This window comes from Quercus lobata, chromosome 10 (assembly GCF_001633185.2).
Source record: "Quercus lobata isolate SW786 chromosome 10, ValleyOak3.0 Primary Assembly, whole genome shotgun sequence".
In the NCBI taxonomy this organism is placed as follows: domain Eukaryota; kingdom Viridiplantae; phylum Streptophyta; class Magnoliopsida; order Fagales; family Fagaceae; genus Quercus; species Quercus lobata.
In genome coordinates this window covers 52,544,319-52,616,170 of record NC_044913.1, presented here as the reverse complement: position 1 = coordinate 52,616,170, position 71,852 = coordinate 52,544,319, and the positions used below count along the sequence as shown (strand labels likewise).

The 71,852-nt window shown below is 36.0% G+C and overlaps 5 protein-coding genes across 7 annotated transcripts; 2 read left to right on the top strand and 3 right to left on the bottom strand.

Annotated features, from left to right (window-relative positions):
- Positions 1-14,930: 14,930 nt before the first annotated feature.
- Positions 14,931-21,096, bottom strand: LOC115965769 (DNA-directed RNA polymerases II, IV and V subunit 8B-like). 2 transcript variants are annotated; one of them, XM_031085067.1, is made up of 5 exons: positions 20,977-21,096; positions 20,468-20,573; positions 17,792-17,952; positions 15,815-15,906; positions 14,931-15,203 (listed from the first exon to the last, which is right to left on the bottom strand). In XM_031085067.1, the coding sequence occupies exons 2-5, from the start codon at positions 20,538-20,540 to the stop codon at positions 15,092-15,094; spliced, it is 438 nt and encodes a 145-aa protein (XP_030940927.1). In that variant the 5' UTR covers positions 20,541-20,573; positions 20,977-21,096; the 3' UTR covers positions 14,931-15,091. The 2 variants fall into 2 exon arrangements, with proteins under 2 accessions (XP_030940927.1, XP_030940928.1); XM_031085068.1 differs by having other exon boundaries at positions 20,468-20,556; positions 20,977-21,074.
- A 1,316-nt stretch (positions 21,097-22,412) lies between these two features.
- Positions 22,413-28,158, top strand: LOC115965526 (peptidyl-prolyl cis-trans isomerase FKBP16-3, chloroplastic). Of its 2 annotated transcripts, none has more exons than XM_031084773.1 (7): positions 22,413-22,498; positions 23,959-24,242; positions 25,842-25,925; positions 26,836-26,885; positions 27,324-27,372; positions 27,494-27,568; positions 27,838-28,158. In XM_031084773.1, exons 1-7 carry the CDS (start codon positions 22,474-22,476, stop codon positions 27,955-27,957), a joined length of 687 nt encoding a protein of 228 aa, XP_030940633.1. In that variant the 5' UTR covers positions 22,413-22,473; the 3' UTR covers positions 27,958-28,158. The 2 variants fall into 2 exon arrangements, with proteins under 2 accessions (XP_030940633.1, XP_030940634.1); XM_031084774.1 differs by lacking the exon at positions 22,413-22,498 and adding an exon at positions 23,719-23,865.
- A 1,560-nt stretch (positions 28,159-29,718) lies between these two features.
- LOC115965277 lies at positions 29,719-30,450 on the bottom strand. The gene has a single exon (XM_031084449.1). The coding sequence runs from the start codon at positions 30,408-30,410 to the stop codon at positions 29,889-29,891; it is 522 nt and encodes a 173-aa protein (XP_030940309.1). The 5' UTR covers positions 30,411-30,450; the 3' UTR covers positions 29,719-29,888.
- Positions 30,451-31,984: 1,534 nt separating this feature from the next.
- LOC115962448 (pentatricopeptide repeat-containing protein At1g62350-like) lies at positions 31,985-35,919 on the top strand. The gene is made up of 3 exons (XM_031081286.1): positions 31,985-32,315; positions 33,954-34,337; positions 35,534-35,919. The coding sequence occupies exons 1-3, from the start codon at positions 31,992-31,994 to the stop codon at positions 35,561-35,563; spliced, it is 738 nt and encodes a 245-aa protein (XP_030937146.1). The 5' UTR covers positions 31,985-31,991; the 3' UTR covers positions 35,564-35,919.
- Positions 35,920-37,539: 1,620 nt separating this feature from the next.
- On the bottom strand, positions 37,540-51,099 carry LOC115964021 (TBC1 domain family member 22B). Its single transcript, XM_031083305.1, has 10 exons — positions 50,852-51,099; positions 49,574-49,730; positions 49,260-49,443; positions 48,258-48,328; positions 46,677-46,814; positions 46,496-46,587; positions 41,386-41,657; positions 39,445-39,530; positions 39,131-39,232; positions 37,540-37,994 (listed from the first exon to the last, which is right to left on the bottom strand). Exons 1-10 carry the CDS (start codon positions 50,962-50,964, stop codon positions 37,833-37,835), a joined length of 1,377 nt encoding a protein of 458 aa, XP_030939165.1. The 5' UTR covers positions 50,965-51,099; the 3' UTR covers positions 37,540-37,832.
- Between the last annotated feature and the right edge of the window lie 20,753 nt (positions 51,100-71,852).

Sequence of the window (71,852 nt, the reverse complement as noted above, 5' to 3'; positions counted from 1 at the left end):
TCAATAAAAGCCATTGTAATAAAAAAAGAGATAGGCGTGGGTGTGAGTGTGAGTTAAATTTGAGATGAGAGAAAATAAGAAGATAGATGTGGCGAGAGAAAGTGCAAATTGAGATGAGAAAAAAAAAAGGGATAGACATGGATAAGAGAGAGGAAACTTGGTCCAGTTTGAAGGTAACAAACCCCAAAATTTTAACTTATATTGCTAATAAATAATGAGCAGATGAAATTGTGTTTTTGTATATTATATTTATCTATGTAAATAGACCTACAACTACACAACCATTTAAAAGAAACCATTTCGGAATATTTTCAAAGAAAAATCTTCTTATTATATCAAGAGAGAGAAACGTAGAGCGATTCACATAAGAGAGAGAGAGAGAGAGAGAGAGAGAGAGAGAGAGAGAGAATGGAAATGACTGAAATGAGACGTGACAATGACAACATGATAGAACTTCACAAGACACCAGGAAGTCGGTGTAGAGATGATACACAAATGGAAATAACGATTCAAGGAGGAGATGATATTGTTGATCACTACAATGCATCAGCAAAAACAACACAATCAAGGAAGAAATGGTGGAAGAATTTGTTGAAACACTTGAAATACGGAGGTAATTGGGTAGAAGAGAATCGTGGCTATATAATGGTAGTGGCTATTGTGATTACAACTATCACTTTCCAACAGGTAGCTAGCCCCCCAGGCGGTGTTTGGCCACTAAGTGGAAATGTTACTCATTATTCTGGTTATAACATCGAAGTTGATGCTGGAACGTCGATTGTAGGTTCTATCGATCTGTTGTACTACTTCTATTTCATGATATTCAACGCTATCTCTTTTATTGCATCAGTCATTGTCACCTTCTTACTAATTAGTGGATTCCCGGCCAAGAATAAGATGTGTATGGGCCTCTTGACAATAGCTCTATGTATCACTCTTGCATTCCTGATAATTACCTATATAACTGCAGTCTCCATGGTGACCTTGTTCTCAATACATGCTTTGAAATATAAGGAGGTCTTTAATATACAAGAATGGGTTCTGGGTAGTTTGGTTGTTGTGATTTCTTTGGTTTTTCTGCTTCACTTAATCTGTTTTCTCGTTTGGCTGGGAAGGAGGATAAAAAAAATCCATCCCTGCATGGGTAGAGGCCATTCACAATCTCAATTGTTGAGAGTTTTGAGACTGTCGCATTGTTGTTTCTAATAATAGTTGAATTTTGAAGTATCCTTCAAAAGAAAGTGACATAGCAGGTTGTGTGGTCTTATGGAGCATCAATGCCAGATAAGTACTACAATATATTGGCTTCTCCTCAAGTTTTTTTTTCTTCTTTATTTTCTTCTTTTTGCTTGTATTTTTTCTTTTTCTTTTTATTATTATTTTGTTTTGGTATGCGCTTCATCGAATAGAAAATCAATTATCATTATCTGTATTTGGTTGTAATTTACGACGGGTATTCATAATGAAGTTAAGATATTAATTTGTCTAAATGGCTTAATGCTTGATAGCATTCCGCCTCCTCTGTGGGTGGGATAACTAAAATTTCTAGGGGAAAGTTATTTGGATCCTCTCTCTCTCTCTCTCTCTCTCTCTCTCTCATGAAAGTCAAATTAAATTCTCAATACACTAAATTTGACATATATCATTCCAATCATATATCATTGTAATAGGTGTTATTGCAACAATAAAAAAATCAATGCAAACAATTGTAATAAACTCTGAGGCAATAGATTTATACAACACAAGATTTTCGTTGCAATAAGTTCCACATATTGCAATGAATTATTTTGAAAATCTAGTTGCAATGGGTGTTATTACAATGACAAAAAAGCCAATGCAAGCCGTTGTAATAAAAAAAGAGATAGCCGTGGGAGTGAGTGTGAGTTAAATTTGAGAAGAGAGAAAACAAGAAGATAAATGTCATGAGAGAAAGTGCAAATTGAGATGAGAAAAAAAAAGGGATAGACGTTGTTGAGAGAGAGGAAAGTTGGTCTGGTTTGAAGGTAACAAGCCCCTAAGCATTCAATTCCATTGTTTTCACAATAAATTTTAACTTATATCGCTAATAAATAATGAGCAGATGCAATTGTGTTTTGTATATTATATTTATCTAGGTAAATAGACCTGCAACTGCATAGCCATTTAATCGAAACCATTTAGGTAGATTTTCCAAGAAAAATCTTCTTATTATATCAAGAGTGAGAAACGTAGAGCAATTCACAAACGAGAGAGAAAGAGAGAGAGAGAGAGAGAGAGAGAGAGATAGAAAGAATGGAAATGACTCAAATGAGACGTGAAGATGACGATATGATAGAACTTCACAAGACACCAGGAAGTCGGTGTAGAGATGATACACTAATGGAAATAACGATTCAAGGAGGAGATGATATTGTTGATCGCTACAACGCATCAGCAAAAACAATACAATCAAGTAAGAAATGGTGGAAGAGTTTGTTGAAACACTTGAAATACGGTGGTAATTGGGTAGAAGAGAATCGTGGCTATATAATGGTAGGGACTACTGTGATTACAACTATCGCTTTCCAACAGGCAGCTAGCCCCCCAGGCGGTGTTTGGCCATAAAGTGGAAATGTTACTCATTATTCTGGTTATAAAATCGAAGTTGATGCTGGAACATCAGTTGTAGGTTCTATCGATCCGTTGTACTACTTCTATTTCATGATATTCAACGCTATCTCTTTTATTGCATCAGTCATTGTCACCTTCTTACTAATTAGTGGATTCCCAGTCAAAAATAAGATTTGTATGGGCCTCTTGACAATAGCTCTATGTACCACTCTTGCATTCCTGATGATTACTTATATAAATGCAGTCTCCATGGTGACCCCGTTCTCAATATACTCTTTGAAATATGAGGAGGTCTTTAATATAAAAGAATGAGTTTTGGGTAGTTTGGTTGTGGTGATTTCTTTGGTTTTCCTGCTTCACATAATCCGTTTTCTAGTTTGGCTAGGAAGGAGGATAAAAAAAATTCATCCCTGCATGGGTAGAGGCCATTCACAATCTCAATTGTTGAGAGTCTTGAGACTGTCGCATTGTTGTTTCTAATAATAGTTGAATTTTGAGGTATCCTTCAAATGAAAGTGACATAGCAGATTGTGTGGTCTTATGGAGCATCAATGCCAGATAATTACTACAATATATTGGCTTCTCCTTAAGTTTTTTTTTTTTTTCTTCTTTATTTTCTTTTTTTTTCTTGTATTTTTTATTTTTTATTTTTTGGTATGCGCTTCATCGAATAAAAAATCAAATATCATTATCTGTATTTGGTTGTAATTTACGACGGGTATTTGCAATGAAGTTAAGATATTAATTTGTCTAAATGGCTTAATGCTTGATAGCATTCTGCCTCCCCTGTGGGTGGGTTAACTAAAATTTCTAGGGGAAAGTTATTTGGATCCTCTCTCTCTCACTCTCTCTCTCTCATGAAAGTCAAATTAGATTCTCATTACACCAAATTTGTCATATATCATTCCAATCATATATCATTGTAATAGGTGTTATTGCAATAATAAAAAATTCATTGCAAACCATTGTAATAAACTCTGATGCAATAGGTTTATGCAACACTATATTTTCGTTGCAACAAGTTCCACATATTGCAATGATTTATTTTGAAAATCTAAATGCAATAGGTGTTATTGCAATGACAAAAAAGTCAACACAAGCTGTTGTAATAAAAAAGGAAAAAAAAAGGCTTGGGTGTGAGTGTGAGTTAAGTTTGAGAGGAGAGAAAACAAGACGATAGATGTGGTGAGACAAAGTGGGAAACTGAGATGAGAAAAAAAAAAGGGATAGACATGGGAGAGAGAAAGGAAAGTTGGTACAGTTTGAAGGTAACAAACCCCAAGCATTCAATTCCATTTTTTTCACAATAAATTTTAACTTATATCTCTAATAAATAATGAGCAGATGCAATTGTGTTCATGTATATTATATTTATCTATCTAAATAGACCGGCAACTGCATAGCTATTTAATCGAAACCATTTAGGTAGACTTTCAAAGAAAAATCTTCTTATTATATCAAGAGAGAGAAACGTAGAGCTATTCACAAACGAGAGAGAGAGAGAGAGAGAGAGAGAGAGAGAGAATGGAAATAACTCAAATGAGACGTGAAGATGACGATATGATAGAACTTCCCAAGACACAAGGAAGTCAGTGTAGAGATGATACACTAACGGAAATAACGATTCAAGGAGGAGATGATATTGTCAATCGCTACAACGCATCAACAAAAACAAGACAATCAAGTAAGAAATGGTGGAAGAGTTTGTTGAAACACTTGAAATACAGAGGTAATTGGGTAGAAGAGAATCATGCCTATATAATGGTAGTGGCTTCTGTGATTACAATTATCACTTTCCAACAAGCAGCTAGCCCCCCAAGCGGTGTTTGGCCACAAAGTGGAAATGTTACACATTATTCTAGTTATAACATAGAAGTTGAACGCCGGTTATAGGTTCTATCAATCCGTTGTACTACTTCTATTTCATGATATTCAACGCTATCTCTTTTATTGCATCAGTCATTGTCACCTTCTTACTAATTAGTGGATTCCCGATCAAGAATAAGATGTGTATGGACCTCTTGACAATAGCTCTCTGTACCACTCTTGCATTCCTGATAATTATCGATATAACTACAATCTCCATGTTGACCCCATTCTCAATATACGCTTTGAAATATAAGGAGGTCTTTAATTTACAAGAATGGGTTCTGTGTAGTTTGGTTGTGGTGATTTTTTTGGTTTTTCTGCTTCACTTAATCCGTTTTCTTGTTTGGCTGGGAATGAGGATAAAAAAAATCCATCCCTGCATGGGTAGAGGCCATTCACAATCTCAATTGTTGAGAGTCTTGAGACTGTCGCATTGTTGTTTCTAATAATAGTTGAATTTTGAGGTATCCTTCAAATGAAAGTGACATAGCAGATTGTGTGGTCTTATGGAGCATCAATGCCAGATAATTACTACAATATATTGGCTTCTCCTTAAGTTTTTTTTTTCTTTTTTATTTTCTTTTTTTTGCTTGTATTTTTTATTTTTATTATTATTTTTTATTTTTTGGTATGCGCTTCATCGAATAAAAAATCAAATATCATTATCTGTATTTGGTTGTAATTTACGACGGGTATTTGTAATGAAGTTAAGATATTAATTTGTCTAAATGGCTTAATGCTTGATAGCATTCTGCCTCCCCTGTGGGTGGGTTAACTAAAATTTCTAGGGGAAAGTTATTTGGATCCTCTCTCTCTCACTCTCTCTCTCTCTCTCTCTCATGAAAGTCAAATTAGATTCTCATTACACCAAATTTGTCATATATCATTCCAATCATATATCATTGTAATAGGTGTTATTGCAATAATAAAAAATTCATTGCAAACCATTGTAATAAACTCTGATGCAATAGGTTTATGCAACACTATATTTTCGTTGCAATAAGTTCCACATATTGCAATGATTTATTTTGAAAATCTAGATGCAATAGGTGTTATTGCAATGACAAAAAAGTCAACACAAGCTGTTGTAATAAAAAAAAAAAAAAAAAAAAAGGCTTGGGTGTGAGTGTGAGTTAAGTTTGAGAGGAGAGAAAACAAGATGATAGATGTGGTGAGACAAAGTGGGAAACTGAGATGAGAAAAAAAAAAGGGATAGACATGGGAGAGAGAAAGGAAAGTTGGTCCAGTTTGAAGGTAACAAACCCCAAAGCATTCAATTCCATTTTTTTCACAATAAATTTTAACTTATATCGCTAATAAATAATGAGCAGATGCAATTGTGTTTATGTATATTATATTTATCTATGTAAATAGACCTGCAACTGCATAGCTATTTAATCGAAACCATTTAGGTAGACTTTCAAAGAAAAATCTTCTTATTATATCAAGAGAGAGAAACGTAGAGCTATTCACAAACGAGAGAGAGAGAGAGAGAGAGAGAGAGAGAGAGAATGGAAATAACTCAAATGAGACGTGAAGATGACGATATGATAGAACTTCCCAAGACACCAGGAAGTCAGTGTAGAGATGATACACTAACGGAAATAACGATTCAAGGAGGAGATGATATTGTCAATCGCTACAACGCATCAACAAAAACAAGACAATCAAGTAAGAAATGGTGGAAGAGTTTGTTGAAACACTTGAAATACAGAGGTAATTGGGTAGAAGAGAATCATGCCTATATAATGGTAGTGGCTTCTGTGATTACAATTATCACTTTCCAACAGGCAGCTAGCCCCCCAGGCGGTGTTTGGCCACAAAGTGGAAATGTTACACATTATTCTAGTTATAACATAGAAGTTGAACGCCGGTTATAGGTTCTATCAATCCGTTGTACTACTTCTATTTCATGATATTCAACGCTATCTCTTTTATTGCATCAGTCATTGTCACCTTCTTACTAATTAGTGGATTCCCGATCAAGAATAAGATGTGTATGGGCCTCTTGACAATAGCTCTCTGTACCATTCTTGCATTCCTGATAGTTATCGATATAACTGCAATCTCCTTGTTGACCCCATTCTCAATATACACTTTGAAATATAAGGAGGTCTTTAATTTACAAGAATGGGTTCTGTGTAGTTTGGTTGTGGTGATTTCTTTGGTTTTTCTGCTTCACTTAATCCGTTTTCTTGTTTGGCTGGGAAGGAGGATAAAAAAAATCCATCCCTGCATGGGTAGAGGCCATTCACAATCTCAATTGTTGAGAGTCTTGAGACTGTCGCATTGTTGTTTCTAATAATAGTTGAATTTTGAGGTATCCTTCAAATGAAAGTGACATAGCAGATTATGTGGTCTTATGGAGCATCAATGCCAGATAATTACTACAATATATTGGCTTCTCCTCAAGTTTTTTTTTCTTCTTTATTTTCTTCTTTTTGCCTGTATTATTATTATTATTTTTTTTTTTAGGTATGCGCTTCATTGAATAAAAAATCAAATATCATTATCTGTATTTGGTAGTAATTTACGACGGGTATTTGTAATGAAGTTATGATATTAATTTGTCTAAATGACTTAATGCTTGATAGCATTCCGCCTCTCTGTGGGTGGGTTAACTGAAATTTCTAGGGGAAAGTTATTTGGATCCTCTCTCTCTCTCTCTCATGAAAGTCAAATTAAATTCTCATTAAACTAAATTTGTCATATGTCATTCCAATCATATATCATTGTAATAGGTGTTATTGCAACGATAAAATAGTCGATGCAAACCATTGTAATAAACTCTGAGGCAATAAGTTTATGCAACACTAGATTTTCATTGCAATAAGTTCCACATATTGCAATGATTTATTTTGAAAATCTAGTTGCAATAGGTGTTATTGCAATGACAAAAAAAATCAATGTAAACCGTTGTAATAAAAAAGAAATAGGCGTGGGTGTGAGTGTGAGTGTGAGTTAAATTTGAGAGCAGAGAAAACAAGAAGATAGATGTGGTGAGAGAAAGTGGAAAATTGAGATGAGAAAAAAAAAAGGGGGATAGACATGGGTGAGAGAGAGGAAAGTTGGTCCAGTTTGAAGGTAACAAATCCCAAACCATTCAATTCCATTGTATTCACAATAAGTTTTAACTGATATCGCTAATAAATAATGAGCAGATGCAATTGTGTTTTTGTATTTTATATTTATCTACGTAAATAGACCTGCAACTGCATAGCCATTTAATCGAAACCATTTAGGTAGATTTTCCAAGAAAAATCTTCTTATTATATTGAGAGAGAGAAACGTAGAGCAATTCACAAACGAGAGAAAGAGAGAGAGAGAGAATGGAAATGACGCAAATGAGATGTGAAGATGACGATATGATAGAACCTCACAATAAACCAGGAAGTCGGTGTAGAGATGATACACTAATGGAAATAACGATTCCAAGAGGAGATGATATTGTTGATCGCTACAACACATCAGCAAAAACAACACAATCAAGGAAGAAATGGTGGAAGAATTTTTTGAAACACTTGAAATACGGAGGTAATTGGGTAGAAGAGAATCATGGCTATATAATGGTAGTGGCTACTATGATTACAACTGTCACTTTCCAACGGGCAGCTAGCCCCCCAGTCGGTGTTTGGCCACAAAGTGGAAATGTTACTCATTATTCTGATTATAACATCGAAGTTGATGCTGGAATGTCGGTTGTAGGTTCTATCGATCCGTTGTACTTCTTCTATTTCATGATATTCAACACTATCTCTTTTATTGCATCAGTCATTGTCACCTTTTTACTAATTAGTGGATTCCCGGTCAAGAATAAGATTTGTATAGGCCTCTTGACAATAGCTCTATGTACCACTCTTGCATTCCTGATAATTACCTATATAGCTGCGGTCTCCATGGTGACCCCGTTCTCAATATACGCTTTGAAATATAAGCAAGTCTTTAATATACAAGAATGGGTTCTAGGTAGTTTGGTTGTGGTGATTTCTTTGGTTTTTCTGCTTCACATAATCCGTTTTCTTCTTTGGCTGGGAAGGAGGATAAAAAAAATCCATCCCTGCATGGGTAGAGGCCATTCACAATCTCAATTGTTGAGTGTCTTGAGACTGTCACATTATTGTTTCTAATGATAGTTGAATTTTGAAGTATCCTTCAAAGGAAAGTGACATAGCAAATTGTGTGGTTTTATAGAGCATCAATGCCAGATAAGTACTACAATATATTGGCTTCTCCTCAAGTTTTTTTTTTTCTTCTTTATTTTCCTCTTTTTGCTTGTATTTTTTTTTTCTTTTTTTGGTATGCACTTCATCAAATAAAAAATCAAATATCGTTATCTGTATTTGGTTGTAATTTACAACTGGTATTCGTAATGAAGTTAAGATATTAATTTGTCTAAATGGCTTAATGCTTGATAGCATTCCACCTCCCCTGTGGGTGGGTTAACAGAAATAATTTCTAGGGGAAAGTTATTTGGATCCTCTCTCTCTCATGAAAGTCAAATTAAATTCTCATTACACCAAATTTGTCATATATCATTCCAATCATATATCATTGTAATAAGTGTTATTACAACAATAAAAAAGTCAATGCAAACCATTGTAATAAACTCCGATGCAATAGGTTTATGCAACACTAGATTTTCGTTGCAATAAGTTCCACATATTGCAATGATTTATTTTGAAAATGTAGTTGCAATAGGTGTTATTGCAATGACAAAAAATTCAATGCAAGCTGTTGTAATAAAAAAAAGAGATAGGCGTGGTGTGAGTGTGAGTTAAATTTGAGAGGAGAGAAAACAAGAAGATAGATGTGGTGAGAGAAAGTGGGAAACTGAGATGAGAAAAAAAAGAGGGGATAGACATGGGTGAGAGAGAGGAAAGTTGGTCCAGTTTGAAGGTAACAAACCACAAAGCATTCAATTCCATTGTTTTCACAATAAATTTTAACTTATATCGCTAATAAATAATGAACAGATGCAATTGTGTTTTTATATGTTATATTTATCTATGTAAATAGACTTGCAACTGCATAGCCATTTAATCAAACCATTTAGGTAGACTTTCCAAGAAAAATCATCTTATTATATCAATAGAAAGAAACGTAGGGCAATTCACAAATGAGAGAGAGAGAGAGAGAGAATGGAAATGACTCAAATGAGACATGAAGATGATGATATGATAGAACTTCACAGGACACCAGGAAGTCAGTGTAGAGATGATACACTAATGGAAATAATGATTCAAGGAGGAGATGATATTGTTAATCGCTACAACGCATCAGGAAAAACAACACAATCAAGGAAGAAATGGTGGAAGAGTTTGTTGAAACACTTGAAATACGGAGGTAATTGGGTAGAAGAGAATCGTGGCTATATAATGGTAGTGGCTACTATGATTACAATTATCACTTTCCAACAGGCAGCTAGCCTTCCAGACGGTGTTTGGCCACAAAGTGGAAATCTTACTCATTATTCTGGTTATAACATCGAAGTTGATGCTAGAACATAGGTTATAGGTTCTATCGATCCGTTGTACTACTCTATTTCATGATATTCAACGCTATCTCTTTTATTGCATCGGTCATTGTCACCTTCTTACTAATTAATGGATTCCCGATCAAGAATAAGATGTGTATGGGCCTCTTGACAATAGCTCTATGTACCACTCTTGCATTCCTAATAATTACCAATATAACTGTAATCTCCATGGTGACCCCGTTTTGAATATACACTTTGAAATAGAAGGAGGTCTTTAATATATAAGAATGGGTTCTAGGTAGTTTTGTTGTGGTGATTTCTTTGGTTTTTCTGCTTCACTTAATCCGTTTTCTTGTTTGGCTGGGAAGGAGGATAAAAAAAATCCATCCCAGCATGGGTAGAGGCCATTTACAGTCTCAATTTTTGAGAGTCTTGAGACCGTCGCGTTGTTCTTTCTAATAATAGTTGAATTTTGAAGTATCCTTCAAAAGAAAGTGACATAGCAGGTTGTGTGGTCTTATTGAGCATCAATGCCAAATAAGTACTACAATATATTGGCTTCTCCTCAAGTTTTTTTTTCTTCTTTATTTTCTTCTTTTTGCTTGTATTTTTATTTTTTTTTTTTTTGGTATGCGCTTCATTGAATAAAAAATCAAATATCATTATCTGTATTTGGTTGAAATTTACGAATGGGTATTCGTAATGAAGTTAAGATATTAATTTGTCTAAATGGCTTAATGCTTGATAGCATTCCACCTCCTCTGTGGGTGGGTTTACTGAAATTTCTTGGGGAAAGTTATTCGGATCCTCTCTCTCTCTCTCTCTCTCTCATGAAAGTCAAATTAAATTCTCATTACACTAAATTTGTCATATATCATTCCAATCATATATCATTGTAATAGGTGTTATTGCAACAATAAAATAGTCAATGCAAACCATTGTAATAAACTCCGTGGTAATAGGTTTATGCAACACTAGATTTTCGTTGCAATAAGTTCCACATATTGCAATGATTTATTTTGAAAATCTAGTTGCAATAGGTGTTATTGCAATGACAAAAAAGTCAATGCAAACCATTGTAATAAAAAAAGAGATAGGCGTGGGTGTGAGTGTGAGTTAAATTTGAGAGGAGAGAAAACAAGATAGATGTGGTAAGAGAAAGTGGGAAATTGAGATGAGAAAAAAAAAGGATAGACATGGGTGAGAAAGAGGAAAGTTGGTCCAGTTTGAAGGTAACAAACCCCAAAGCATTCAATTCCATTGTTTTCACAATAAATTTTAACTTATATCGCTAATAAATAATGAGCAGATGCAATTGTGTTTTTGTATATTATATTTATCTATGTAAATAGACCTGCAACTGCATAGCCATTTAATCGAAACCATTTAGGTAGACAGCATTCTGGCTCCTCTATGGGTGGGTTAACTGAAATTTCTTAGGGAAAGTTATTTGGATCCTCTCTCTCTCTCTCTCTCTCTCTCTCTCTCTCTCTCTCTCTCTCTCTCTCTCTCATGAAAGTCAAATTAAATTTTCATTACACTAAATTTTTCATATATTATTCCAATCATATTCACATAATATAATTACAGCTGAATCATGCATGGTAGCTTTTTAAATGTGTGAAACGACGTTGTTTCTCTTGGTTTTGAAAAAAAAAAAAAAGGCACCAAACGCTGTCATTTTGTTCTAGGTCAAGGCTCCTATATATTCTTTCTTTTCCTTTGTTCTCACCTTAAAACTCTCCTCTCTCTCAAGTATTGCACTCAATCACTCTCCACACCAAACGACAAACACCGCACCAGGTAAGTTAGACATCACACTCTCAAGTCTTACACTCAATCACTCTAGCCCATCTTGTTATTTTTGACCCATATCAGTAAGTGATTATGAATTTATAATAATTATTATTTTATTTCTAGGTAATTGTAGCGTAGAAATGCTCTGTGAGTCAATAGCTCCACCAAAGCATAAAGTTTGCTTTAGCTTTTTGAATGTGTTAGTGTTTTTGGTTACTAAAGAAGAAAACAATGTAACAATAGATATGTTTCATAGGGTGCTATTGAAAAGTGATTTTTTTTTTTTCTCTTAAAAAACATATCAAGTGGATATTTTGGTTGATGTATGAACAAGTTAGTCGTTTGTGTGAAAAGTTTGTACATTTTTCTTGGAATCTTGAACATGTTGTGTATTGATAATTTTTTTTTTTTTTTATTGATAATATTGGGCCTAATAGCCCAATTTTTTTAATAAAAAAAATATTGTTATTTTAATGTTTCAAACCGATTGAACTAACCTCAAAAAACCACACACTATAGGTTGAAAAACCGACTATAACCGGTGTGCATCGGTTCCAATTATGTGAATACCGATCCCTATCGGTTCAGTGATAAATTCGAGAAAAAACCGCACTGACCAAACTGTGCACACCCCTAATTTTAATTCTTGTGATGTTGGTATAGTAAACCTATGTTGTCATGTTTATACAAAGGCCTTTTTTCTATCAGTTTATATGGTTTTAACATGTTATCAAAATGGACATGATTTGGGTACAGTGCATAAGACGCACTAGACCCAATCCTTATCCTAGCAAAATTAAGATTGGATTGCTTAGGGGCGGAGTTAGGAATTTTTGTATGGAGTGGCAGAGGTGAAAGTCTCATATTGATTTACAATTCAAGAAAATCCAAAGTTCAACATACATACATGCATGTCTTCCTGCATTAGTTAAAAAAAAAATATTTATCAAATCCAAAGTAATAACTTGTGTGTGTATATGTCTTCCTTTATTAGAGCAAACTTAAATATAGTACATTAAGTAGAATACATTAGGTTTTCTAATTAAATTTAACATTGATTTACCATGACCAATAAAATACAAACAATATTGTCATTTTTAAGAACAATTAAATTCAATACAAGGTTTTTTTTTTTAAAATTCTTTAGAACTAGTTAATATAAAAATTATTGAGACAAAGTAATAGGTCCATCAGCATCTAGAGCCACAGAAAACAAATTATGAAAGGCCTTCCCTGGCACTAGTCATTGCTATTAGAGCATTCCCATCAACACTTCTACGAAATTTAGCATTTACCATCTCAACTAATTTTATAATATATAACACATCACTTTACAATATCCATTCTATCAAAACTTCTATTTTATTTAACACTGCATTTAAATATTTTTTCTTTATTATTTTTTATTTTTCCTCGCTCTCCTCTCTGTCTCTCTCTTTATTAAACAAATAATTTTTTTTACAATCTTGCTACAGTGGGCTGCTATCTTTAGCAACCCACTGAAGCTAGATTGCAAAATGAATAGGATTTAGGAGCTTTGATGGAGTATGCTTTTTGATATTTTGCTGCTAAAATTTAGCATCACTATAGCTGGATTGCAAAATGAATAGGATTTAAGAGCTTTGATAGAATATGTTTTTTGATCTTTTGATGCTAAAATTTAGCACTTACAGCATTTGAGAGTGTTGATGAGAATGCTCTTACTTTACCACACAATCTCTATAATTCTCACACTACTACACTAGTACAACGTAGGTCTAGGTCCTTGAAAATTTATGAGATATGGTCTTAGCTAAAAAAAGAATTATAAAAATATATATATTGGCACATGGCTTACGTACTTAAAAGTGGAATGGAAAAAGAGCCAAAGACACAAAAGTGAAAAGAGAGTTAGGATGAGGAAACTTTCATGGCTGACAAATTGGATGGGAGGCCAAGCTTTTCTCTTGGAGGGGGCCAGCTCTTAAATAAATGGTAGAAAGACCTATTTTACCTACTATTAGAGAGGTTTTAAAAAAATTTGGGGGGCCTAATGGCTAACGTGGCTCTGCCCCTGGGACTGCTTTTCTTCTCCTTTTTTGGCATCCCCACTCGCAATGTCGCTCATACAAGCATTTTTGCCGCCATTCATGCTCTACCCATTCGAAATATAAACTTTCTAAGCATTCTTTCGAGCCATTAATCACACAACTCGAAAGAACAAACGATCTATGGTTCAAAAGTTGCACAAAAAAATGAATTGGTGTCTTAACCTAATGATAAAGAACAATCATAATTTAGATGACATCATAAAGTGAAATCCTATCTTATGTATAAAAAAATCAAAATGAAAATCACACCACTCGAAAAATTTGAAGATGATTTGCAAAACACTACTGACATCAACTGCAAAAACCGCCACACGCCACCAAATCTTCTTGCTAGGTGCCTCCATGCATCATTCCACTCATGCACTCAAGCCCTCATGCATCACATGAGTACTGCTACGTTTCCTCCTCTCTCGATCATAGGTTCGCATTGATAAATTTGAGTCTGGTAACTTAACTTTAGGGCTTAAATTTACTAAACCTTGAATTTTCGACAAGAGCCTCATGTTTACTTAGTAAAGTAATACTACTTTTTTTTTTTTAATAATCACTTAGTAAAGTAATACTAATACTACGACAATGCTACACAACAAATTCACAAACTTGTTTTATAACTTATTGAGATGGCTGATTTTGATTAGTACAACATCACTTTCGCTAGGACCATCGCTTAAATTACTTTTATTTTACACCAATCACAACCAACCACCTCAAAATTTATGAAAAAAAATTGTAAAATCTGTTACATCTTTAGATTTGTAAATGACATTAATGACAAAAAGACCGTTTGTTTTCCTTACTCAAATTTAAACCTTACTACACAAATATTACTGAGGGACCATACCTAACTCCATGGGATATTGATATTGGGATCGATAAGATTTAACCTATAGTATTATTTCCTTCCCAGACCCACCACAAGAAATCCTCCTTTCCTTTTTCGCTCAATATAAAAAGAAAAAAAGGGGGGAAATGTAAAAGTTTCAGTTTTTTTTTTTTTTTGACAAAATTTTCAGTTATTAATTGGGTAGAACTGCATATTTCTCTAAACCAGGTCACGTTGGCAGCACCTAGAGGCTTAGCCCCCTGTTCATTTGCACCACACATAGGCATACACAGAGGTACAATAACATTGATTTTTATCATAAATTCGGTTTTCACAATTATAAACTTTGTGTCATAGCATCCATGTTTCATAATTTGGTAACTAAAGAAAAATCCTCCATACAGAAAGGCTACGAAGTTAACAAGACTTTGATCTTATGACACAGCTTCACACCTTCCTCATAAGGACATACAGCCTCTGATCAAGCTCAAACTTGTTGCAATGAGATGGATCTCCCCTCAGCATCATCAGAAGCCCACCAAACGAAACGTTTATCTCCCTGAAGAAAAAAGCAGAACCTGATGTAAAAGCTTTCTAAAATACATGACTAGAAAGCTACCAAAAGGTCCAAAACCCTTAGAATAGTGATTGTTATTGCAGCATTTAACTGATATGCATTGAGCTTAAAATAAATTAATATATAACTAAAACTTTCAAGCTTAAGCTACACCTTAAAGCACTACAATTAAGCCTCATTGAAACTTAGGGTGGAGTTTGTGCGAAGGCACACTTTCTTTTCTCTTGATAAGTTTTGGCTCAAAGGGAGTGAAAACGGGAGATTCAAACTAATGACCTCTGCTTCATAAGACATGATCCCCAACTGAATGCACTAACTTTTTGGGATTGTGAATAGGCACACTTTTGACAACCTTATCCACAATAATGGCAAGAACTGCACAGTTCTGAACCATCCATGTTGCAGACAGTGCAAATCAGATGCCATACCAACAATCATTTATGGATATGACATATTTAACCGGACTATACACACTTAGGTGAGCAACTACAACAACTATCAGCCACGGTTTTCTTTGGTTAGCAACTATAAACATGTATAACAACTCAAGACATGTAAAAAAGAATTAATGTCTGAAGAGTAGCACTACATACGCTTTAATTCCACGTCCTGAACCATCTGCGATTTTATACAGTTTCCCATACATGACGTAATCAAATCTATCTGCAAGTGACTGCCGACTGCCCTGGAAAATAATTAAGAATTAATTTATTAGGGCCTCAATGATTTGAAAATCCACAAAGTTCAGGAAAAGCAAACAACCAAAATACAACAAAGAACAATGAATTTATTAGTGGCTCAAAAAACTTTTATCATTGAAACTTAAAGAAATGATTAGAGAAACAGTAGAAACTAAAAAATGCACAGGCACAGTACAATAACATTTTTAAAGGCTTTAAAAAAAAACATTATAAAGAAATGGTAGAAACGAGAAACACAAAAAATGCACAGGCACCATAGAAGCCAAGTTTATGAGCTGTGAAAGATCAGTCAATGTAACAATTCAACATGATGAACCTGCTGTCAATTCCATCACTATCATCAAACACCACATGAAAACCCCCTATATTACGGCTCAAAATTGCCAAAAATTGCAGGTATAACTTTTTTCACATGGCAGCAAGACACTGTTATGAGATGAGTAAATTAAAAGAACGCCATTTGCAACTACATTCATTAGTTCTAATGAGGCAACTGGTGCTTCCTCCTCCCATAATAATGGGATGCCATTGTGGGTTTAGACCCACTAGGTGTGTGTGTAACTTACCAATCAAACCCAAAGTTTTGAGACCAAGGCTTGCTTTTTTTCCTGTTTGCTATCAATCAATCATTCAACTCATTAAGATCAATCTGTCACCGATCAACATATCTCTCTCCAAGAGCATGGATTGATCATTTATGAGCACAGAGTGTCCTACAACTTCCTGTGTTGTCAAGGATCTATTGCCCACAAAATTGTTTCCACTATGATAAATATACTCCTTTTTTCTTTTTCAAATAGGGGTACCCATATCAAAAGACCTATTGTTGATTTTTTGTTTCATTGCAAGGAAAACTTAATGGGGACAATAACAAGTAACATTACATTGCATTTGGGGAATTACTAATTAGAGACTTGAATCTAATTAGAAAGAATGGTGAGAGCTTTGGACATCAGCACAGTTGATAATGGTACGTTTTATTTTACTCAATTAAACCTGAAAAATAAGAAGCATTTGCAAAGATAATTCAAAGACATGAGCATAAGCACGTGTACAAAAACTCTAAAGCAGCACCAGATCATATAATTTTCATTTTCTAAAGATTGACAATCTTGCAATTCTCCTCTCACTCTGATTCTAGTTAGTTCCCCCCCCCCCCCCTTTTTTTTACCTGTCATCATTCTTTTGCTCTGTTTTCCCATGTATTAAAAAGATTTCTATAATGCTTTTTTTATATGGTTACGTCACCACTGACTTGAACAACTTTCACTTTATTGATGACACAAGTAGTGGTCTCCATTGCACATGACAAAGACATTTCACCCAGCTTCACCCCATTTAAACACTTACCCATGCAACCTCCACATGATAATGTATCATTCACAGTTGAATATGTATTGCTCTGCAACCCATCCAGCCCCAAATTACGATTTCAGCTAGACTCAAACTGAAGCCATGTAACCACCCAAGAAGTAGCTTCATCACCCAGTGTATCAAAATTAATAATAATAACTGGACCTGACCCACTAATCATCATCTCATCTGGCGAGTGGTGCTGTTCGTTAACTAAATGCGTAACTCAACCTAGCATTTTTAGTCTCACCAGTAGCATCTATTACAAATTACATAGAGCATCACTGCATACAGGAGAGTTACACTTGAGTGGCCCAGGTTTGTTGATGGCAAAGTTAATAAGCCCCCCACACCCCCCCCCCCCCAAAAAAAAAAAAAAGAGCTCAAATTAAATGCAAAATTAAATCTTCATGTGCGGGAATAAACACAAAATAAAAAATAAAAAATTTGAAAAAAAAAAGCATAAACAAGTTGAGAATAATAAACTAATGCATACTACACAAGTATTACAATTACCGGAGTATAATAGCCAGTGTCAGGTGTTCCATCCAGATTTAGTGTTGGAGCTATTACCATAGCAAACTTATCACCTTCCTTCACTTCAAAATCCTTTGTAACCATCACATCTAGGTGCATGAACATGTCAAACTTCTCACTTTTTGCTTCAACCCGAATAACTACAGAAACACATGGGATGAAATTGTGAACATAAAATGCCTACAAGACATGTATATCTAAAAAATACAAACAAATATCTAATCATGATGAATCTTTCTAGGTCAACTAAACATAGTACATTCCTATCTAATGTAGAGACTAGCATTAATCAGCCCGCAAAAACCATTAAGTATAAAACATAACTTTACTGAAAAACCCTACACAACACCTTACCATTCAAAGCGCACCACCCCAAACGCAAAGGATATAAAGAATATTAAAATGTCTTCCATGGAAACTTCTTTATAATTGCAAACTCAACCATAGTAACAACTAAGGGAAACTTAGTTCTCCAGCCCTTAATAGAAACACATTACCATCATACAGCCAGCACATTTTTTGGATCACTGTTAAGCTAATAATGGAGAATTTAAGGACAGGTGTTGCAGGTGGCGAGAAGCCAATTTCATTGTTCTTTTTCTTTTATTCATTTGTAACTGTTAGGGTCAATTCTGTAATTTTCTAGGTTCTGGAAACCGGTTGCACCATTGATCCATTAGATCTTATTTTGGGGTTTGATTATTTTATTGGGTTTTGTTTGTGAGTTTAGTTATTTAGTTTGGCCTTTGTTAACAAAGCACAGGGAGTCCAAGTCCTATTAGGGTTGGTTATTAGTCCCCTATTTATATGGATGTAATACTTTCTCTTCCTAAATTTTCAGAACCTATGAAGATTTGTATGATACAACCTTCTCCAAGGTGTGATGCCTACAAGTTTATTCCTTTCTTTTCCATCCTTAAATTTCCAGAAACTTGAAAGTTGAAACCTAGCTCACACAAACATTGATTTTTTACCTTTAAAATCCTCAATCACTCATCCATATAAAAGCCTCAAAGAACCCAAAACAGCTCAATTGCTGTTCACAGCACTGGAACAACCACCCAGACCTTAGATTTTCTTCTTTGTTTCATCCCCAAATCCTACTATTCCTTTTCATCATTAGAAACCCTATATTACTTACTATTTTCCAGCCTTTTTTGCATCAACCCCTAAGTCTAATTCCTCAAAACCCAAACCGACCAAAGCTGCCAGAGCCAGAGCAGATTTGACTAGGTTCCCTTTTTGTCCTACAACAACAGGTCCACTTGAAGGCATTCTAGTATTCTACTAAACTGATATATGAAGAAAAAATTGATAAACAAGCATAGCATTTGTAAAAATTTTCAATCACATTCTAATGCTGGTTTCTACAGACTGTAGTTACAGTTTGATGATTATTTTGCATTTCAATTAGGAAATAGTACTGAGTATCACAGTGCATAATGCATCCATAAGCCCGCAGTTCCTGACAATTGTACTTTAAAAGAAAAAAAAATTATAATCCCTCCAAGCCCCCATATTCTTTAAGTTCACAAGTTCTACTTAAACACAAGGCTCATACGGGAATCAAGTAGCATTGGATGGTCACATAAAAAGCTCATAGTATTATGGCATTTCAAACTCTTAGAATGACATGAGGCAATGCTTTTTGATAATAAAAGGAGGCTGCTTAATCATTTCAGCTGATATATAGCCAAAACATAATTCACACAGCTACCAATGGGGGCAATAAATGTTCATTCATGATGCACCAACTTATAAAAATATATAGGTATAGTACTTATTTAAGGAGGAAAAGAAAAGGTTACCTACTGTTGACAACATTCAACTAATTGAAAACCCAGACAGTTCTGCTAATATATTAAGAAGTTTTACGTCAATTTTAAAAGACCAACTCCGCAGACTTCATTATACTTTTCAACACACTATGAGAAAGAGAAGCAATAGAAGAGTCAAGAATTTTTTCTAATGACCTCCTTTAACACCACCGCTTTTGCTTTTGTATTATCATTGCATGCCTTTTATTCCTCAAAGGCACTCTTTGTTCCTTCCTCTGTGTGATCTCTTCCCCACATAAAACTTGCTTTGACTCGTGATGCTTATATGGCTCATGAACAAGTACTCCCCCCATTTTAGATACCCGCTAGAAACTTTCATAGTAGATATTTCTACAAGAGGTCCTACTTCAATCCTTGCAACACCCCTAGAGTAGTATTACAAAACACCATTTAAAAATATGAGGCTTAAATACATTGTTGATCCCCTAAAGTTTAGCCCATGAGCAATTTTAGTCCCCTGAAGTTTAAAGCGATCACTTTTAGTCCATTAAATGATGTGGCCAAACTAAAAAACTAACTCATCATCACTCCGTAAGGATTAAAAGACATGACTTTAAGTTTGTTAGGGACTAAAAGCTATCACTTTAAGCTTCAAGGACTGAAATCGCTAATGGCTTAAACTTTAGGGACCAACAGCGTACTGTGGCAAAAATATAACAAAATAAAAAGGTCATAGCTTTAAGCTTATTCAACTTGCAATTAACTAGGCTACATAAGATACTTGTACATGCCACATTTACAAAATGAAACCAAAATGAATTTTACAATGTAAAGTAAAAGAAAGAATAAAAAAATGAGAACCCAAAAACTTATATACCTTTATCAAACTTTTTACCATCTGGGTTTAGTCGCTCGATTCTGAAAATGTCTTCAAAAAGAAACTCCACCATTGTCACTCACTTGCAACTACACCAAATCCAAACCTACTCAAAAATATACAGAGAAAAGATATGCAAGAATAAGAAATCACACTAATAACAGTTTGAAACCCTTTACAATAAGCACCGGGAATTTTCAACCACAAAGCACTTAAAATGAAACTAAAAGCAAAACCCAAATATTAAAAAATATATATATCAAAAAGTAAAATTGATTAAAAACCTATAAAGGGTCAGCAAAACCCTAACACCCAAAGACCCAAAAGTTCAAAATTTTGGGATTACATGCAAAAATATAGGAGTTTTTTTTTTAATATATTTTTTTTATGGGTTTTGGTAGAAAGAAAAGAAAAGATAAGATAAATTCTCGGAGTTTCCTGCGTTTTCTGAACTACCAAAATAGAGGAGAAGGAAGAATTTTGGCATTTTGGGAGAGTAGAGAACGCACCTAGCTTAATTTGGAGGGTCTGACTGATGAGAGAGTTTAATGAGAGAACGAATCGAATGGCACCCAGCTTAAAGGCTTTTAAACCAAAGCAAGCATTTGTTTGTTTTTGTTTTTTTTTTTTTTTTGTTTTTTTTTTTTTTTTTTTTCGAGTCTTTAGCCTGTTAGGGAGATGATAAAGCAAGTAGGGCAAAATATTTTTTTCCCTAAACTTTATTAAAAATTTATTTTTAATTTTTAAATTTTAAAAATTATTTTTTTTGTCTTTAAACTATTAAAAAGTTCATCTTCCATCCTTAAACTATTGAAAATATTTTATTTATGTCTTTAAATTTACCAAAAGTTTTTTTTTCATCTCTAATCTATTGAAAAATGTTCTTTTTTCATCTCTAAATTATTGAAAACACTCTTTACAATGTTTAAGGATGAAAAAAGAACTTTTTAAAGTTTAAGGACAAAAAACAAACTTTTGATAAAGTTTAAAGATCAAGATAGTATTTTGCCCAAGGAGCAATTAGAAATAGAATGGACTGATATATTTTCTTGTTTGGATGTAGGAATGGCAGTGTGGTTATACTTACTTATGACTAAAGGCAATGTTTATTATACACATTAAATACAAACCATTGAAAACAATTGAAAACGTGATTTCAAACTTAAAATTGTACCACCACGCATTTTTGGCGCAATGGTTATTTCACAAGTATAAGTTCTTGTAGTGTGTGGGGGGCAAGGGTCGGAATTCAAGTTTCTAAGAGAAAATTTCATACACATATACACTTAAATTAGATTAGAGGAGAATTTCTATCTTGTAAAAAAATAAAATAAATAAAATAAAATAACTTAAAATCGTAACTCAAAGTCACATTTTTAGTTGTTTTCGACACTATGTGCAACCAATTTTCCCCTATTAATGGTCTCAAGTGTAGAAATGGAAGGCTACTCTTTTTCTTTTTCTTTTTTCATTTTGGGGTTTTTGCCAAATTTTTGTTTTCATTTTATGGTTTTGGGAGACTAGTGTTTCTATAAATAGACCATTTAATTGCAACATAATCGTTATAAATCATGGTAGGCCAAACAGAAACTCACCTAGCACTTCATGATTTTTCTAAAAAGGACATAATGAGTTTAAATCCATATTTATATATATATATATATATATATATTTTTTTTTTTTGTAATTATTGAATTTAAAAAATTATTTCTTTCTGTAATTATTGAATTTATAATAATTTTAATAACAAAAAGACATCTACTTTCAAAGGAGATGTTATTGAATATTAATATTATATATTTTCAGTCAGTCTGAAAAAAAACTAATAATAATCAGTGCCGAGGTGGCAAGATCATACAAAGTATTTACTAGATACAACACCAATGGAGAGATGCCAAGCTGGCAGAGAGAAATATATATACACTCACACGCATGACACAACAAGATTTCGTTATCCGTTTCCAAACATTACAACCTCTTCACTTCACACTTCATAGCCATAGGACATGGCTTCTCTGCTTCTTCCACTTGGTAATCAACTTTTCTCACTTTATCTGTAACTTTTTTCTTCCCCAAATTTCCTTACTTGTTTAGTCATAATTCTGAAGTCAATGTGCATGTCACAAAATTATGAACTGTGTGTTTTTCTTTTCTATTCTTTTTGCTTTTCTCATAATTCAGTAAGTTTGTGAATGTGATTCTGACCCAAAATCTAATGGAACTTGTCTCTCCCAGCTTAAATTTTGGCAAAAATGATGGGTTTTCTTTTTATGACAAATACTTTTTGCCTGACAAATGTGTCTGGTTTTCTTGTAAAGAATGTGGAATTCTAAGTGGGAATTTTGTTTTTTATTTTTTAATTTGAGTTTAATGTTTTTTTTTCTTAGCCACTTCACATTCTATCCATAGAATTCCCTTTCTTAGATTAATCAGATTACTATGCTTAACTTTGCTATTTGGAAATTAAATCTATACCATCTGAACTGTGAAGCTCCACCTCCAAGTAGGTAGCTAATTCTGTTGGGGAGATAACATCTATGGGGACTCCAATTGAGGCCTTGGTATAAAATATAAGGACACCGGTTAACCCATTTAAGCTATGGGTGTGGGCTCAGTTATGTTTTGTGATTCTCATTATGTCGTTCATTCGGCTTATGTTTGAATTTTCTGTGAAAATTGAATCATTCCTTTGTAATTTTGTGTTGTACATGACATTTCAATTTGGTTTATCATGCTTTACAGAGCAGTGGAAATGGTAACTTTGATTAAATAAGAAAAATAGAAGCTGATAATCTCATGATCATTCTGGAGACGTGTTGCCCCTTATAGTCCTATGTTTCTGACTGATTCAAGTTTACTTTTATCACTGCTGGAAATGTTTTGAATTGAGGTAGTTGGGTGTCTCATGCAATGGAAATTTCGGGCATGAAAATGGGAATCATTGATCCCATGTCTAGCTCACTAGAAATGAAATATTTATTGAAAACAAATTCTTTCCTTCCCCAATAAGATTGACTTCCTTTTGGATTATGTTCCTTTCTAAAGGGCATGCTTGCAGATTGATGTGTTTTCCTTAATAAACAGGAGAATCGACCATGACCATTTCAAATACATATTAAGAAATTAAGATGCTTGAAATGATTTTTGTCTATCATCAAAAAACTTCCTCTCTCTCGCAATTTGTTCATCTGTCTTATCTTTAAATTCAAAGAATGCATTCCTATTATTTGATGTAAAATTCATTCCTTGGTATTTATATATTTCTTTGAAAGTTAGAATCATAGAATGTGAATGAAATTATGTATTTGGTTTAGAATTCTACCAGATCTTGTCAATGAAATGGGCTTCAAAAATATAACTGAGGTCTGACTTCTTGCAACTGTTTTTGTCACCATTTGGTAGTAATATTCTTTCCTTTTACTACAAATTCAACTGTTCTTTTTTTCCCCTCCCTAAACTCTATGTAGCTAATGAGATTCTGCTTGTCTCAGGTTCTGCTTTTGGCAAAGGTCTGTTTGCTAACAATCAAGGCATTTCCAGTGACAGGGTTCGAGCTCTAGTTGTACGATGCTCAAATTCTGACCATAAAGCTGAAGCTTCAAGGGCAAGTGAATGGAGAGATGAATTCAATGTAATTAAGCGTAGGGATCTAATGGGATTGGTTTTTGGCTTTTCAAGCCTCTTTATAGATTCATTTGATGCCAAGGGAGCTGGCTTGCCCCCAGAGCAGAAGCCAAGACTATGTGATGATACTTGCGAGAAAGAGCTTGAAAATGTATGGTGAGATTACGTGGCCCCTTTAACTGCCAAAATTAATTTTTTCTTGGAAGTTCAAGTGCTAGCCACTAATTACTATTGAGTAAAAAGATGCCTTCCCACTGAATGAAGCAGGTTGCATCGAACTATTTTTTAGCAAGTCTCTCAAAAGGACTATAACTTAGGAAGACGGCAATGTAACTACCAAAACTTGAAACACAGCTCACACTGCTGTAGGTTAAACTTGAAATTGGCCTTAAAGGCTAAAAACCTTAGGGGCCTATGCCATGAGTGTTTAGGATATATACGTACACCACTGCTTAAGGCATGCCTTTCTGGGTACATTTCAGAAATAAATGAATTTTGTTTCCAACTAAACTTAAAATGTGCTTTTATTTCATATTTAGTCTACACCATATGTTGTCACATCAACTAAGGTTATTTGGCTATAAATAACTATAGTTCTTGCATGTAGCACCAAATCCCTACCATATGTGAATAACAAAATATCTGGCATGCTCATTACATGTCTTAAGTCCTAATGACCGGCACATAGTGCTGTTTCTATCAATAAGGAGTTTGAATCCTGCTTTAAAATCAGGATTATGAGAAGAATTATTTTTATTTTTTCATTCTATGACATTTTCAAGCTCTTTTGTCCATTTAAGCCTTTCTTTTCCCCATGTAGAGCTAAATCTCTTATGTACATTTACAAATTAATATTGCATGCATCTCTCACTCTCTCTCTCTCTTACACACACACACACACACACACACCTCAAAACCATTTCAAAGGGTTGTCCCTCATTCTGTAAAATTTTTAGTACTCAACTTTTCTGCCTTTTTATTTATTTTTTTTTTTTTTCCTTCTTGCAACTCTCCAGTATTATACTAGATGCAGCCAGTCAGAAGGATCCCTGGGCCAAAGTCTTACTCATTAGGGCTTAGCTCTCATGCTGCATGTGGCTCAACATCTTGCCTCTCCCTAGGCAGAGATCTTACCCATTGGGGCCTAGTTACACAACTAGTTTCTATTCAACTTGGTCAAGTACTTACTGCAGGGAATAGTACCAAATTAGTCGACTATCCATTGTCACTCAAACTTATTCTCTTGATAGAACTCTGAGACTTTGTACTTGAGCTGCCACTCAATACCACATGAATTCTACCAGAAGAATTGTTGTACGGTGCAGATCTGAAGCAGTAATACCCAATTAATTAACAAATTTTGGGGGGTTCCTTGTTGCCTTCTTGGTATACTATAATAATTTGATATAAACCACTTTCATTTATCTACAACCTGAATCTTTTCCTACCATACACACTAGTGTAATCGATTAAAACAGTAGAGCAATCTTGTGTGTGAGAAACATCCCATCAACTTCATGACAGTCTATACGATCAATGTGCAGAGAGTTTCTGAGATCAATATTATATGGTTTGTACTTAGGAAGAAAATTATCATTATTGTAGTGACTATGCTGTGGTTAAAACACTTTCCTGTATGTTTAAATAACCTGTGATCATGATTCAGCATGTAATTAGTTTGATGAAATATAGAATAGACTTCTATGAATGATCATTTGGTACTAAATGTTGGACTTGCTCTTTAATGAAGGTGCCCATGGTAACTACAGAGTCTGGTTTGCAATATAAGGATATTAAAGTTGGTGAAGGCCCTAGTCCACCAGTTGGATTTCAGGTGTGCAAATTAGTCTGGCTCACATATAAGTGATTTTTTATTTTTCATTTATTTTTCCTGCTAAGGCACTGGATAATGACCCTAAATATAAACTTTTAAGTAGCTATAGAAAAGTTTACAAATTAGTTTCTGGCTTGCGCATAGTAGTTTTTATCTGCTATTCAAATTGAGCATGGGATTTTTACGTTAAATGAACTTCTTAAGCGGCTACACCAAATTTAGATCACTATATTACATTGATGTTTAACTTGAACTTGAGCAATGCTCAGAATCAACTGGTGAATAGCTTCTTCAGTATGGCATAGGCTCATTTGTCTTTTACTTTCACCCACCCACTATACAGTTAGAAAATTTTAGGCATATTCATCAACCTCTAATTTAGGTAGAGCTAATACTTGTATATAGCCGTTGCCTCGGCAGGTGCAGCTGGAGTGATGAGAGTTATGAGACCTCTTACATAGTGCATGCATCCTTCTCTCAGTCTTTGTCCTTCTAGTCCTCTAGTCATACTACATCTTTGGTTTCCTTCTTCCACAGCTTAACCCCTCTGTTAAAGGTAGCTTCATATTTTTGTGTTACTTTTTAGTGGCTTAGCAGATCTGGTTGATATGCCTGACTGACAACTCATACTAATTGAAATTAAACTAGCCCTTTTGAGAACATACTTCCCTTAAATACTGTCAGGTGAACTAGACAATGGTTGATCAAAAATTGATTACAAAAATAATTTAGCAATTTATTTTTTTGTTGGGGTGGGGGAGTTGGATTATGTCATTATCACAGAATATGAGAGAAACAGAAATCGTCGTTTCACCTTTTTCTTATGTACATACTTTTCTTGCCATTATATTGAGATTTATTCTTCATGTGCCTCCAACTTTTCTCATGCCAATGTCATATATGATCACAGGTGGCGGCTAATTATGTTGCCATGGTTCCATCAGGACAAATATTTGACAGGTAAGTAAAATTATTACAAGAAAATGTAGCCAATATCTCTTGCACAAATTAAATGATGCAGAACTTGAATGTGTGAATTTTGACTTCTACAACATGTATCATTTGTCACGACTCACGAGTGTCTTAGAGATAGATTTTTCTTTTAATGAGTTCCACAACAAGTACTTAATTTGCCCAAAAACATTTTAACTTAATTTTATGCATTTTACCCAACTTAACAAGGTCTCAGATGCTCGTGACTACTGAAATTATGGGAGATTTTAATTATGATTATCTTTGGCATTACTAACTAGCGTGCGCACTCTATCCAAAAAAAAAAAAAAACCTAGCGTGCATACTGCATACATTGTTTGGTAAACTAACATGAAATGCAGAGAGTCTAAGACACACATGTAAAAAATTTCTCTCTCTAAGGTTTTCTTCCTTTAAATCCTGCAGTTCATTGGAGAAAGGTCTGCCTTATATTTTTCGTGTTGGCTCTGGTCAGGTAAGACCGTAAGAGAAATGATTGCATAATTTGGGCTCAATCCGAGCAAGTTTGGTTTTCTGCTCAATCTTCTAATTTCAAACTCCTCATTGGCATATTATAATCTAAATGGGTATAACAGGTGATCAAGGGACTTGATGAAGGGATCCTGAGCATGAAAATAGGAGGGAAGCGTCGACTCTACATCCCAGGATCAGTACGTTTAGCACTAGATGCTTGATATTCCAAAATACTAATACCTGTATTTTCCGTTTCCCTTGAGTGCTTTTGATGCTCAAGCTGGATAAAATGGTGCAGCATCAATAATGGAAATGTGCATTCTTATTCACCTAACCTTGCTTTTTTATGGCATTGGTCAATCATGCAGATACAAGAAACTTCTATTTCTTTCCTTTTGTTATTCTGATGAATAAATATGAGGAAAAAAAATCTAACATATAGGTGTTTTTTTTTTCCTTTGATTAGTTGGCATTCCCAAAAGGTCTCACTTCAGCTCCAGGAAGGCCAAGAGTGTCTGCAAATAGTCCAGTTGTTTTCGATGTAAGTTTGGAATACATACCAGGCCTAGAATTGGAGGAAGAGTAAGAGAATTCTTGTCCCCAGTTTTCTTTCTTGGTTTTTTTGCCTTTGTATAGGAGCTTGAAAACAGGTCCATGATTTGAGTACTTACATTGTATACTTCATTAATTCATTTTTTTACCACTAATACTGTACAATTACAAAAGCAGTATTTCTGCAGTTCTATGTAGCAACAATCAAAACAAGTCCATTAAATTTGCTTGATCATTTTCTTTTTTCAAGACAAGGCTACAATTCTACATTTCGACCCTGGATGGTGTTGTTAACTGATTGGAGGTTTGCACACTTCAAATTGTGCCAATGAACATGCTTAAAATGAAGGCCACGAAAATCTAGTCCTACAAATTTGCGACTCCTGCCAAGAAAAGTTTGTCTAAGCTCCATTTGTTTCGACGTAAACCATTTTTTGGAAAGGAATGGAATTGTAAAACCTGATACCTACTAAAGACCATTTAGAAAAAAATAAATAAAAAATGTGATCAAAGAATTTTGGCCATTTAGTCTAGGAACTTCGAGGATTCAATTCAACAGTAAGTAAAATTGGCAGAATGATCTAGCCTAGGACTGCAGTCGTAGTAGTTTACATGGAGGAATAACATTTATATGAAATGAAGTGAACTTAAAGATCTCCTAACATGAAAGGAGATGAGCTACAAATAGATTATTGGGTTCTATGCTGTGTACTAACCGCAACTGATTCTTATAGCACTAAATGGTAGAAATTCATCCATATCCAAAATAAAATTTTACTATGACTATTCTATTTGGAATAGAATGAAATTGAGATAAATCATAAATTGAAGAAAAAAAGACACAATATACCCCCACTTTAGTTTCTTTGTAATACACGAAACCCCCCTTGTTATAAAAAAAAAAAAAAAAACACGAAACCCCCCTAATTTAGTTTTGAATTTAATAATTAATCCCTTTGAGCTATAAATTATAAATTGTGCAATACTTTAACTACCTTGCCTCGAGTTTTTTAGTGTAACTCTAAACTCCCTTATGGTATTAATTTAGGTGAAAATACATGTTGCATTTATGATTGTCAAGGATGTTTAATGATGTTCTTTGGGAGATTCTATGTTTTAAGGAGAAACTACAAGAAGTTTTTGTGTACTAATTCGGAAAAATTTTAAATCTCGTTATATTTTGGTTTAGTAATTAATATTTTGTGCATGGTAATTTTAAAGGTAATGATTACTTGTTTGAAATTAGAGACAAAATTGAAAATCCAAACGGCCTTTGGTTAAATTTCTTTTTTTTTTTTTTGAGAAAACCTTTGGTTAAAATATTAGAGAAAATTCATGCTACCTTTTACTTAAAACTAAAATACTGGATCAACATCGTATTCTTCATTTGTGATTTAAAAAATTGAACTTTACCTCCCAATCTGAATGCTTAAAGACTCTGGAAATTAAAGTAAATACAATTAGATTTATAGACCTCATATAAATAAATATAAAACCTTTTAAGTCGCAAATCTACATTTTAAGAATGAAAAGAGTTTTTTTTCTTTTTGGTAATCTTTTTAAGAGGATATTTTTTACCATTATACAGTATCAATTATGTAAACTGTTTAGGACTATCCACGCAAGTACAACATTTAAACTGAAACATTACGACTCGAATTATAACCCTCAGACTTGCAAGAGTGGTGATGACTCGAGGACTCCTACCATTATTAGGCTGTCACCCTTCACTAGTTTTTTTTTTATTTTTTCATTTTTTAAAATTTGATAATAACCCATTAACCCCACATATAAATTATACTGTATCATCAACTGAATTTATCTATTTTGTAAATGGACGGCCAATATTTGTTCTGTTCTTACTGATAGCTTAAGATTATGCCACGTGTTACAATACACAATATTTACAAACCCCAAAACTAAAAAACAAAAACTAAAAATAATTTACACACACAGCCAGAGTCCCTAGCCTGACAAACTAAAAAAAACCGAAGTCGCAACGCCAAGCGCGTAGACCCCAATCGCGGTCCCCACCAGGTCCTTCCCAGACCGAGTCACGGCCCCGATTCCAGCGATCCCAGCGATTCCAATCGGAACTCGGCACATCAACGCTTTCCCAGCGTTCAACACCACAGCGTTAGCAAACAGCTCCACGGCCCATTTCTTGAACGGGGTCGACCCAATAACGAGGGTGGACTCGTCCTCCTGGGCTTTCGACGAAGAGCGAGTCACGGCTCGTAAAGCTGAGTCGACCTGGGACTGAGTCGGGGGTGATGGGACCCACTTGACGATAAGAGGGTGGGGCCGGAGGGTGGAGAGCGTGCGGTGGATGTGGTCGGAGGCGGTGGCGAGTTGGTAGGGGAAGACTCCTGGGAAAGCGTGCTGAGTCATGGTGAGGCAGTGGGTGTAAGCTGAGTCGCAAGCTGAGTCGAACTCGGACGAGTTGGAGAGTGAGGTACCAACTCGCTTCGAAGCTGATATGCCCATCTCTCTCTCTGTGTTTGGTGCGAGGCAGAGAGAGTAGAGTAGGAAGGAGATAATGTTGTTTGCACCTGTGCATTTATGAGTGTGAGTTGTAGTTCTTGTTTGATGAAAGTACTCTTTTGCCCCTTTTCAACTTACCTTTTCATTTTTCTAAAAAAGGAAAAAAAAAATTGAGTTCTTACTTTTTTTATCTTTTACTCTACAAAAACTATTATTGAGACTCTTGAAGATATTTTATTTACTTTTTAAGCACAAATAATACTTGATACTTTAACAACTTCTTTGGTGTATAATATATAATTGCCACAATGCAATCATTGTGAAATGTGTGCAATCAAAATTAGGTTATGTTTGGTAACCGTTTTTGTTTTCTATTTTCAAAAACTTGTTTTGGAGAATATAAAGAAAAACAATTTTTTTTGTAGTTTTGAAACCAAAAACATGTTTGGTTAGTTGAAATTAAAAAGATAGTTTTTTGAAGAAAAAAATAGAAAATACTAAAATATATTGTTATTAGGATTTGAACTCTAATACTAACTCATTAAATGAGATAAATTCATTAAATTAAATGCGTGTTTTCATTTACTTTTGAAAATTAGAAACTGAAAACAGCCTTTTGCATGTTTTTAGTTTTCTTCACAAATTGAGTTTTAAGAACAGTTTTTATTTTCTGCCTATTTTGGGTTGCCAAACAAGTATTTTAGTCTCAAAAATAGAAAATTATTTTTGAAAACAGAAAATAAGAGAAAAAATAGGTACCAACCATACCCTTAGTTGTTGGATATATGTAGAGAGATCAAAATTCTTTGAAGGGATCTAATTCTAATTTTCCAATCCATCCAGCTAATTGAGAAAAATATAGGTCATTTATGCTTAAGGAGCAAATTAGATTAGTCCAAACCTTATTAGTGATTTTTGAAAAAAAAAATATATTTTACCCAATTCAAGAATTTTATGGCTATAAATCCTTTACTTATTTTACATTCATTCTTTTAAATTTCTTTTTTTTTTTTCCTTCATTGCAATCATTTATCTTTAATTCATATTCATCTAATTAGAGCTTTAAGTCCACCAAAACAATGGTATTTTGAAAAGTATAAAAATATTAGGAAAATTGCAATCAACCTTCTTGTGATTTGGTTGAATCACAGATTAATTCAATTATTACAATGGATCCCTAGGATTTGATTTATAATAAATCATTAGGATAAATCCAAAGTATACTAAACGATTTTATTTTTTTAATCCAACGATTTTATTTTATTCTAATCTTTAGGGGTGAAAATATTAATTGAAAAAAAAAATTGTGGAACTAACTTATTATTGGCTCAAACTAATAGGAATAAATTTTTTTTTTTTTTTTTTTTTTTTTGTCTATAAAATGCAAAATTTGTTAATTTTAAGATAACTTGACCTTTCCATTTAATCTAAACTTTATGCATCGAATGTACCAATTGAAAAATTTTGGACTAATTTGTGATAATGCCAAATTCCAGGGGATAAATTGTAATTTACCCAAAATACTAAGGGTGAAACTATAAAACTATAAAACTATAAAAGGTAAGATTAAACGGAACTAGACAGATGAAAATGAAATCCAGTGTAATGGGCTCTCTGGAATTCCAATTCCCTCAACTGGGTTTTCTCCAAAACCTCTCCAAACCCCACCCACGATGCTCTTCCATGGTCACCTGTGGGCTTAGAGGCGGACCCAGAAAGCCTCTGTGGAGGAAAAGTGTTTTATCATCAGAAACCATTCAAGTAGTCCATTCCTTGAAGCTAGCCAAGTCATCCACATCCAGATTACAACAGGTTTTTAGTGGCAGACTCAGCAGGCTCTTGAAGGCAGACTTGTTGGACACTTTGGCTGAACTCCATAGACAAAATGAGTTGGACTTAGCCCTCAAGGTATGTATTGCTCATTCTTGGTTGAATATAAATTGCTTTTGTGTGTGTATTAGAATATATGAGCATATGTTAGTATGACTTGATGCCCCTCTGAGTACTGCTTTTTTTTATGAAAATTGCTAAAGTTTACAAATTTTACTACAAAATGTTTACAAGATGTGGCAATGAATGAGATTGGTAAACTTCGACAATATAATAAATGAATTTTGAAATAAGTTTTTAGTGATCGGTATTGGTGACATATCAGTTTGTAAGGTTAATGTACTAAAATTTGTAGTATTCCTAGCAGTGGCATCACTCTTGTTATATATATATGTGTGTGTGTGTGGGGCACTGTATAATATGCCTAGCAAAAAACACAAGTGGGGATTTAAAAATAAAAAAGAAAAAGAATTTGATAAATTACGAATTGTCTCAAAAGCTTAGGCTGATAAGAAATGATTAATTTGGCATGGGATTTTTAACTGATACTATGATAAATTATTAGTTGTCCCAAAAGCTTAAGGTGAATGGAAAGGATTAATTTAATCATTTTACCATTATTATAACATAATTTGCATGTGTCTTATGTATGTGTGTATGGAAATTAGCCTTGTTTTGTTCCTCTAAGGAGAATCTGATGCATTTTCTAATAGGTATATATTTATTGTGTGACAAAGTATTTATGGATATTTGGAGAATTTAGGCTTGACGTTGGAAATACTACTAAGGAAATATGGGAATGAAAAGGTTTGGTTGGATTTTAACTAATATGGTTAAAACTTGAATGACTGACTTGCAGATTGCTTGGAATGTGGTAGAATTTTAACTTTCTTGTATATGAAAAACAAATATTAAGAAAATTCAAGATGTCAAAATGTCAATTGAAATTTTGAAAGTTGATTTAATTCAATGTTGTTTTCCATTTGGAACAACCATGAGCATTCAATTGTGCTAGAATTACAATTTGGTAGATTGTATAATTCAAAACTTTGATAATTTGAAACTAATAACACTGAAGAAAATGTCTGTTTTTGTTAGTTTCGTACAATGAGCCTTGCCTCTTTTTTTTTTCTCAGAAATAGTTCACTGTTATGATCATCTTTGTGAATAGCCCTTTCTTCTGTATTAGATTTCGTTATTGAGTGTTCTTGTCATCAGATAGTGTACTTGTTAGCGGATATTTTGTTCAGGTTTTAAGAGATACAAGCAAAATGGGGAATACTCTCTAAAAAGAAAAAATGTATCTCTAGACCTATTTATTCAGGGAATTTCCATATTGTATGATATCAATGGCTTTGATCTGATCTGATTTTCTTTAGTGATACTTGTTAGTTGAGGGTAACTTCTAGTTTTTGGCTGTCAAGCCAGGTTATGTCTTTGGTAAACAATTTGAGTGGTTTGCCAATACAGTTGCACAAATTAAAATAAGTATTGCTTTGGGGAATATCTTGAAGCTTTTAGAACAGACTGGCTGGTTCCTTGTCCTTGTGGTCGAACTGCCAATTTAGTAGTTTCCAAAATGCTGACTCCAATTAAGATAGCCATATGACTAAGTTCTGGCCAACTTCTAAGTGTTTGATTTACCCAATTCTGTTATCTGTTGAATATCGTTTCTTTTGAATTTTGTATTTTATCTGAATATAAATCAGGTTTTAGGTCTTCCAATTTGTGCGCAAGGAAGAGTGGTATCAACCGGATCTGCCCTTGTACTGTGACATGATTCTATTGTTGGGAAAGAACAAATTGATTGACATGGCTGAAGAGTTCTTTTCTGAACTAAAGAAAGAAGGCTTACAACCCAACACAAGGGCTTTTGCTGAGATGATTGGGGCATATATACGAGTGGATATGATAGAAAAGGCAATGGAGACATATGAATTGATGAAGGCATCAGGTTGTGCCCCAGATAGATTGACATTTATGATATTGATAAGGAACCTTGAGAAGGCAGGAAAAGAAGAACTTGCAGCAATGGTAAAGAAGGAATGTGTTGAATATGTTGATTCACCTGAGAGATTCCTGGAAGAAGTTGAACAGCATGTAAGGATTTGAAGTCTTTATGCACTCTAAAAGTTTTTTTTAATACTACATATGAATCTAATTTTTTCTATGCATCCTTATTAATATATTGAAATAAAGCTGTGTTCTCCTACTGCTATATGGAGGAAAATATGCATCAGAAGAAACTCTCTCACATGTAGTTTATAAAAGGCATGGATGCAATGGAGCTGGAAACCCTCTATTGATATTTCTAAGGATAGATTAAGTCTCTAATCTGTGGACAATTTTGAGAGCAGTCACTAGGTTTTTTTCCCAATCGTGTTCCCTTGTCTTCTCTTGCTCCTTTCCACATATCTTCTAGTCTTTTCAAATTGTCTTTGACCCTTTAACATTATATAATTACCAAGATGAAACCAAAGTTCTTTGGACCAAATGGTATCCCCAACTCTCTTACACAAGCAGTAGAGGATGAGATCACGGGTCAATATCATATAGGTGTTTGAAGCCAATGGGATATTTTCTTATCCTCATACATGTTTGTTTCAGTAGGACAAGGCACAATCATAAATAGCACTTTTTTTTTTTTTCGATTGAACATTGTGCTTCAGCTAAAAAGCTATGAATTAGAAAGCCTAAGCTATTTCAAGTTATACCTGACAGTAGTCCCTATCAAAAAAATAAAATAGTTATACCTGACAGTAGTGATTTTTAGCATTTGCTAATGTGAGAAAGGCTAAAGCAAGTTTGTTATACCTGACAGTAGTCAAAAAAGCACTTAGAAAGCCTAAACACTGTTCTGTTAATCTCACTATTTTAGTAGCTGAATAAAAGAAGCATGTATTACTTTAATTAATAGTTTTTCTCCTTTAAAACAAGCACTTCTCAATTTGGTCTGAAAAATATAAAAACTTCTGAGGGGCATTCGCTTTTGCATATAATATATATATATATATATTTTATAAGGGGGGGGTGGGGGGTAAAAAGTTTATTTTAAGTTTAATTTTTCAGTTCGTTTCTATCATTACGAAAAAAGTTGACAAACTTGGTGGACACAAAGGATTCCTTTCTTTTAATTTATATGCTAAGCAAGAACAATTAATGTAGAGTGGTGTAGCTTCAAATGGATTCACATTCATGAATGTGGCAATGTTTCTCCAAAAGCTTATGAATTTTTTGTCCTCATTCATATTTTGTTTAGACCAAGTATCTGACTTTGGCCACTTCTATTGTTTCAGCAAAAGAGGAAATCGTTCAATCTTGCGTGAAAACTTCCAGTGCTTGGACTGCAAACTTTAGATTGGTCTACTTTAGTACATTTAGCAGCTGTGAGCAACAGACATAGCCAGGCTCTCATTGTAGCTTGTTGTCAACAGATTAGAGATTATGAAGAGTCATTTTGAAATATGGTTTGGCAGTGTTATTGTTATTTTAATAAATGCTGCACATCTGTAGGCCTTACCTTTGTCAATACTTATGTAGCTATCTTGATTCTTCATTTGATATCAGGAATAACTTCATGTAGTAAGAGGTTCTAGATATACATGGGGTGTTTTATCCCTGTAGTAATTCATATGATCATTTCGGATATCTCTAATGTTTCTATTGAGAGTTCTTATAGGAATGGAATGAAATGAGTAAATTATAGAAGTATAAAATGAATGGAATTAGAATGAGTAGATTATAGAGGAACTCCATGTTTTATTAACATGCAGCATGATAATTGTTTGGCTACACTGTTGGATGCAAACCATAAGATTCTTTTTCTTATTTAATTTACCTCATGTATGGTAGTTGGTGCCTTGTTGGATACAGGCTCAAAGTTAAATAACAAGCTATTGTTGTTTTGTCTGCCTTTCCATTTTATTTTTACCCAAATGATAGGATCTGAAGTTTTGAACTTGCTACAAGTTTTGGTTGTTAAACAAAAAGGAAAAAAGAATTTGGATTTTAATTCTTTGTTATTAGTAGTAGTAGGAGTAGTAAGTTACATACGCATCTAGCGGATTAAACCTCACATTCTGATTAATTATTATGGAAGAAGGAAGTATTAGTTGATACTGTTGAATAATAGCTCATTGAATTAAGTTTTAATTCTTATTGTTTAGCCTGATGCAGAAAGCCTTTTCTTGTTAGGGGTCCACATCCTTCTCGATAAAATGGTGGCTCAACCACTCAACCTGGCACTAGATCTTCCAAATGTTTTGTTTGGTCATATTCAGGGAGAGTGATTAATGCACTAATGATTAGTGAGTTTATTTAAGTTGTGAGAATGAATAAAGGTAAAGAAAGACTAGAAACACTAGTAAAGTAATAAAAAATAACATGTCAATCAAGAAAATGACAAAGTATGACTTCTTCATGTGAAACTTTTACCGTTGTTGAGGATCTATAAATGGCTCCAAAAAAATTGGAACTAGGACTTCGTTGTGTTTACTCATGTCATATCTCGTGCAAATTTCAAATGTAATGAAACATTCTTCGCAAATAGGGTATGTTGTGTTTATTTTGTAGTTTTTTTTTTTTGGTTGCCCTACCCTACCTAAAGTTGTAAGCTCGCATTTGGAGGAATCCATACCCAGTGAAATTTTGAACTGACATATCGACTGAAAATGGTTAATTATGATTACAGGACCTTTCTTCAGCCTTCGGGTCACGGATGTAGGCAAATGCGCACTTTACCATGTACAAAAACATTGAGCATATCAAGCACTGTCAAGAGCATTATAGCTCACGGTATTACCTCCTCTCCTTTATGTAAAAAACCAAGGTTTAACCAATCCCCCACCTCCCCAAACATCCCACACCAACCCCCCCCCCCCCCCCCCCCCCCCCCCCCTCGCCCATTGTTATATCCATTGAATTATTGTTATTATTTTAAAGGGTATAGGGAGACAAGCACATTAACCCAAGGAATAGCACAATCGGTTTATACCACACCTTATAAGGCAGAGGTCACTAGTTTAAATCTACATTTCTCCCTTCCCTTTGAGGCCAAAACTCACACACACAATTCTAAACCTTGTCTGTGATCTTCCCAATTGATCAGTTTGATCTAAGCTAAGAGGAAGAAGAACATGCTTAGAAGAATACAACTGTGAATAGTTTGATAGGGACAGATGAAATTTCCGTATTTACCACGAATTTGTGTAGTAGTAAACAAATAATGGCTATATTGGATGCTGATTCCTCTCAACTCCGTTCATGAAATGGAAAATTTTCATACGGTGCATTTGCAAACATATAATGAATATATTGGATTCCTCTCACTCCATTCACGAAATGGGAAATTGTGATACAACAAGGTAATTCTTTTGTTCTTTTTTATCTTTCTATGGTCAAAGTAAATCTACAAAGAAATGTCTGAAAATACACATATTCCAAGCCAAAATACATATGAGAACATGGGCCGGTTTTCTCCAATGAAGTAAGAGAAAACACATCTATAGATACCAAAAGGCAGCAAAATATGAAAAACATAGTGTAAAGAACAAAATTCCTAACTGACCATAAACAATAGCTATTACAATTCCCTTTTTAGCTAGCCAAGTGGCTGGGAGAGTTGTTAAACATACTGTGCCACATGAATGCTCTTGAAAGCACCATCTCAAGCTCTTGGTGAGTCCAGTTTTGAGTCGGAAGATGTTGAAGGAACATCACCAATTCTTGGAAATCAAGCTTCTGAAGCTTATCTGACCACTGAACATAGGGTAACAGCTCATTTTAATCATTTGACATAATCATCACCATCACAAAAGAAAATGCAACATCATCTAGTCAACTACACAGATTTATTTGGATAAAAAGGCATACGGAAATGGCATACAATTTTTTATTTTTATTTTTTGTAAAGACCATATAGAGACGGCCTTTCCCCTACGAGGATTGGGACAATGGTTTGAGACATTCATCAATTGTTTGCAAAGTTTCAGAAAGTTAATCACATTTACTAGGAAAATTAACGAGCAGCTGATGCTATGGCTAATGTAGGACATGCTGCCAATAATTAACAGTCTTAGGATGGCAGTTTTGCTTTCAAAATACAAAGGATTTAATGAGAAGCTATCAGTTCTGCCATGTACTAATGTTTATTAATTAATGTATCTTTTTCTACAAGAAAATATTGAAAAAAGATAATGTGTTACGTGAAATAGGTATAAAAGTGCAACAAGAAATAGAGCAATAATAAAGTGGGAGCTTTGTGCAACAGGTACAACCTTTAATGACTTATATAATGTCTTAGGCCAGAATATTTGGCAAAAAAACCAATGAAGAACACCACTAGAATGCCCATAACAGATTCACTCACCTGCCATGACTTAAGAACATCATGCAGTTTTATGTGTACCATATGACTTATTTCTAAATGGGGAGTAAAAAAAAACCCATCCTGAGGCTGCTGAAACTTGCCATGTTTTTAGTTCTAGAAATGAAACAGAAACTTGCTTTAATAAAATTATCACCGCCCCCACCCCCCCCCCCAACCCCCCCGGCGGCCGCGGGCGGATCAGCATATTACAAGAAAGGTAATTTCTAATTGGCAATTAAAAGGTCAGTGTGGTTCTTGGTTTAGCATTCCGAGGTGAAATATATCAATACCAAGTCCAAATGAGGAGCCAATAAAAACACCCCAAAAAGTGGCACGCGGATGCTAGATGATGCAAGTGAAGCACAACTTTTTTTCCCTATACATACCTACCTATATATTACTCAATATCTATCAGATGGCAGTAAAGAGATGCATCAACATTTACCAACAAAAACATTTCTAACCATAAATCTGAGCATGCAACCAAGTAGATCATACCAGCACAAAGCAAGAATGTCCATCTCACCGTTAAAAGAAAACTGGCAAATATGTACACAAGGAAATCTGGCAACGCATCCCCTTCCGCAAGATATGTGTCCCACAGGCGTGTAACAAGATGGAAAGGTATCTAACAAAAAAGAACAAGCCATTAGCTTTGCATAAATAATAAAAGCACTCGTTCATGGCCAAATCTCTGCTGCAAATGTTATTAGCTGCAACTTAAGCAACTTAGAGATTACATATTAGGTTCACGTTCTTAACAAAACTTGAGGTATAATAAGATAGAGGAGAATACAGCAATTCCTGATACAAAAAATGCATTTGTAGAAGAAAGCAAACCTCGCGTATTAGAAGACAGTTGAACCAGCGGAAAGCAAATTGAAGAAATTCCAGCCCTTGCTCCTCCATGTGTCTTGAAACAGGTTCTAGAGCATTTCAAAAAAGTATTCCAGTCAATAAGACCCAGCATATTATAATTAAAAAATTTGGACGGATATAAATGTTAAACAGGTGAAGAAACAAGGATTAGATATAATAAGGTGATGGAAATTGTGACATGTTTCCTGCACCGATGCAACTGGATAATATATATAAGACATACATTTTGGTAGTGCAATATGGAAGATTCCTCACCAACCACAACACGAAAAAGATCTGGGAAACCCAAGAAAGCTTTTTATTAAAGCAGTTGAAAAGTTCCTTTCCCATTGAAGCCCTTGGAATAACTACGAAAATATGCTCCCCTTTACTTTAGTCAAAATATAATTCCTAAATATTACACTTTCTAGAAAAGCATAAATTACCAATAATACAATTTTTACAATAAAATATGTATAGAAAATCTGCAGCTAAAGTGAGTTAGGTTGGTGTGCTCTATGGGATGGGAGGGTTTTTTTTCCCCTGCATTTATAATAGTAACCAGATATTCTTAATTTCATTTTGAATTGTTGAACAAAGGATATTTTAAATGACGATGGACTTGTCTAACTAGGTCCTGGCCTATAGGAGGGTGGTGTGCCATTTCTAAACATAATTAAGTGCGTTATTAGGGATGACTCTTGTGATCATTCTTGGTTTGACTCATGTATCTCACTAATAATCTAGGTACACGGCATTGGGATCCTTGGTTCACTCAAACCCTTTAGGTTGGGAATTAGAGTCAATGAAGAACCTCTTCAATTTTCTGTATTCTAGTTTTCCATTTTGTCAATGAGAGGATCGATTATCTTGGAGTTTGACTGTTTGACATAGAATGAAAAATTTGGAATTCAATCATCTTGCCTTTAGGAGCTCAATTCAAAAAGTGTTAGCCATTTGGGATGGCATTCTTGAACATATGGAGAAGCATTTCCATTGTTCCTACTGCGGACAATGTGGTGGGAATGGAAAAATAGAAAAAAATTTTGATAAGTAAAAGAAAAATGGTGTTGAATGCCCAATCATGTTATTATACAATTTTTATAAAGATCCTAATATTATTCGATGACTACATAGGGTAGTGTCCCTTCATCTTCTTTTCTACATTTCTTACATCTGTTGAATCTCATATTGTAATTGCATAGGAGTAACTCAATGCTCGTATTATGTATTCAAATCTAGCTCCTCTTTAAATAAAATTAGTTTGTTATAATTAATTAAACCATTGTTTATAAGTTATAAAAAATGGTTTAATTAAGTCAAATATCCATTTTAATCCATGAGTTTGTAATTTTTCAAAAACACAAAATTAATCCCAGATATAATCCTACAGCTGAAGATATATCCCCTTGCTGAATCTCAAGACTGAATTTCTTGTAGAAGAAAGACAAAATACATCTAAAAAAATATAACTATCATCATACTTAATTATACTGTGATAGTTCCATACTTCTGGAAACAGATATAAGTACCAATTTAATGTAACTTTGTATACCATAACATCAAGAAACTGGCTAAGAGAAACCTTAACTTCATTCAATACTTGGCACGTGTCTACAAGTGCCAGAGGCTTCCCCACCAAGAGACGGAGGGAGAAAGGGAAAAGGGACAGGTAAAACTAGCTGAGGGACACAAGACCCATAATCTTACTGCAGGTAGCATATAGGCATAACCATTAGCTATATTTGTCTACGTATAACCATGAATGACTATGAAACAAAAATTATATGTTTTGGGCCTATGTCCATTCAACCCTATACACACAGCACACAGGCAAAGGAAAGAACCAAGCCTAGAATATATGTATAATGGCGTAAAGCAGTTAATATCACACAAAGAAAGGGGCTCTAGATAAAGTGTTACCATCAATCCGCCTGACCAATTCCTTCAACTTAAACACAAGCCTCTGAATTCCCGGTTGAGCAAAAGTGTAATGGTCTTGCATACCATCAAGCAACTTCGATAGACACCAGTAGCAATCAGCCTCTAAGTTAGAGATATTTTCCAGAGATAAATCAGAGATTGACCAGTTATCCGCACCCCCTTCTAAGTATTCTGACAAGAAAACAACTAGAAAGGGTGTAGCCAGATCATTTATTCCCTGAACATATCCACTTGCAGGATGCCGAATGGCCCTGGAAAGAAATCAGGAAAGATAGTAAAGATATAGATAATTAATTCAATCAAAATATAAGGAGACCACATCCCCTTTTTTCCCCTTCTTAAAGTATTAACTGTGGGATATAAAAAAATTTCAGCCCATCAAATTAACAAAATATACAATGACTTATGGATGTGGAATATGGAAATTCCAAAAAATATGGACACAGGATTAAAATTATATGTATTTTGACACAGGATTAGAACAATAAATTTTCTTTTAATAAATAAAATACTTTATTGAAACAAAAGATAAGGAACCTACCAATCATATCAAATTAGAATCGGAGATTCAACAATTCAATGAATTCTAAAAAAGATACAAATGGGAGAGTGCCTAAGGCATTCATCCAATCATACAATGATCTCAAAAAGGATATTTTGATAACATGATTGAGATGTTCAACACAATCAAAAGTTCTACTATTCCTTTCTCACCATATGAGTTATGACCAGATGATAAATAAAGGAGCTTCCTTCCAAGCTTTTACACCCTGGTGCCAACAAGCCAACAATTCAAGTACTGATTTGGCATAACTCAAGATACTCTAAATAAAGAAAACACCAGAGACCAAGATCTCTAGACACAAAGCAAAATGGTATAAGATGTCCACTGTCTCTCCACTATTCTTACACATACAACAACAACCAAAATCACCATATGACACTTCCACAGGTTACCAATGGTCAAAATCTTGCACAAGGCTGGTGTCCAAGTGAAAAAAAGCGATCTTACAAGGCACTCTAGCACCCCAAATGCTTTGCCAGAGAAAGGAATATTCCTTGAACTCCTCAATTCATCATAAGATTTAACATCATATTCTCCATTCTTTTTTAAGGTTGATGGTAATCTGTTCTCACCTTGAGTAGAGGGGAAATTAGAATACAGCAAGTCAAATAAATTCTCCACCAACTCTGTTTGCCAATCCTGAACTTGTCTAACTTCACTGTCCCCCATTCCCACCAAGTAGGAGGCCATTGAGGCATTTTTGTCCAATGCAAAGGTAAAATCAGGAAACAAATATTTAAGGCAGGAATTTTTGTAATTTTTGTTGAACCCTCACCTTGATTTAAGGCAGGAAACCTACCTCAACTTGATTTTCTTGATTCTTGTAATTTTTGTACTTGATTGTTGACCCTTGTACACTCTCTGTGTACTAGGGTGTCCCTTTTTCATATCAATAAAACTTATTACTTATCAAATATATATATATATATATATATATATATATATAAGGCAGGAATCTCCACAGTCCATGCCATTTGTCATACCAAAACAGAACCCTAGTGCCATTCCCATCCCCCATGCCAAAAGTAACATTTCTAGAAAAGGAATCCCATCCTTCTCTAATACTCGTCCAAAGACCCATGCAATGAGAACCTCACACCACCTTTGCTGAACATCCCCCCCAATCCTTCCCATATTTGATGGATATAACACATCTCCAAAAGTGGACGTAGGACAAGCCAAAACAATGCACATTAAAATTGTTGAAGAACAGAAAATTAAAGATAGAGAACCAAGGGGTTAGGACCAAGGCCTGCTTGAAGTCAGCACCAAGAAACCCACTAGGAGTTAGCACCTAGGGTTGGCTGGAGTTAGTATCATACCATTGGGACAATTTCAATAGAAACTTTATTCATCAAAATAATCCACCATAATAGGAATACAATACTTTGCTTGTACAGACTTCTAAACTCTAATCTTGACTATCATAGGAAACCCTAATTCTAATAGACTTGGGAAATCCCAATAATTGAATTACAAAAACATCTGACTCTAATAAAATAATAACCTAATTAAATACTAGGGCCTAAAAATAAAATAAAATGCAATTTACTCCAAAATCAAATAAGACTAAATCAAAAATAAAAATTTCTTTAAGCTTCCCACATCACCTTCTCTAACCCAAACCTTCATAACTACTTCCTTAAAAGGGAATGGCTGAAAGTATTTAATTTACATATAACCAAACACCCTTCTTCAAAGGACAACACACCACCCCCGATCCACCAAATGGGACTTGGGAACTGCCCCCGCCCTGTCCCGCAAATAGTGTCTATGTAACTTTTCCAATCGGTTAGCAATATGGATGGGCATAGTGAAAAGAGACATAAATTTCACAAAATATCTTTTGTTGGTGACCAGAAAAGTGTTGATAAGAGGTGACATTAGTTTCATGTCGATGAATTTTTCTAAATTTAAGAAAGTTCCCTAGAAATAATAGAGAATATACAATGAAAAAGTCATTAAGTCAAAGCATCTTTGCATACTGAACTTGAGCAGGAGATGATGCATGTGGTATATGTTGTTGTTCTGCCATAATTCTGTGAACTCTTCACAATATAAATTGAGTTACAGTGCTAGAAGAGGGAAGTGGCAAACAATTCATGGTGGCTACTAAGATAGCTTTGTCATGATGTCACTGCCTATCATCCATATTTACACATTTCATAGGTCAAGACCAGTCATTCAAATCCCATGGAAGATCACCCCTAGCCCCAAAAACCATCCTGATCAGCCAATCCCACATCTCTAATTCGTCATAAAGTTTGAGTGGAAAAGAAAACAATCTAGGTAACAAAGATGTTCCATTAAGTGACAACCACGGCGGGAGTTCTTTCGTCAATCACACCCTACCCTGGGAATATATAAAACAAAATATCATGTGACAACAAAAGTTAACAACCATAATTATGCAACAGGCCCGTCCATACAGTTGAAACTGGGAACTACTCAAAAAACCTACAAAAAGAGACAGAAATCAGCTGACAGCTGATTCAAGCCTCCAATCTCCAATCTCCAGAAACCTGAAATCTAATGGTCCTAAAGGTATGGACATTGGATGTTAGCCGCTAAAGCTAGGTGCTCAACAGACAGCGATTCATAATCCCTTTATTTTTTATAAAAAAAAGGGGCACGGGGGGGGACTATCTTTTTGTTTGTACTGTAAACTACTACATAATTTCCCAAACTAGTATTTATTGAACCTAATAAGTCATTTCATTGAACCACTTCAACAAATTCAATGGATTGAATGTTCTGCAGTAAACAATACACCTACTGGTTTAGACTATTGGATGATTCAAGCTGAGCACAACAGAAAGGATTACAGGAAATTTATATTCCAGAGGCACCAAAAAGCAGTAAAAAAAATTCAAACACAGGTTGTGCTATGAGCAGATTAAATTCAAAGCAAATCCAGAGAATCCCAGGTGCAAAACCAGCAACAGATACAAAGGTCCAAGTTCAAAAACTCTACCTAGGACTACTGACCCCATCAGTTCTCTCTCCCACCTCAAACTTCTTCTTTTTTTTATAAGGAAGAAGAGAATATTATTAATAAATGAAAAGCAAGAAAAATACAAAGAGTTCACAGTAGTGAACAAAGGAAAATAAGGAACAAAAAGACAAAAGTAGCCCCTAATCTATTCTAATAGACGAAAGAAACTCCAAAAGGGTAGAACAATCCGAGAAACCCTAACATCAAGACCAATCAAAGAGGGTCCGCTGGCATAACTCTAATAACTGAACGACAGATTTCCCCTCATCCTCAAAGGACCGGCGATTCCGTTCAGTCCAAATAGTCCACATTAAACAGTCTGGAACCAAATTCCAAATATCAGAACTACGCTTCCCAAGCCAATGATACCAACAAAATAATAAGTCCACAACTGAACCTAGCATGACCCAATCGATCTCAAACAGCCAAAGCATATACATCCACAAAGAATGAGCTATCGGACAAAAAAGTAACAAGTGATCCACAGATTCCGCATTACAACAGCACATACAACAACGATTCGTCAAAGGGCAACCACGAAGCATAAGGTTATCCAAGGTTAGAATCTGACCATAAGCTGCTGTCCAAATAAAAAAAGCCACCCTTTTAGGAACCTTAACTTTCCAAATGCCCTTCCAAGGGAAAGAGGAAGGAGCTGCATTTCGAATCTTATGATAAAAAGACCGAATATCAAACTTCCCACTTCCATTAAGATCCCAACAAAGCCTGTCACATCCTCCACCCCTAGGAATTCGGGTTTGGATGAAATGAAGTAGGGAGTAGGAAGCCGCTAACTCCCAATCATTGAATTCCCTATAAAATATTAAACTCCACATTCTGTCATTATCACCCACTGGAGGGCTTAACACAATACAAGCCTCCTTATTGACCAAACACAAAAATAACTGAGGATAAAAAATCTTAAAGAGGAACATCCCCAATCCACTTATCATGCCAAAAAAGGATACGAGAACCATCCCTCACCACAAAAGAGAAATGCTTAGCGAAAGTTTCCCACCCTTCACTAATACTCCGCCATAACCCACATCCATGAGCCCTTCCCAATTTACTCTTGAGTGTATATATATATATATATATTCTGGAACTAAAACGGTATGTTGGTATCAAGAGAAAATACATGAGCTAACAATATATTTTATTAATTTGTTAAGCATAGGAAACAAAATATAAATACATGATATTAATACAAATCAAAGTGTTTGATATGATTAAGAGGAAATTTAGCTGAATGTAACTGACAAAGCATTCAGCAGAAGAAATCACAAACAATCGAGTGGTGACTATTCTACCTATATTTTGAAATGTAGCAATGCAGTAATCCAATTCAAAAGCAAAAATTCTGTCAGAAAATTATTGACTAAATAGTCTAAATTGATTGATAAATAATTTAAGCTTAACCTAGTGTAATCTAGTTTGATACAACTGGTGCATTCATTTCTTCCTTCCCCTCAGATGCACATATTGCTTGACATATAAAAGCCATTGGCACAGAAGAATAAGTATCTAACCATGTATAAAGGATGCGCTCCAAGGATTTCTGAACTTGTGGTTCTTGGAAGAAAGAGACATCAGGTACAGTGCGTGGACAATCAACAGCAATCTAACAAGAATGTCATCAGCAATTCATCAAAAATTGGGCAGAAGAGATTTGTAATAATCGAGATGAGAATTCAATAGACACAAAAATACCTGGCGAAGCATATTGATCTCGTCATCTGATCTTTCTGTATCTGGAATGTCATAATACTGAGAAACACAGTCAAGATACTCAAGGCGCTTCCTTCTTAAAATTCCCTCCTTTCTATCTGAATTAGGTGGTGCATATCCCTGTTGTCAGTTCATTTTAAATTTCAAACAAGCAACAAAATTTATTTCAATAGGAAAATTCAGGGGACAAGCCAGATTAGCTTAGACTCTGATTTTAGATGTGATTGTCCATCCAATGCATGCACTAGACTTTTTGTTCCAAGCAATAATTACATGACAACTTAAACCACATGGATTAAAAATAGGAACAAAAACACATGTAAAGCTTGTGCAATCGAGTTAGTAATTTCTTCCAACTCAAGACTCAGCCCCACTTAGATTAGGTTGGCCTCTGAACTTAAATGTGATGGTCCATCCAATAAATGCACTACAAAGAGCCTTTTTGTGATATAAGACAACTAAAACCACATTGGGTAAAAGGGAGAACAAACAAATACAAAAAGCCTGTGAAATCAAGTTGGTAATTTCTTCCTACTCAAGATTCAGTCCCACATAGACAAATAGAAAAAAGGCAACACATGCTAAAAGTAAATAAGGTAAACGTTAAATCTCAGACTGTAGATTCACTAAAACATTCCAAATCTCACAATGTTTCCCCAATGTTACTCTTAAATGTGTCCACCAGTGTTTGCATTAATGTGTTTATCAAGCACACTGTCTCTTAAAAACTTTACTTAAGAAAGTAAATACCTACCAGAAAAAAGAAAGTTCTTATAATAAATTATAGGGTAAAATACTATTTTGATCCCTAAACTTTACCAAAAGTTTGTTTTAGGTCCCTAAACTTTAAAAAGTTCTTTTGGTAAAGTTTAGGGACCAAAATAGTATTTTACCCTAAATTATATAACAACAACAAAGCCTTAGTCCCAAAACTATGGAGTGAGCTATGGATTCTCAACAGACTAATCAGGGTTGTTTACATGTATTCTTTTATGCCATTCTATCCAATCAAAAATCATACTCTCAGTCACCCCCATAATTAACAGATCCTTTTTTACTACTACTAGCGGAAAGTTCTTCAAATAAATGATCTTCAACAAAATTAGATAAGGACAGAAGCATGATCAACAAAAGGTACCGTCACATAAGAAATAAAGGAGCATTTACTAGCCATATCATAAATTTATAAGGCAAAAACACCAACCAAAAAAAAAAAAAAAAACTTTATAAGGCAAAAGAAAGATCTAAACTTCTGTAACATAAGAACGAAGGGAGCATTTAATAGCCACTATTACCCTTTGTGAATTGTCATCTATGTAGCACTAACATCTTCTGTGAAATAAGTTTTCATTATCAGTCTGATAAAAACAAAACAAAAAAAATTTAAAATCCAATTTGAAAGCTTTCCACTGAAACCAATATCCCTAATTGTACACCAAGAAACATTTGATTGTAGGTCTGAAATTTACTTCTAAGACTAAGCAACTTTGAATTACAAGCCCAAAATTTCCAGTCATCATGCTTTTTAAAACCTATAGCTAGTATTAGAGAACTCAAACTTACCAAGAGAAGCCTCCACACATCAGGGCGAATATAATCTGGTATTCCACTCCAAGCTAACTCACGCAACTTCTCTACAAAATGAAATTCAAAAAGGAAATGTTACAGCTCTCAAATTGTACTTTACATTAAAATTATGGAACTTCTAAACCCCACAAGCGAGAGAGGGAGGGAAAGTTAGAGAGATCTTAACCTCTATTAGAACCAAAATGAAATTTCTACAGGTAATTTGCTCAAAAATTCAAAATAGAAACATCCGCTTCCCAGAAAATTACAATTTGAAATTTAAGAAATCAAAGTCTACAAAAGAGGAGATTGGTGGCAGTGCTCTGAGTGCTCAAACGCCTGTAAATTGTGCGCAACAACAATAAACTCAAGCTCAAACATAGGCAACTCTACACTTTCAAATGTACAGTAACAAGGATGCCAAAAAGAGTAATGTTAAGATAAAGAGGATGGCACTATCTATTATCCACAGAAACACAATATATCTTGTTTCATGATAAGATAAAATTTGTATTGGTATTGCATACTGTTATTGGACTAAATTATGTTCTTGCTGAATTTGTAATTAGAATAGAAAATCAAATTGTGCAAAGGGTTGTGCCTTAGACCTAAGTTACATGCGCCTGTTATCATTCACAACTACTATCAGTGTAACGATTAGAGGGGAAAAAAGTCCTGCAGCTTTTTAACATGTCCGCCTAAGGGTAACATGATATGTTTTTACAAAATTGTGAAACCAAGAAGGACAGTAACATCACCATAACGCAACAAGAAATCCAAACAATATCCAGTAGGCACAATTAATTGGAAGAGAGAAAAGTCGCAAAGTTGAAAAAATATCAAAACGCAGCTAAATTTGCATGCAATGGTATTTCATCTTAAGACTTAGCATCTCAACAACAGGCAGTCCCTTCATAATCTAAGATATGCACCCCAAAATATTCAACATTAGACATGGGAAGGAGGGAAAGAGAGAAGAGAAACTTAAAATCACAATACCTAATATGACTGTTGTCCCAGAAAGTGCCTTTGTGAACTTCATAACTCTTGCTGAATCTGTAGCTCTTGCACCCATGGCAGACTTCTGAACTTCTTTGGATGTATTTTCGATCTCTGAGGTTGATGTTTTTAACTTAATGACATTTGTGTTATTATTTAGCTTGCTAGTACTCTGGACTTCTTCCTACATTACGAGTAAAAGTCCAACTTATTAAATTCTCAATAACTAAACTTTTGTACATCATGTGTTTAAAAATTTTAATTTAAAAAGAAAAAAGTGCACAAGAATGAGGGAAAATGGATGTCACGATTACCTCCGCTGCCTTGGCCAAGTGATCACTTGAGCCAGCTTCATTGTATGAAAGGCTCCTTTCATACTCTGGAGTCCGTTCTTGTACGCTTGATTCATCTAGTGGGTCTGATCTCCTAGTCAGTAATATTTTACCAGGAATACTGCGGCCTTTGAGCAAACTAGACATGCCAAAAATTCAAGATTAAGAAACAACTAACAGAACAACAAACAAAATCATTGATTCTTTAGAAAAACATTACAACAGCAGAATTGAGATGCTAAAGCAACAGCCATAGAAAGTATCTTCTTATCAGTAATTAAACAAACAACCCATGCATCTTAAACCCATGATCTTACCTTCTACCTAGTTCTTACAATGAAAGGAACAGCTATATGAAGCATTATATAGGTAAAATATCTAAATATTGGACACAATCATTCCACTTATAGATATCAAGTAATAAGCTTTCTTCCAAAACTGACTAACTCCAAACACTTCAACTGATAGAAAATTACATAATCAAAAAATATATGAGTCCTGTTCAATGTCTTAGGCAGCCTACTGCAATGTGTATCTAACCAGTTTGAGAACAGAAAACATGAAAACCAAATCTAAGAAATAAAAATTAAAAATAGATGGCAGTGGTATCGGAGGAAAGAAAGCCACATTGCATATTTATGTCTAGCACAATGGTAAGTTTTCACAGACACGCAAAATTAAGCACACAAGTAACCCACAAGAGAGAGAGGATAAAAAGTCAATTTCTGCAGCCCCATTTTGGCATAGATCAGCAAGTCCACATTTTTCTTATAAAGTAAGCAAATCAGGTAAAATGAATTTCCTATTACTAATTCTCAATTCCATTGTATGACAGAGCAAACTTAGAACACCAAAAAAATAAGGGACTTAGAATCCCAATCAAAATGTTTTCTCACACTTTCTCAGCAACCAGACACAGCAGAAGTTAATGATATCACCCAATCCAAATGCATAGATCCTATCAATTGCAAAACTTTCCTCACTGATCTCTACCAAATACATCAAAATCAACAAGACCCACATGAATTTTCTCAATCATATCACAGAATTTGAGAGATCAAAAGCCATAACTCATAAATTAGAACTAATATCCAAATGGGTTTTCCGAATCCAAAACAAAAGACCCATTTGCAAGTCAAAATCGATAAGTCCTCGAAAACCTTCATTATGAATGTTTTAAGCAAATGGGGTTTTGAAATATGACGGAAAATTGAACCAAATAAGAGTGAGAAAATTAGAAATGAGAAAACTTGGGCATACCCTTGAACATTCCTGAGGGTCTGGTTGAATCTGGAATCAAGGCTTGTGAGAGTGCTCTCTTTCTTCCTCTGATCTTCTGCGCTGTTATTGTTGTTGTTGTTGGTGTTCCTCATGGTTGTTGCTATGCAAAAACCATGCTCTCTCTTTCTGTTTGTGCTTGTATTTACTAGTCCATATTTTGTTTTCTCTCACGACCAAAGAATAAGAAAGCCTTGGATCAAAAAAAAAAAAGAAAAGAATAAGAAAGCCTCAACAACATGCGGTAATAATAATCAAAAAAAGCAAATGATGTACTTGACTTTAATAATGATTTTTTTTTATATGTATTATTGGAAATAATAATTATTGAGAGAAGATGTTTTGTTAAATTAGATATATCTGAACTAGTTTCTCAAAAAAAAAAAAAAAAGATATATCTGAACTAACAGTATACTATATAGAGAATGGGGAAATTTTAAATTAAGCGAAAAAAGAAGAAAAAAACAATCTTTTTTTGTTCTTTCATGTGTTTAGTTTAAATTATTTTTATTGATTTATTTTGCTTAAAAATAGAGTTTTATCCCAAAAAAATATAATTTAAAAAATTATACATAAACGTGACGTTTATGTTAAAATTTAAGGAAGATAAATGAAAAAAAAAAATGCATATACAATATGTGAATCTACTAACTCTATCAAAATTTTATAATCAAAATATATTATATTTGACGTGAAATTATAGAGAGGAATCCTAATACACAAGGGTTCGGGCAAAGATGGAGTTGTCATGTGAATATGTAATTATAAATTCATGAACCTTTCTTTGACTCCTATAGTTCTATGTAGAGGTTTAACTAAAATAGAAGGTAAGTCCAAAGTTATGGTACATGCTTAAAAAATGAACGTCCAAGTTTGCATAATTTAATGGACCAGATTCCAGTTATACCGCTTAACTATATTCTAAATAAGCATCCCCCTAAATGTGATATTTCTTAAATATACATAATATTTTTAAATAAATTAATTAAATAGTCACTCAAAGTTTCACCCAAAAACAAACGTTAGGGTGGGTGTTCCTAATTCTAGTGCTCATCCTAGTTGTATTTGTTTATCATTTTTAAACATATGCCTTAAGCATGTGATCGTTCAATTTAGAATGAAGGAATTCGGAACATACATGTGACCAAAATATTAAAATGGAAAAATCAATAAAATATAAGAGCATTCATATTAGGTGTGCTGCCCAAATACCAAAAAGAAGATCTACATCCAGTGAATGTATCTAAAAAATTTTAACCCGCTATAGTAAACTACAACCTTTAGTAGTTACTATAGAAACAAGCTAAACATAAAACCAATTTTTTATTAAATTCTCTTTCTCTTTCATACATAAAAAAAGAGTAAAAAAATAAAGAAATAATATTTAAATGAAGTTGTAAAATACTAGAATATGAGATGTATAGTGTATTATTAAATAATATGCTAAAATAGATAAAAATAGCTTTTAGGCATGTTAAATGTTAAATTTTTTAGCATATCTAATGTGTTTGTGGGCTTGGTCTTCATTAGGAATTCCTTTTTTTTTTCTTTTTTTTTTTTGAGAAGAAGCCAAAATTAATTCTAAATTGACTATGTAGAGTCCCGATTTATGGCCCAAACCCAAAGTATATGAGATCTTGGCCCAATGAGCCCTATACAATAAATTTGTAGAAAATGGGTCAAAGAACTAGGTCCTAATGAGTTGAATAATGGCTAATATGGAATTAAGTGACAATCAAACACAAATAAGATGTATTGATATCAATAGACTTTCAATCCGAGGAGGCCACAATTATATGTATTTATCACAGTTAGATATAGAGATAATTTAGATTGCTATAGTGTTCTCTCTCTTTTTTTCCCCCTCTCTTCATGAAGAGTCTTTCACCTTATATATCCTCCTTTGGATCATCTTCACCCTCCACCTGTTGATCATCCGAACCCTTATTTGAGTACCTGTCCCATCCGACACCCTCTTTAGTTTTCTATGAGTTGTGGTAGCTAAGGTAGCGCTGTTCAGAGGTCTTCTCCACATAAATGCGGCCAGAAAAGTAGCTGCAGTGCATTTAATGCAGTGGTGGCAACTTTCCCTTAGATATTTTTAGATTTCCTTCCCTCTCGTATGTTCAAGAGGCATGTCTCTATTATTGGAGCTTCTTGGAGGATTACGCTAACTGATGGAGTTCATATTGTGAACTATATTCATCATATCTGAGGAGGAGTTCCTCCTCGAACAACCACTCACCTGCTCCCCATCTTTGAGACTTTAATTGGGAACATTTAACAACTATTTGCTCCTCCTCCTCGGACCTATCCATGTCCTTGGACAAGGCCCAATATACTATTTCGGACCCTTGCCCTTATAATAGCCCTTCAAAACTCCGATTTTTCCCTCCCATTCGAGGAGAAAAAATGGGGTTTTGATTTTTAAAAGATAAGATCAACTGATTTTTTGATTTGCACGTGTGAGAATGCAGTTTTACATGCCTCATAATTGTTACTAACGCTTCGTAGTCTACAAGGCGTTATTAATTATTCCAGGCGGCTTTATGTCCCCCGCATTCAACGGTGAAATGCCAATCCAATGGTTGACATTTTTCCTAGTATTTTGAGCAGGAGTATTCCCACTCATCTTCTCTCTCTATATAAAGCCTTGAGGGAACCCATTTTCCTCTTTTCTTCACAAATCTTCAAAAGCTTCAGAGAATCCCAGCGCCCCATCTTACAAAACGCTTTAAACTCTTAAGTCTTCATAGCTATTTCCTGTAAGAAGTCTTCGAAAAATTTCTGAAATTTTCATAGATTAACATACGTGTTCCTGTAAGTCTTTATTTCTTTATACTCTTTTTTTTTTCTTGACCTTTCTCCTCAACCTTTCTGTTTATTTAGATGGGTAGGTTCAAGCATTTAGTAGACTCAATGGTCGATATGGAGGGTTTTAGGGCTAAGTACCATATCCCACAGGGGGTGGTTTTAGAATATTGTCCCCCGGACTGAGTACTTATTGATAGAGACGTAGGTCAAGTCGTCATTCCCATGATTGCTTTCATAGAGAGAGGAATGATGTTTTCCATGGGTAGGATAACCAGGGATTATTTGATTAACCATAGATTGATCTCTTACCAGTGCGCCCCTAACCTATTTAGGGTCTTGGGCTACGTAGATGTTCTAAACGAGCAGCTGGGCTTAGGGCTCACGTAGCACGATGTGGTTCACATGTACGAGTGCCACAAGCTCACCGGTGCGGGATACTACCTCAAGTCCCCGTCCAAGGTTGACAAACTGATATCCTGTCTCCCCATGTCTAATAAGGGAATGAAGGATGACTACCTGATTGTTTCAGGAGAGTGGAGCGATAGTCTTCATTGTCCAACTCGGGCAGGAGATCCAGGTGGAGTACCTTTAAGATCAGTCCCTTTGGAAGGGGATTTAGCATTTTTAGCTTTATTCTTTTTTCTTTTGTCATTTCATCTTCTCTTGGTGGTAATTTTTGTCGATCTGACCATGATCTCCTTCTCGGATATTTCTGCAGATAAGAACCACATTACTTTGAGGATCAGTTTTACTAACGTTCAGGCTCTCAACTACCTTCTAAGGTTAGAGATTTTTGTGAATGAGGACGGACAGCTGCAGGCCGCTCATCTAATTTTGGATTGCGAGCCTCTATCCCGCATCTTCCAGAATGTAGGCCAAGCAATAAGGGCCAGAAGTTCAAGGTTGGCTCAGATTGACGTCTCTAAGCCAGGATTTTTGGCTCGGAGGGACCTTCCCCCAGTTGTATTGCCAGTTCCACAGAACCTTCCACCAGCTACACTTCCGCTTCCACAAATTCTTCCTGAAGCAGTAACAATACCTGAAGAGGAGATCGCCTCATCTCGTTTATCATTAGAGGAGGAGATAGATAAATTCCATTTTGAGGAAGAAAATAATCTGAGAGCTCCTCTAATCAACATCTCGGACGCCGAGGGTGAATCAGATAGGAATTCTGGTGTTCACACTCCAATTCTAGTAATCGCCTGCCTAGACAACTCCTCTGACGAAGAGGAAGATAATATGGCGCTGAACAAGGGCAATAAGAGTTTAAGGGAGCTTATGGCTTCCAGGGGCAAGGAGTCAACATCGAAGGCAGCCCCTAAGTCCCAAGTTCCCCCTCCTCCTCCACAGATCCCCATCGACCTCGACTTAAAGCCTAATCCTGACTTGAAGAAGAAAAGGCCACTCAAGACACTTGAGGAAGGCGACGTGGGTCCTCGGAAGGGGATGAAACAATAGAAGGTGATCCCTGATGCTCGGGACAGGAGATTTCAATCTGTGGACAGTCGAGAAGAGCAAAATAGGGCTGATGTGCATATGACACAACACACATGGAGTCCTCGGTTGGAAGTGGATGGGGCTCTCATTCCTTGGAATGCCTTGGTCCGGGAGTTTCAAAGGGATCGAGCTGGATATATAGCCGAAGCCCTGGAGCAGCCTCTACTCTTTCCCAAGGATATGGACGCTTACAGGCGCTTTACACAGAATGACCTCTTTCTGTCCCTAAAGAGGGACCTTGCTATGGTAAACAATTTATCCATTTATGGACTTAAATGCTAAATCATAATTTTTTTTTTTAACTCATATTATTTTTTGTGGTCTTTGGGCAAATTACTAAACAAGTTTTTGTGGCCTATGAGTGGTACCGTGACACTCGTAAGCAGGTCGATGCTGGCGGACCAAGCTTGTTCAAGTGTTGAGGCTGGCTTGAAAACCGTTGAAAGGCAGGCTGAGGATCAGCGCCAAAAACTGCACTTGACCCAAATAGATCTGGCCACACAAAAGCAATTAGTCATAGTTTTTAAGGTTGAGTTGCAGAAGACTAAGGAAGAAGCTCAACTGGCCAGGGAAGCAACCGAGGCTAAGAAGAAGGCTTCGTATCAGCTTGGTGTGGAGGAGACACAAGTAAGGCTTGCCGAGGAACTTTTAGAGGTGTGCAGGGATTATTGCGACATGACATGGGATAAGGCCCTGATTGTTGCAGGAGTCCCTGCCGACTCTGTTTAGAGGTTGCCCGAAAAGGTCTACTATCATCCAGAGATCCGCAAGGTCCCGACTGCCTCCTCTCCTCCTGACTCTGCCTCAGAATCTTCTGAACAGCCATTAGCTATCCCAGATGCCCTCCCTCCTCCTGAAATTTCAAAGGGATCCAGCCAGGCTGGTGACCAAGGCCAGGGGGCTGAAAGGGAGAAAGGCAAGGGCAAAGACAAGGGGAAAAAGCCCTCTGCCAAGGCCAAAGATGTAGCCAAGGCGAAGGGAGCAGAGGCCGAAACTCAGGAAGTTGACCCCAAGGCCAAGGATGCTTCTACTTCTCAGCCAAGCCAAAAGGAAGATCCTCCTACTAAATCTTAGCCCTTAGGATTCCTTTTTTACTTCCTTTTTGTAGTAGTTTAATTTTTTTTTTTTTAATGACATTATGTCAATGCATTCAATGTATTTTCTTTATCACTTAATGAGAATGTTCTTCATTTCATCCTTTTTTCTTTTGCCTCATGTAATTTAAATTTTATTATTTTTGTACATAGCATTGAATTGATGTTACTGTGCCTTCAATTAAAGCCAACAATCATACGCTTCTTAATAATCTAATTAAGTGTCAGGAGTAAAGTTGTGAATTAAGTGTGTGTGTGTGTATTATGAATTGAATCTTAGGTAATGAAGATTGATATTAGTAGACTTATATCATGTGAAGGAAAATAAAGGAGGCAGACAATATGTATATTGCTCATAAATATAAGTTTAAATTTGCCTTGGATCTGTTTTGACCTTAGGTTCTGTTTAAACACTTATGTACATGCCTTTGAGTATTAATTTCACTCCAATATGTGGTCCGAGAGACTTGACATATCTTAAGATCTGTTTAATATTTGAACAGATGTCAGAGGTAGTTAATTTCCCCTAAGCCTGTGGTCCGAGAAACCATGCAAAACTTAGATTCTGCTTAATACTTGAACATTTGTCAAAAGTAATTAATTTCCCCTAAACCTGTGAGCCGAGTAGCCATGCACGACTTAGGTTCTGTCTAATACTTGAACAGATGTCAAAAGTAATTAATTTCTCCTAAGCCTGTGGTTCGAGGAGCCATGCAGGATCTATATTCTGTTTAATACTTGAACATATGCCAAAAGTAATTAATTTCCCCTAAACCTGTGGGCCGAGGAGCCATGCAGGACTTAGGTTCTGTCTAATACTTGAACAGATGTCAAAAGTAATTAATTTCCCCTAAGCCTGTGGTCCGAGGAGTCATGCAGGACTTAGGTTCTGTGTAATACTTGAACAGATGTCAAAACTAATTAATTTCCCCTAAACTTGTGGTCCAAGGAACCATGCAGGACCTAGGTTCTGTTTAATACTTGAACAGATTGAGTAACATGAAACACAATGCTTTTACACAACAAGAGAATTTATTTGATAAAAGAAAATTTTATTAATAATAATACATTTTTAGGTTGTTTACATTCCAAGGGCGTGGTATTACACATTCATCTAAGTCTTCAAGGAAATAGGCCCCTATACCAGCCACAGAGGTGATGCGATATGGTCCTTCTAAATTGGGTCCTAACTTTCCCCATGTTGGGTTCTTTGCAGTGCCCAGAACTTTCCTTAATACCAAGTCACCAGGCACTAGTGGCTTTAGCTTTACCTTGGCATCATAACCTTGTTTGAGTTTATGTTGGTAATACACCAATTGGACCATTGCACTTTCTCTTCTTTCTTCGATAAGATCCAAGCTCCTTTCTAGCAAGTTATTATTACTACTTGGACTAAACGAGCTGATTTTTAGTGTTGGGAAGCTTGTCTCTAAAGGAATAACAGTCTGGGCTCCATAAGTCATCGAAAAGGGGGTTTCCCCTATTGATCTACGAGGCGTGGTTCAATACGTCCACAAGACATGTGGCAGTTCTTCCATCCATTTTCCCTTCACATCATCTAACATTTTCTTGAATCCATTAACTATGACCTTATTAATAGTCTCGGCTTGTCCATTTCCTTGAGGATAGGCTGAGTAGAATATCTATTCGTAATTTCCAATTCACAGCAGTATCTCCTGAAGGACTTACTGTCAAACTAAAGACCATTATCCGAGATGAGAGAATAAGGGACCCCGAACCGGGTAACAATGTTTTTCCAAACGAACTTTGTGGCATCCACATCTCTAATATTTGCTAAAGGTTCAGCTTTAACCCATTTAGTGAAATAGTCAGTGTCGACCAGCAAATACTTCTTATTCCCTACTACTTTGGGAAAGGGCCAACTATATCTAAACCCCATTGAGCAAAAGGCCAGGGGCTAGACAGGGGGTTCAGAACTCTTCCTGGCTAGTGTATGTTTGGTGCAAATCTCTGACACTAATCACACTTCTTCACATACTCTTGTGCTTCTTTCTGCATATTTGGCCACCAGTAGCCCTGAGTGATGGCTTTGTGAGACAAAGATCTGCCTCGTGTGTGGCTTCCACAAATTCCTTCATGCAGCTCCTCAAGGAGTAGCTCTGTTGCTTCGGGGTGAACACAGAGTAGATATGACCTAGAAAAAGAGCGCTTGTACAATTTTTGGTCCTCGGATAGCCAGAAACGAGATGCTTTTCTCCTTATCTTTTCAGCCTCTGATTTGTCTTTCAGCAAGATGTCTTCTCTCAGATATAGTACTATGGAATCCATCCAACTGGGTCCTACCCTGATTTGGTGAACATGAACCACTTGCCCCTTGACCTCCGTGGGTTTGCACAAGTCCTCTATAAGGATAACCCGAGGTAGGTTCTGTGCCGAGGAGGTTGCCAATGTGGTTAGGGAATCGGTGTGTGTGTTTCCACTCCTAGGGATGTGCAAAAGAGTAAAGGATTCAAATCTTGATTGCAGATGTCTAACTTGACTTAAATACCCTTGCATCCTCTCATCTCTTGCTTCTAGCTCGCCCTTCACCTGACCAATGAGCAACCTCGAGCCTGAGAACATCTTTACTGCCTTTCCTCCTATTCTTTGAACCATGGACATTCCCTCTAATAAGACTTCGTATTCATCTTCATTATTCGTGGCCGAAAAGCCCAATCTTAGTGACTTTTCTATAGTGAGCTTCTCGGGCGAGATCAGAACTAGCCCCACTCCAGAGACCCTTTGATTTGCCACACCATCAACATATACCTTCCAAAATGAAGGTTCTTGCAGGGAGATTGTGCTAACCGATTTTTCATCCATGTTCTATGTTGTTGATATTTCTTCTAATGGGGGTTCAGTGAACTCGGCCACAAGGTCTACCAGTATGTGACCCTTAACAGAGGTACGAGGCATGTATTTGATGTCAAAAGCCCCTAGAATTGTGCCCCACTTTGCAATCCTCTCGGTGTAATCAGCACTTTGAAGTATGGCCTTAAGTGGAAGTTGAGTTAGGATGACGATTGTATGTGCTTGGAAGAAATGGGGAAGCTTTCTTGTACCATACACCACTGCTAGGATAGCCTTCTCCAGTGGTAGATAGCGAATCTCGGCCTCATGCAGTGATTTGCTCAAATAATAGACTGGCCGTTGTACTCCATTATCAACCCATATCAATACCAAACTTACAGCGTGGGGGGCCACCGCAATATAAGAAAACAAGACTTCGTTCGTCCTAGGACTGGACATAATAGGCGGTTGAGATAGATATTCTTTAAGTTGCTGAAATGCCAAAGCACATTCTTCAGTCTATTCAAATCCTTTCCATTTATTCATCAATAAGAAGAAAGACCTGCATCTATCTACGGATCAAGAAATAAACCGGTTTAAAGCAGTAGTCATTCCGGTTAGTTTCTGACCTTTTTTGGGATTCTAAGGTAGTTGTAAATTGTTTATTGCCTTAACTTGGTTGGGATTAACTTCAATTCCTTGGTGGGTTACCATGTAGCCCAGCAATTTTCCTGATCCCACACCAAAAGAACATTTGGAGGCATTAAGGCGCAACTTGTGTTCTCTTAGTATTTCAAAAATGCTTCTGAGATCTCCCACATGCTCGAACACCACCTTACTCTTCATTACCATCATCCTTTGATAGGTAGATCCTGCATTTTTCAAGCCGAAGGGCATTACCTTGTAGTGGTAGTTTCTAGTGGGAGTAACAAAAGTTGTCTTTTCCTGGTCCTCTAGTGCTAGAGGTATTTGATGGTATCCTTGAAAGGCATCTAAAAAGCTCATCCGAGGATGACCTATAGTAGCATCTACCAACTGGTTTATTCGAGGCATAGGAAAGGGATCTCTCAGACAAGCCCTGTTTAAATCCGTGAAATCCACACACACTCGCCATTTTCCGTTCTTTTTCCTTACTACCACAATATTGGCCAGCCATTTAAGATAGAAAACCTCTTTGATAGCCCCCGCCTACTTAAACTTCGTTACCTCATCTTTGACAGCATTAGAATGTTCTCAGGATGAGCGCCAAGGAGGTTGTTTTTTGGAGGTAACAGATGGATTGACATTCAAATGGTGACAAATGAAACTTGGGTCCACCCCTGGGGCTTCATAAGCATTCCACGTGAATACATCCACGTTTTTTCTTAGAAATTCGATTAGCTTTTGTTTCTCTTGAGGAGGCAGCTGGGAGCCGACCTGAAAGAACTTATCCGAATCATCACCAACAGCAACCTTTTCTAGATCTTCGCACTTCGTTTCCTCGGTTGATTCATTGTTGGACAGTACCGAGGTTCTTGATTGTTATAAGTTCCTTTCAGCAAAGGCTGAGGACTCTGCATTGGGCCTATGCAAGATGGTAGCCACCATGCACTGCCTAGCCATGGATTGATTCCCTACAATCTCTTTAACTTGGCCATTGGATAGATATTTCACCTTCTGGTGGAGGGTAGAAGAAATGGATTCAAAAGCATAAAACCAAGGCCTAGCCACAATAGCCGTATAAGATGAATAATCATCCACCATAATGAAGTCCACTTCCACCACATCTAAATCGGTTTGTACGGGCAGTCTAATTTGACCTCTTGGAGTAACTGTCTTCCCCTTGAAACTTACTAGTGGGGAATCGTACGTTGTTAGTCTTCGGGTTTCAAATTTAGCCCCTTGTACAGGTCAGGGTACATTATCTCGACAGCACTTCCTTGATCTACCAACACTCTTTTCACATCGTATCCCCTATCCTGAGTGTGACCACCAAAGCATCGTTATGGGGTTGGATAATTCCAATTTTATCATTGGTTGAGAAGCCCAGGACTAGCGGGGTCTCTATTCTGGCTCTTTTTGGTTCTGAATTGCTATCTTCGGTTGATAACTGAACCACAGACATTACTCTGAAGGGATAGGAACCAGTCCTACCGGGAGTAGCGAAGATGATATTAATCGTTCCCAGATGAGGTCTTGAAGAAGAATCTCCCCGAGGATCCGAACCTGTCTGCCCTGCTTGGCCACTAGAATGGTGCAGCAGCTGCTTCAACTTTCCTTCTCGGACTAGCTGGTCCAAATGGTCCCATAGATTCCTACAGTCTTTCGTAGTATGCCCCTGATCCTAATGATAATGGCAATAAAGGCTTTGGTTGCGTCTCAAGTGTTTTCCGGCCATCTTGTTGGCCATTTGAAGAATGACTCGTTCTTAATCTTCTCTAGAACTTTATGCACTAGTTCTCAAAATACTGCATTAATAATCTGGGTGTTGGTAGACCCGGATTGCCTAGCAAAATCTTTCCAGAGCCGGTTGTTATTGAATCGGTCGGACCTGAAATCCCTCATCTCCTGAGGGATAACCTTAGCCTTTTCTTTATCCAGTTGTTGATCTTCCTCAACCCTTTTATACTTGTCAATACGGTTCATAAGCTGGCATCGGCTGGTGGCTGGTTTTCCTGTTAGGGACTTCCTTAAACCATGCTCGACTAGGAGGCCACTCTTGAAGGTACTGATAACGACGTCCTTAAAGCTACCCTCTATCTCATTGTATATTTCCCAATATCATTCCGAATATGTTTTTAGGGTCTCCCTTTCTCGCATGGATAAAGATAGTAGGGAGTCTAAAGGCCGAGGGACCCTGGTACACGTGATAAAGCAGGAGCCAAACGCTTGAGTGAGTTCCTTGAAGGAATTTATTGAACTCGTCCTCAAGCCGTCAAACCATCTCATTGCTATGGGTTCCAAATTGAATGAGAACACTTTGCATATTAAGGTTTCGTCCTTGGAATAAACAACCATTCTCTAATTGAAATGGCTCACATGCTCCACCGGGTCTGTTCGCCCATTGTAGATGGTGAATGTTGGCTGATGGAAACGCCGAGGAGGAGCTACTTTTTCAATCCTACGCATGAATGGCAACTTGGCAATCTGGTTCAAAGCTTTGCTCATCGCATCATTTCCCAGTCTTCTGTGAATGGGGCTTTTGCATCGGCGTTCACTATGATGGTCTTCTTCATATGAGAAGGATTCGCTAGAAGGAGTCCTTGATCTACTTCAATAACCGCTATCCTTCTCATCATCGGAGGAGGAATCAGACGGGGTGGGACTTCGTTTTCGTTGTGCATGGCGTAACTTCTTCTTAAATTGGTCGATTTCCCTTTACATGGCTTTATTGTGTTGTTCTTGAGAGACGTGACTCCCAACTCAAGAATGGCTTTTACTTGTGTGCGTAACGTGCACGTTGCACTCCTGATCTCTCCTACGCTCAAGGTTGGCGAAAGGATTTTCACGTTGAGATGCTATGGATTCTGCCTGATGTGAGCCTGAATTTGCCATAGTTGACTGTTGTTCTCATTATCACACAAGTTCTCCCCATAGACGCCGCCAATTGTAGAGTCCCGATTCATAGCCTAAATTCAAAGTATATGGGATCTCGGCCTAATGAGTCCTATACAATAAATTTGTAGAGAGTGGATCAAAGAACTAGACCCTAATGAGTTGAACAACGGCTAATATGGAATTAAGTGACAATCAAGCACAAATAAGATGTAGTGACAATCAAGTACAAATAAGATGTATTGATATCAATAGACTTTTGGTCTGAGGAGGCCACAATTATATGTATTTATCACAGTTAGATACAGAGACAATTTTGATCGCTACTGTGTTCTCTTTTTTTTTTTTTTTTCCCTCTCTTCATGAAGAGTCTTTCACTTTATATATCCTTCTTTGGATCATCTTTACCCTCTACCTGTTGATCATCCGAACCCTTACTTAAGTACCTGTCCCATCAGACACCTTCTCTAGTTTCCTGTAAGTTATGGTAGCCAAGGTAGTGTTGTTCAGAGATCTTCTCCACATAAATGCGGCCAGAAAAGTAGCTGCAGTGCATTTAATGTGGTGGTAGCAGCTTTCCCTTAGATATTTTTAGATTTCCTTCCCTCTTGTATGTTCGAGAGGCATGTCTCTATCATTGGAGCTTCTTGGAGGATTACGCTAACTAATGGAGTTCATATTGTGAACTATATTCATCATATCCGAGGAGGAGTTTCTTCTCGGACAACCTCTCACCTGTTCCCCATCTTTGAGACTTTAATTGGGAACGTTTAACAACTATTTGCTCCTCCTTCTCGGACCTATCCATGTCCTCGGACAAGGCCCAAGGCCCAATATACTATTTTGGGCCCTTGCCCCTACAGACTACATTAAACTAGGCACTTTACTACTATGCTCAAACTTAAAGGAATGAAAGCTAATATGGATCAACACTCAGTATTACTCGTCCTTGTATCATCGTCCAAAGAGCAGCCAAATTATACCAACTCGTCCATTGATGACTAGGCTATATAACGTAGGGATTTCTCTATAGACGACCAAATTATACTTGGTGAGTTTTGTGGAAAATCCTCCATTAGATTCACATAAGTGAAATACGACATGCTGCATGATATGTGGAAGGAATTCTACATACAACACTCCATATAGCGCATTTTCTTTATCAACCGCCAACATTACCCATAATGGTAGTGGATCCAAACAAGTAGACCCACGTCTAACTCTCTATAAAAGGAGTAAATCCTATTTACCCAATGTAAGTCCAGACCATTCACTATTTTCTTTCCTTGTGTCCTAGAGAGAAAACTGACTTAACCGTTGGAGGTTCTTTGGTTGGGTCACACTGGTCACCTTTGACAGTTCTTTCTTTCTTCTCAGGATTGACAGCCATTATCGTAGCTCAAAGTATTTTGGCCTACTGATTTTCGTGCTTCATCAGTTGGTGCTGTTTGTGGGAAAAGAGAGAGTTTCTATCAACTTTTCTGTTTTCCAAGACAAAAAGTCTGCATGGTTCGGATTAGGTCAATGGCTACTAGGCCAAGACACCAGGAGAGTGGAAACACCTCTAGTCACCCAAATCACGCACCACCACCCCCCTATAACTGTCCAATAATAGTTACAGTCCATGGCAGTAGCGATGGCAGAACTGACGCAACAAAACCAAGAGTTGACTAGAGAAGTTAACAGGCAACGTTAACAACATTAGGGAGAATGAGACCAAAATTTAGGATGTGAAGGTGTTGAGAACAATGCAAAAGGGGACCAGTCCAGGGGCACCGTCACTCAAAGGATACCACATTTGGAGAGAAAGGTGGACCAGATGAAGAGCGCCATTGAAGAAATGAAGGATTCCATGAGAAGAGTGAACCATGTGGATGATCTCGTCCACATGACAGATTCCCCCTTTGTTGCGTCTATCACCAGTCATCCTTTGCCTTCCAAGTTCAAATTGCCAACCCTAGATTCGTATGACGGAACGCGTGACCCTTTTGATCACATTGCCACGTTCAAGACAACCATGCATCTTCAAGGTGTTCTGGATGAAATTATGTGCAGAGTCTTTCCTACAACTTTGAAAGGTCCAACTAGAGTATGGTTTAATAAACTACCACCAAACACCATTACTTCCTTCAAGAGTTAAGTAAGTTGTTTGTCAGCAACTTTGTAAGGGGACAAAGGCCAAAGCATTCCTCGTCCAACCTGTTGAACATAGAGCAAGGAGAAAATGAGAGTTTAAGCACTTTCATTAGCCATTTTAACAAAGAAGCCTTATTGGTAGACGAGATGGATGACAAGATCCTCTTGGCAGCTTTCTACAATGGAGTCAGTTTGGACTTGTTCATTCATAAGTTGTACAATCAGGAGCCGCAAACAATGGCTGAGTTGATACATTCAGCCTAAAGTTTCATGAACGCAAAAGATGCCATCATTGCCAAGAAGAAAAGAAAGGGGAAAGGATAGAAAATGGTCATGTGCACTATTCGAAGCAAGGTCCTCGTCCACAGAAAGCCAATGTTAGAGAAAAAAGAGATTGCGATGGCAAGAAGGCAAGGTCATCTTTAGGACGATACTCTAACTATACTCCTCTGAACACTTCACTTGATCAAGTGTTGATGCAAATAAAAGATGATCCATCCTTGAGGTGGCCAGGAAGAATGAAGGGAGATCCTAGTAAGCATGATAAAAGCAAGCATTGTTGTTTTCATCACTACCATGGGCATGATACAGACGAGTGTTATGACTTGAAGCAACAAATTGAAGTTCTCATCAAACAAGGAAAATTGAAAATTTTCCTTGGACAAGATTATAAGGATGAGAAACAGCCAATAAAGGGCAAGGCAGAGGAACCAGTATGTCCACCGTTTGGAGAAATAAATATTATTATAGGGGGCATGTCAACAGGAAGCTCGTCCAGAGCTAGGAAGACTTATCTACGGGAAGTTTAGAACGTTCAGATATCCGGACGACTGTTGGGAAATTTAGACCCCGGTTGATAGAATTAACAAGTTTTAAATCCAAGTTGTTAATTAGATTTATTATGAATAAAACTTGTTAAAACAAACAAACATCAATATCATGTCAAAATCATGCAGCGAAAAAATAAATAAGACAAGATATGATGACCCAGGAAAACCAATGAAACAAACTAGTTTCACAGTAAAAAACTTGGGGGGAAACCTTCCCAAAAAGCAATCCACTATAGTAAAGAGAAGTTTCAGATCTAGTATAGAACTTTTGTCTCTAGACTTTACAATCCCTGTAGATGAACTCACAACAAAAACCTTCTACCGCTTCAGAACCTCTGAACTCTTCAATATATAAACGCCACCCTTTTTGATGCACGAATCCCAGTACGTGACTAACCAATTGCGCAGATCCCAGTACGCGACTTAATCACCAACTAGAAGAAGATTGTTGGCTGCAAAATTCTTCACTTCATCAACAATGAATATCAAGAAGCACTTGGTTACAAAACCCTAAGGCGCAAAAACGTTGTAGCTTCTTTCAAAGAGAATAAGGCATCGGTCACCTTTTGCATTCGTTCTCCTTGTATTCTCTTATGTAACGGCCTCTAAAATAAGCCTTATATAGATATAGGGTTATGAGAAAAGAAACCCTAAACAAATACATAAGCATGGGCCGAAAATCAGATTTAAAAATCTAAAATTCATAAAGCTCGACAGATAAGGTGTCAAGCAGGTGTCGAGCCAGGTGTCGAGGAACATCTCGATCGATCTACCAGGTGTCGAGAAACTATCGAGGAGATAGAAACTTTCTCGATCAATCGACTAACTATCAAGAAGGTGTCGAGATTGCGATAAGAAACATCTTAAGAGGCTCGATAAATAGCCTAGCTGTCAAGAGGTGTCGAGCAGTTATCGAGTTTTAAAAATCAGCACTTTCTCACTTGATTCTTGGACAGACTTGCATGACTTTAACACTTGAACTTGAAACAAGGTTTCTTAAAGTATTAAACACATCCTAGATCTACCCAAATACAAGTAAAGTGTGTTTTGTCAAAGGATAAATCAATTATACAAAATTAGAGAAGACGAGCCAACCATTGTTTTCATAAACAAAGACACCAAACGATTGCACCATTCTCATGATGATGCGATCGTCATCACTTTAGCGATTGCAAATTATACGACCAAAAGGGTGTCAATAGATAATGGGAGCTCAGTAAACATCCTTTATTATCTAGCTAGCCTTTCAACAAATGAGGATTAACAAGAAACTACTTCGTCCAGTGAACATATCATTGATCGGGTTTGGAGGAATGAAGGTTCTACAAGTAAGTACGATCTCCCTACCAGTTGTAGTTGGCTCTTATCCACAACAAATGAACAAGGAAGTAAATTTCCTTGTTGTGGATTGTTCATCTTCATATAATGCCACTATTAGACGACCAACTCTGAATAGTTGGAGAGCCACAATGTCTATTTACCACTTGTCTATCAAGTTCCCAACAGAGTATGGAATTGGAAAAATGCAAGGAGATCAGTTAGCTGCTAGAGAGTGTTACCTAGCAATGCTTGCCATGGACGAGCAGATGCAGACGATGAATATTGAAGAAAGAAGAATGTTGGTTGAACCAATTGAAGTATTGGAGGATGTACCATTAGACGAGTCCAACTTAGAGAAATTTACCAGGATTGGGACAAGTATGGAGGAGAAAACAAAACAAGATCTTGTTGGATTACTCAAAAGAATTACAGATGTTTTCGCTTAGAGTCATGAAGACATGCCTAGGATTGACCCAAGTGTGATTACTCATCGTTTAAACATATCACCGTCTTACAAGCCTGTTTGTTAGAAGAAGAGAGTGTTTGCCCTAGAACGAGATAATGCCATCAAAGAAGAAGTTCAAAAGTTAATCACTGCAGAATTCATTCGCGAAGTCTATTGCCTTGATTGGCTAGCTAATGTAGTGATGGTTAAGAAGGCTAATGGCAAGTGGAAGATGTGTGTAGATTTAACAAATTTAAACAAGGCATGCCCCAAAAATAGTTATCCTTTTCCACGCATTGACCAGTTGGTGGATTCAACAGTTGGACACCAACTGTTGAGTTTTATGAATGCATTTTCAAGGTACAACTAAATCAAGATGGACCAAGAGAAAACATCCTTCATCACAAATCAAAGTTTGTTTTGTTATAAAGTTATGCCGTTCAGATTGAAAAATGTAGGAGCTACCTACTAGAGGTTGGTCAACCACATGTTTCATCCACAGATTGGATGAAATGTTGAAGTATATGTGGAAGATATGCTGGTGAAGAGTGCAAAGGAGACACAGCATCTAGATGATCTTTAAGAGACCTTTGATACACTTAGGTGATATAAGATGAAACTGAACCTAAGCAAATGTGCTTTCGAAATTGCATCAAGGAAATTTCTTGGTTTTATGATTTCAACAAAGAGGGATTAAGGAAAACCCTGATATGATCCATTCAATTTTGAACATGGAACCTCCAAAGAATATTAAAGACGTCCAGAACCTCACTAGACAAGTGGCGGCCCTTAACAGGTTTGTCTCAAAAGCCACTAACAAGTGTTTGCCATATTTCAGAGTATTAAGGAAAGCGTTCGAATGGATAGACGAGTGTCAACAAGCCTTTGAAGACTAGAAGGATGCGAAGCTCGTCATTCCTCTTTTGTAGGTGATCAAGACGAGTGTCTTTTTCAACAGCATCCGCCTTAAGCTCTTCGATGAGGTTCTTCAGATCCTTCACCTCGTCCATAACCTTAGCTGCTACCTCAGCTTTACTCCTATAGTCCACCTGCACCTCACGAACTCTTGCTTCTAGCCTAATCCTTTCATGGTCCATCTCAGTAGCCTGCTTGGACACGGCCATGAACTTTGACATGGCCTATATGTACAATTGATTGAAAAAGATGATTAGACGAGTAATGTGAAATATGATGTAAGACAAAATAATGGAAAATACAAAAAACATACCTTGAAGAGATCATGAACAGCAGAGTGTTCAAATTCTTTCAAAGACATGTCATAACACACAACAATGTCCTCGTTAGTCACAACTTGTTGAAACCTTCCCAAGCAAGATCCTCATTCTCAAGAAGATTCATAGGAGCTCTTTTGGGAGGCTGGGACGAAGTGGTTGCAGCAGGCTTGGACGGAGTGGCTTCAGCAGGGATGGACGAGTCCAAGTCAAGTATTTGGACGGACGACTATTGAGAAGAAGCAGGAGGGACAACAGAACCGGGCTTGACACCTCTAGACTTAGACGACCCATGCTTCGCCTTCTTGTGACCTTGATGACTTGGAAGATTTCCCAAGTCAATCGTCTTGGACAAAGTCTTCCTCTTGTCTCCAGCAACTGGGCGAGGCTGAGATTAGGTCTCTGGCATGGTCTCCTCGTCCGCCAAGCCCTTCCCCTTGTTTTCTTTCATAGTTGCTATCCCTGCAAAGAAAAAAAATGTTAGAGCTTGGGTAAAACAAGCAAGGAAAAAATTTCAAGCAAAAAAACTTACGTCTACGCATAGTGAGTTCGTGAGCTAAGGCTTCAGCAAATGGTTCAGGCCCAAGCCCCCAAGTGGCAAGATGTTGAAGAGTGACTAAAGAATGGAAGCTTCTATTAGTGAATAAACGAGCCTGTTGAACGCGCTTAAGATAGAATCTGCTTAGAGAAGGTCGTCTTATAGCTGTAAAAAAAGAAAAAAAGAAAAAAAGAAAAAAAGAAAAAGAAAAAAGGATTTAGACAAATACAATAAAATATAGAAGATATTGAGTCGAAAGGAAGCATACCTTCTGGACAAAGGTTCCCTATCTCGCCAGTATAGGGAGGAAATGGATCCCTACCTGCCTCGACAGGGTTCCCAACCTAAAAACCAGAGACGAAGAAGAACTCTGTCTTCCAGTTCCTATCAGACATGAGGAGGGACTTAATCAATCTACAAATAGTACCCCTGGCTGAGAACTGGTAAAAACTCAGAGATTGACTAATTTCAGAAGGTTTGTAGTAATAGAGGAGCTCGTCCATAGTAAGAGGACGATCCCTCTCAAACACTTCCCTGCACAAAATCTGCATAAAGTCGACGAGCAACCATGCATTAGGGTTAAGTTGACAAATTCCTAAACCTAATCTAGAAAGTATTTCTCTGGCAAAGGCATTGAGAGGCAGCCTAAGTCCCTCCAAAAGGTAGGCCTCATAAATACCTACTCCAAAACGAGGGTCATAACACTAATCGCCACGGACGGCTAATCTAGGGTTAAGCTCGTCTAGAATTTGGTACCAACTTCTTCACTCTTAGAAGGACACCTACAACACAGCTATAGACGGTTTCTACTTCATCTGGGGTGGTGGACGAAGGAGCGTTGGTAGAGGTACCAACATGTGACTTCGAAGCAACCCTTGTCCTTAGCTCCTCTTGAAGGAATTCTAAAGGAACCCCAGGAACTCCGGACGTATATTGCTCGTTCGTAGTATTCCCTCCGCTACTACCGCTACCATTACTTCTGCTACTATTACTGCTACTAGAACTACTATTACTAGTGCTATCATGATACTCGTCTATCTCCTTATTATCGCTATTGCTAGACGAAGATACTACGATTTCAGACATCCTGAAAAACTAAAGGAAAGCCTAAAGACGAGATGTTGAAGATACCTGGCTCTAAACGAAGAAGGCCTAAGGACGCAGGAAGACTTCTAGACAAGGCGCTAGATGACAAATGTCAAAGAAGAAAATATTGGAAATGTGAAAGGGTAGGAGAGAAATCTACTATTTATAGGCAATGAAGTTGGTCATAGGAAACAACGCGACCAACCAAAAGAAAACATGTGGCGCTTTTCTTAAAGGACGAAATGACATGATTGATAAACCTGAGGATCGCGCCACGTGTCAACAATCAAATACGAAATTCAAAAATTCAAAAATTTGAAAATTCAAAATTAAAAAAAAAAAAAAATTTGATTGATTGACAGACAACACAAGGACAAGGGGGCAACTGATGGGGATTAACACTAAGTATTACTTGTCCTTGTGTCATCGTCCAAAGCGCAGCCAAAATTATACCAACTTGTCCATTGATGACTGGGTTATATAACGTAGGGAGTTCTCTTATAGACGAGATGATCTACAGACGACTAATACATGAATGAACAAATTATACTTGGTGAGTTTTGTGGAAAATCCTCCATTAGATTCACATAAGTGAAATATGACATGTTGCATAATACGTGGAAGGAATTCCACATACAACACTCCATATAGCCTATTTTCTTTATCAACTACCAACATTACCCACGATGGTAGTGGATTCAAACAAGTAGACCCACCTCTAACTCTCTATAAAAGAAGTAAATCCTATTTACCCAAGATAAGTCTAGACCATTCACTATTTTCTTTCCTTATATCCTAGAGAGAAAACTGACTTAACCGTTGGAGGGTCCTTGGCCGGGTTACACTTGTCACCTTTGACAGTTTTTTCTTTCTTTTCAGGATTGATAGCCATTATCGTAGCCCAAAGTATTTCAGCCTACTGATTTTCGTGCTTCATCAAAAGCAGAGTAGAAAACTAAACACAAAAACTTAGGGTATGTTTGGTAAACTATAATAGGCACTGTAATGTAATAGTTATTCCTATGATTTAGCTATTCAGTAGTTTGGTTATATTTTTATTACAATGAATAATTATTCTTTATAAATAGTCATTCTTTAAAATGAGGAATAACTATGCATCTCTAAAAGGATTGTAATAGATGTTCCTTAGTAGGTGTATTAATTTATAAAATTAATACATTTCCAAATAAACAAACTTTCCATATGCACATAACAATTATGAAAATAAAAAATCATAAAAAATTAACTAATCTCTCTTTCAAATTTAAAAAATATTATTTTTTAGAAAATATAATTATATGAGTAAGATAGTTCTTAAAATATATCTTAAGTTTGATTTAAAAAACTTTCATTCCATTGTCTCCAGGGTTCTATTATTGTATTGTCACCAAATAATTGCATAATAATAAGTATTACATTACAACATCTTGCATTCCTTGTAATACCCATTCTTATTCCTATATAATTACTGATATAGTCTAGCAAATGTGTCCGTAAAGACAGAAAATAAAGAAAAATTCTGAAAACTAATGACAAAAGATTAAAGACGGAAATTTAAAAGCCTGAAATTAAAAAATTGAAATTAAATAAAGAGACTCACCCAAATGATTTCACACTGATACTCTTGGTCTTAGAGAAGAACCACTTTACCAAGTATAGCATGCACA

Bases quoted from the DNA above. Each gene is read 5' to 3' on its own strand.
- LOC115965769 (XM_031085067.1), bottom strand. From the start codon at position 20,540: ATGGTGGAGTTTCTTTTTGAAGACATTTTCAGAATCGAGCGACTAAAC. The intron at 17,953-20,467 runs GTATATAAGTTT...GTGTTTCTGTAG, and splicing joins TGGTAAAAAGTTTGATAAAG to TTATTCGGGTTGAAGCAAAA. The intron at 15,907-17,791 runs GTAATTGTAATA...ATTATTTTCCAG, and splicing joins ACACTGGCTATTATACTCCG to GGCAGTCGGCAGTCACTTGC.
- LOC115965526 (XM_031084773.1), top strand. From the start codon at position 22,474: ATGGCTTCTCTGCTTCTTCCACTTG. The intron at 22,499-23,958 runs GTAATCAACTTT...TGCTTGTCTCAG, and splicing joins TTCTCTGCTTCTTCCACTTG to GTTCTGCTTTTGGCAAAGGT. The intron at 27,569-27,837 runs GTACGTTTAGCA...TCCTTTGATTAG, and splicing joins GACTCTACATCCCAGGATCA to TTGGCATTCCCAAAAGGTCT.
- LOC115965277 (XM_031084449.1), bottom strand. From the start codon at position 30,410: ATGGGCATATCAGCTTCGAAGCGAGTTGGTACCTCACTCTCCAACTCG.
- LOC115962448 (XM_031081286.1), top strand. From the start codon at position 31,992: ATGAAAATGAAATCCAGTGTAATGGGCTCTCTGGAATTCCAATTCCCT. The intron at 32,316-33,953 runs GTATGTATTGCT...ATCAGGTTTTAG, and splicing joins AGTTGGACTTAGCCCTCAAG to GTCTTCCAATTTGTGCGCAA. The intron at 34,338-35,533 runs GTAAGGATTTGA...CTATTGTTTCAG, and splicing joins TGGAAGAAGTTGAACAGCAT to CAAAAGAGGAAATCGTTCAA.
- LOC115964021 (XM_031083305.1), bottom strand. From the start codon at position 50,964: ATGAGGAACACCAACAACAACAACAATAACAGCGCAGAAGATCAGAGG. The intron at 46,815-48,257 runs GTAAGTTTGAGT...AACTGACAACAG, and splicing joins ATGTGTGGAGGCTTCTCTTG to GGATATGCACCACCTAATTC. The intron at 37,995-39,130 runs GTGAGATGGACA...CCCTATGTTCAG, and splicing joins TTGCCAGTTTTCTTTTAACG to TGGTCAGATAAGCTTCAGAA.